The sequence below is a fragment of the Lissotriton helveticus genome, chromosome 2_1 (genome assembly GCF_964261635.1).
Source record: "Lissotriton helveticus chromosome 2_1, aLisHel1.1, whole genome shotgun sequence".
Lineage (NCBI taxonomy): Eukaryota > Metazoa > Chordata > Amphibia > Caudata > Salamandridae > Lissotriton > Lissotriton helveticus.
In genome coordinates, this window is record NC_136059.1 from 121,327,516 (window position 1) to 121,399,604 (window position 72,089).

Here is a 72,089-nt window from a genome sequence, read left to right on the forward strand (position 1 = left end):
GTTTATGCACGCTGATGTGCTTTGAACGCTGCCCCCCCCTTTTCTTTTACGAGAATTCCCTCTTTGCAGATAGTTAAGGGTAGGTAACGCAGGCCTTTGCCCCCGTTGTAATCTGTCGTGCCTGTTTCCCTCTCAATTAGATTGATTGTTATCCAAGCATTTACTGTTTTGGAATTGGTTCTCTTTGGTTCATTCTCTATTTACAAACAAGCACAGAGTCGCAATACTCTGTTTAGTCTTTGCAGATAGTGAAAAATCGTTAGAAAAAACAAAAGGAATCAAGCAAAATCAGTAGGCCACTAATGGGATCTCTTTTTGACCTCGCTAAAATAGAAACATTAGGAACAACCCCTCATGAGAAATATGAAACTAGTGAGAGGAACCGAGCTCGACGCCATGATGGCTGCAAGACAACTCGGCTCCGCCGCCCACCCCGCCCAAAATAACGACAAACCCTATGCAAATATTATAAATATATACAACACACCAGCAAAGTAACAGGGTAAAACGTTTTATTAAATAACTATTTACATGGCAGCCTGCTGCAGCATCGATCCAAATGCATGCCGCCGTTCCCGGGATTTCTCCCTGACTACTCTGCGGCCTACGAGATGGAGAGGCCGGGGCGTTGACTAGGCGGGGCCTCCGGCCGCAACCACAGCGCCAACGATCGCTGCTGATGGAGGGGAGCCTTGCCGGTGAGACCACTGATCTGAAGAACCGCTGCCTGCGGTGCCTCCCTGAGCCGCTTGACGGAGGCCCCCGAGGGGCGGTGTGGTGGCGCGGACTCGGAGGGGGCGATTGGCTCCTGCCCCCTCCCCAAGTCTTGTTGCCCTGGTGTGGCCTGAGATCGCCCCCGACATAGGCGGCCGGCTCCCGGGGTCCGGCGGAACTTTTAGCCTTTTGGTGACTCTTCCATTCTGGACCTTGTCCCACAATCCGTTTGACCTGAAGACACGTCCTGCAGTGCCCTGGTCCGACCATCACATATACCTGCGCCAGGAGATGGCGTGGGGTGCACTGGAAGGGAGAGGCAGCACGAACGAGCCTCCCCCACCTCCCCAGGTGGAGGTTTCTCAGCTGCACCCCAGCGCTTCACTCGACATAGGCGGCCGGCTCCCGGGGTCCGGCGGAACTTTTAGCCTTTTGGTGACTCTTCCATTCTGGACCTTGTCCCACAATCCTTTTGACCTGAAGACACGTCCTGCGGTGCCCTGGTCCGACCATCACATATACCTGCGCCAGGAGACGGCGTGGGGTGCACTGGAAGGGAGAGGCGGCGCGAACAAGCCTCCCCCACCTCCCCAGGTGGAGGTTTCTCAGCTGCACCCCAGCGTTTCACTCGGCCAGCTGAATTGCACCCGCTCTTGCGGCACAGTGCCTCGCTCGGCCAGCTGAGTTGCGCCTGCTCTTGCTATTACATCGTCTCACCCGCCATCTGGCTGAATTGCACCCACTCTTGCGGTACAGCGACAGGCGGCTGCCACGGAGCTCACGAAATGGCGGTCGGCTCCACAGACTTGGGCCTGGCCTGCAAGGATGGCTCTGGGCAACCCTGGAACTCGGACGCTTGACTGCTAGGGCATGGGCCCCATTCCCAAAAGCGTCCCCTCAGCCTTGAAGATTCTACAAGAGTCACCGGGGCCCCCGACTCCCGCAGACTTCCGGTGGGGAGCGACTGCCATGATTACTCACGTAATGGCCACGACGTAGCCACGGGGTGCTCTCATGCTGACGCCAGCTTCAGTCTGAAACATCCAGAAACACTGTAGTATCGCGTTGTCGCGTAATGCGTCATATGACGCGCCGCGTTAGCGCACCCGGTGCGCGAGGCGCGAAGCGCAGCTTCCCGGAAGCGATCCGGGGCGCGGCGCGAAACGCGTAACGTAAGCATAACAGGTCATGTGACTTGTTAATAAAACTTTTCATTGGTTCATTTCACTTTTGGTTTCCTAATGATGTAAGGATAGGTCATGTGACCTAAAAATAACACTTTTCATTGGTTTAGAACTATTTTTTGTCCCAAATGATGAAAACCCCTCCTTGTTTCCTCACTCAGACGTTCATATTTGTGAGAGGAAGACCTTTTTTCATCACTTAGCAATGGCAAGTGTTGTAGCTTCAGCTGGTGCATCCCCACCACCACCACCACCTCCTAGGAAGAGAGTACCACCTCCTCAGGTGGTGGTTGAGCAAGAGGTGCCCCCGCACCTTCATGTTGCCTGATTCGGCCAGCTCAATCGATCGAGCATGAGACTCTGTTGTGATCTGAAGAACCACTGCCTGCGGTGCCTCACAGAACCGTTTGACGGAGGCCCCCGAGGGGCGGTGTGATGGCGCGGACTGGGAGGGGGCGCTTGGCTCCTGCCCCCTCCCCAAGGCTCGCTCGGCCAGCTGAGTTGCGCCCACTCTTGCGGCATACGACTTAGAGAGGCCGGGGCGTTGACTAGGCGGGGCCTCCGGCCGCAACCACAGCGCCAACGATTGCTGCTGACGGAGGGGAGCCTTGCCGGTGAGAGCCACTGATCTGAAGAACCGCTGCCTGCGGTGCCTCCCTGAGCCGCTAGACGGAGGCCCCCGAGGGGCGGTGTGGTGGCGCGGACTGGGAGGGGTTGCTTGGCTCCTGCCCCCTCCCCAAGTCTTGTTGCCCTGGTGTGGCCTGAGATCGCCCCCGACATAGGCGGCCGGCTCCCGGGGTACGGCGGGACTTTTAGCCTTTTGGTGACTCTTGTCTTCTGGACCTTGTCCCACAATCCGTTTGACCTAAAGACACGTCCTGCGGTGCCCTCGCAATGCGGCCTGGTCCCTGAATGTGTGCAGGGGGACGGTATTGATTGGATCAAGATGGCGGCTTCACACAAAGCTGACTCAAGTGTTGCTGCTGATGCTATGCAGACAAAAACTGGTTTTCAGATTGTACATTCTTCAGGATTTTTCTTCATAAATGTAACAATGTGAGACTCACTAGGAGAACGGCCGTTTATCCTTCCTTTCAAAATGCTGCCAACAATATTTTCTGAATGGAAGACACCATCTGAGATCGCCCCCGACATAGGCGGCCGGCTCCCGGGGTCCGGCGGGACTTTTAGCCTTTTGGTGACTCTTGTCTTCTGGACCTTGTCCCACAATCCGTTTGACCTGAAAACACGTCCTGCGGTGCCCTCGCAATGCGGCCTGGTCCCTGAATGTGTGCAGGGGGACGGTATTGATTGGATCAAGATGGCGGCTTCACACAAAGCTGACTCAAGTGTTGTTGCTGATGCTATGCAGACAAAAACTGGTTTTCAGTTTGTACATTCTTCAGGATTTTTCTTCATAAATGTAACAATGTGAGACTCACTAGGAGAACGGCCGTTTATCTTTCCTTTCAAAATGCTGCCAACAATATTTTCTGAATGGAAGACACCATCTTGTAGCATAAAGGGCTGCATCAAGGGTGGTATTGCCCAGAATGTCTTGTTTTCTAGTGCTCGTAATGACGAAGCCAGAACTGCAAAAGGGATTCTGGTCCTGCCGCTACTTATTGGACACATTGAACTATACTCTGGACCTGCCTGACCTCGACCAAAATGGCGCCAGTATGGGAGCGAATTGCAACTCCTTATGACGTTCTAGTTACTTAGCCTTGACGTTATGGGGGATGTATGCGGTCTTTATGGACATTGCGGGCGGGGAAGGGTACTGACTGGGAATACGGACAACCCTATTGATGTCGATTTTTCATTATTGATTATTGTATTAATAAAGCTTCGAAGTAATGTTACCCATGATACTCACCCATGGTATGCGTATTGATGATTTTATTGTAACTGATCCTGTTATACTTTCAATTAAAAAATCAACCTTCACTGATCCTGCAACCGTTTGTCACGTTTATTTTTTTCAATTAAATGGCTTGCTTGTTACATACTCCTATACCCCTGGCTTTTGAAAGACACCATCTTGTAGAATAAAGGGCTGCGTCAAGGATGGTATTGCCCAGAATGTCTTGTTTTCTAGTGCTCGTAATGACGAAGCCAGAACTGCCGAAAGGGATTCTGGTCCTGCCGCTACTTATTGAAAACATTGAACTATACTCTGGACCTGCCTGGCCTAGACCAAAATGGCGCCAGTATGGGAGCGACTTGCAACTCCTTATGACGTTCTAGTTACTTAGCCTTGACGTTATGGGGGATGTATGCGGTCTTTGTGCACATGGCGGGCGGGGAAGGGTACTGACTAGGAATACGGACAACCATATATACTTTCAATTATAAAATAAACCTTCACTGATCCTGCAACCGTTTGTCACGTTTACTTTTTTCAATTAAATGGCTCGCTTGTTACATACTCCTATACCCCTGGCTTTTGACCCTTTCCTACGCGCGGTCTGTACTACCGCCCACGGGCGATCTATGTAATGAACAGACTACCATTGCCGAAACACAAGGGACTGCATCTCAGAGAGATAAGTCAAGTACGTGGTAGATAAAAACATTTTCGTGTTTATGCACGCTGATGTGCTTTGAACGCTGTCCCCCCCCCTCATCATTTAGATTACCACCGCCCATTGCACAAAAGCGTACCGGGCGCTCCCCACGCAAAAAAAATGATATATTTTTTTTTTTTGCCCCGTGGGGCCCTTTTAAAGCCTCCACATCAAACCTAGGGGGTCAGGGAGGATCTACTATGCCCCCTTATGGTCATTTCCCCCTTTGTTTTGGCCTCCTCTTGTCTCTCGATCCTACCGAGAGACAAGATGGCGGCCGCTCCGGACTGTTTAGAATGTTGACAGACACCGGAGAGCCAATCAGCTTCGCTTCGCGAAGTTCCGTTACGCGTCAAGTACGCGAACCGGAGCGCTACCCGGAGCGCTGTTACAGATATATATTTTTTTTCGAACGTTAATTTATCAAAATCCACTGTAGCACATATATTGAGACCTAGCAAAGGCACATCGGGCTACCAGTCCCTACAATTTTGCCAAGTTTCGTGCAAATCCATTCAGCCGTTCGGGCTAAAAGTGAGGCCAACCGCCCTATGGAAAAATGCATGGGAAAAACGCGTTTTGGGACCCCCCTTTTTTCTCGGCCCCCCCTTGACAAAACCCCCCCAAATTTTCATGGGCTGCTCAGAAACAAACTGTTCCATTTTCCTGAAAATTTCAGCCAATTCCGTCCACAAACGCCAAAGTTATTAGACATAGAATTTTAAAAAATCCCATAGAGAAAAAATCCTAACTATATATACCTACTGGCGACCGCCAGTAGGTAATATATATATATATATATATATATACATATATATATATATATATATATTCACTGAAAAAACCATAGGTTATAGACCATATATAGTTAGGAATTAGCATTTACAAAACCTTGAAAATTCACTGAAAAAACCATAGGTTAGAGACCATATATAGTTAGCTGGACATTTTATTGACATAAAACCAATGAAATTCCATATATAGTTAGTTGCACTAACTATATATCGCGCACCCGCAATCCACTGCTGATGATGTCACATATTACATCATTCATGACATGGTCAGTGACATCACTTATGACATCACTGATGACATCTCAAATGACATCACTGATGACATTGAATTTCAATGGTTTTTTAATAGCAAATATCAAAACCTTTAAAATGTATTCTTCTTTAAATCGAAAAATATATTTTATATGTTTTTAATACATTTTTTAATGTATTTTTTTTTATTATTTTTTTTGTTTCGCTCCCGGTACGCGAAACGGTGAGCTTCCCAATAGCTCAATTTGGTGCCGCGACTCGGTCCGCGAACCGGTAAACATTCCGTTTGCGCAACTACCGCGTTAGAAAACAACATTGTGACGCGTCGCGTAAACGCGACGTATCGCGTTGTCGTGTAATGCGTCATATGACGCGCCGCGTTAGCGCACCCGGAAGCGATCCGGGGCGCGGCGCGGAGCACGTAACGTAAGCATAACAGGTCATGTGACTTGTTAATAACACTTTTCATTGGTTTATTTCACTTTTGGTTTCCGAATGATGTAAGACTAGGCCATGTGACCTAAAAATAACACTTTTCATTGGTTTAGAACTATTTTTTGTCCCAAATGATGAAAACCCCTCCTTGTTTCCTCACTCTGACTTTCAACCTTGTGAGAGGAAGACCTTTTATCTTTACTTAGCAATGGCAAGTCTTGTAGCTGCAGCTGGTGCACCCCCACCACCACCACCACCTCCTAGGAAGAGAGGACCACCTCCTCAGGTTATCGTTCAGCAAGAGGAGGAAGAAGAGGAAGAAGAGGAAGAGGAGGAAGAGAGGCAGTTTTTGGCTGAGGGGCCTAGAAGGTCCTGTGTCAAAGAAAATTTCATTTGGCGATTTTTCAAATATCCCCGGGGCCCAAAAAAAGTGAATGCCCGGTATGTAACTTGCCTTATTTGCAAAAAAGATCTGTCCAGAGGGACAGATAAAAAATATAGTTATGGCAATTATACCATGCATCGCCATATGGACAGGTGGCACCCTATCAACTATAGTGCTGCGCAGGTACGTGACCTGCAGGATAACCCCCGTCCTGTGGCCAGTACATCACATCAAGAGGCACTGACGGGACCAGAGGCGAGGGAGACGGTCCCAAATATTCAGCTGAAGTTTGGGGAAGTGAAACATGCATGCATTTATTGCGGACAATTGATTTGCTACAGGGAGAGTGGCATAAATTTAATCAATGCTGCAATTGACAATCACAAATGTCCAAATCGCCCCAGAAAATAAATGATCTTTTTTTTTTTTTGCTCCTGTTGAGCCCTTTATAATGAATCATTTTTGTTTCCCCCCCCCAAAAAAACCCAAAAAAATATAAAACCGTTCAAAAAATACAAAAAAAGGAAAAAAATGTTCAGAAAAAAAATAAAAAAAATATAAAACAACAAAAACAATAAAAAAAAGTTCTTATCAGAACTACCTCCCCTTTATAAAAAAAAATGCTAGAATGTTTAGCACTCTGGCAACCTCTATTTCTTTTGGTTCGCTTCCCGGTTCGCGCGCCGGTACGCGAACCGGAAGCAAACCAGACATTTTTTTTTTTTTTTTTTAAAGAAAAGAAAGTATAAGAGAAGGAAACAGAGAGTAATGTTAAAAGAAAGACAGCTAGAGGGAGTAACACACAGATACTGTTTAATAGATCTATTTACCGAAGAAAAGATGTAAGTGGGTATAATTGTGAAAAACTAAATAGATAAGGAAGTGAAAGAAAAAAAGGAGAGTAGAAGAATAATAAACAAGAGTTTATTGTGAGTGAATGTTCAAATTAAGAAGAAAAACAGTAAAGGATGTGGAATGAGTGGTAGGGGTAGAACCGGACTAAAAGAACAATCCTGAGGGAAAGTGTTAAGAAAAAAGTGAGCAAAAGTAAATAGGAATAAAACAAGATGCATGATAGTGACTAAGGTTAAAACATGTGGAATACAGAGAGAAAAAACAGAAAGCAGAAAAGAAGAAGTGACAGAAAAGGAATGATTGAAACAGCAAAGAAATGTAAATAACATAGGGGCATATTATCAACACAGGCGATAAAATTATCACTGCTTTTATCGGCAGAAAACTACCGCTAAAGCCGCTTTTGCGGCAGAAAACTGCCGCTAAAGCCACTTTTGCAGCAGTTTTCTGCCGATAAAAGCAGCGATAATTTTATCGCCAGTGTTGATAATATGCCCCTTAGTGTGTTTGAACTACAGGGAGAAAGCAAAATGAACAAGTAGTGAAAGAGTGATGAGTCAGAGATAGTGAGAGTAATAGAGACGGAGTGAGTGAACAGGAGTGAGGAACTATGAGAACAGAGGGACTGAGAAAAGGAGTGGAAGGAGTAGAGTAAGTAAGTAGTAGAAAAAGGAATGAGGGAATTAGCAAAGGCAGGAAAATGACGGTTAAAGAAATGAAGCAGTGGAAGTAATAGAAGTTAAATGTGATAGAAATGTAACGAAAAGAGTACAAAACACTTACCTTATAATTGTCGTTAACTTAGTCACTTGTTATTTTTATACTTTCAATCTGTGAAAGAAACAACAAAAATTTGAAAAATAATAAAACATGTATTTAAAAATTAGAAAAGACAAGGGAAAAGATTGACAATCATCCAATTTTACAAAGAAATAAAGTTAGAGATAAACATGCAGAAAAAAAGAGAAAGAAACGGTGATAGACAGTCAGAGACAAAAAGAAATTTAAATAGAGTAAATTACTAAGAGAAAAAAAAAGAAGATACTTTCAGTGACAGAAAAGAAGGATAGAAGAGTAAACTAAATTGAAGTTGTGTAAGCTACTAAAAGAAAGTGAGTAAGGTAAACTATATAAGGAAAGGGTGAATAAGGAAAAGAGAGTGAGAGAGAGAAGAGACAGAGGAAGTGAAGGAAAGAGTGTCAGATACAGACTGAGTGAGGCATCTACACAATGTGATTCACAATGTTAGGAAACACAGGTAATATAATTGAAAAATTTTCAATTTTTTTTGCTCATTCCACAATCACATCACTTGTGTTTCCTTTGCTTAGGTATCTCATTGTGCAGATGTAGTCTAGCATATGAAAGACTATGCAGAAGGTGAGCACTGTATGCAACAACTTTGACACTTACAGAAGCCTCAGCTTCTCCATGCCCCCTACACAGTCTTAAATATATACACTTTAAACTGACGGTATCTTGTTGCAGATGAAGTGAGGCCTATCTTGCAACATGGTGCATCTTTTGCATTGCTGCTGCGTCACAAAAGTGACGCAACGGCGGCGAAAAAGAGGCGCACGGCCATCATAAATCTGCCCCTAACATTTTAAATGATTGTTTCTAGATGCCGATAAGGTGTGGCCTATCCAGAGATTTGTTTGAGGTGAGGCCTACTCAGAGTTACAGATTAAATTTAGGCTTGTTGAAGAGTACAGAGGAGATAATACATGTGCAGGCCTACCAATAAAGTGAGTCATGTCCACTGCACTCTTGAACAAACGTCAGACCTCCTCTGTCTCCCTGAACAAGCCCAAACCTCATCGCCCAAGACTCGTAATGTTAGGAAACACAGGTGATATAATTGAAAAACGTGCAAATATTTTTGCTCATTTAACAATCACATCACCAGTATTTCCTCAGCTTAGGTATCTCATTGTGTAGATGTAGTCTAGCATATCCAAGAGTACGGAGAAGGTGAGGACTGTATGCAACAGAGCAATGTACATTACTCACCTCCCTTGACACTTACAGAAGCCTCAGTTTCTCCATGCCTCCTACACAGTTCTCAATGTATATCATAAATACAAAAAGTACAGAATTAATTATACATGTTAAATGGTTTATTTTTGCTGTTCTCGGAATGTATCAAATTTCACTAAAAACAGTGAGTTGAAGGTATTCATCATATAACAGCGGGGAAAAAAAAACACAATCAAAATGATTGTGTTTAAAAAACCCATATAACATAACCAATCAGAAATCAGAACTCCTTAAAAGTAACTTACTTTTCATGACGTCAAAGGATGTCCTATGAACAGCTTATACTCTGTTGTGCTGCTATTATTTTCAGCCCGCCACTTTCTGAAAGAAAAGCTCCATCTTTTTGACAAATATGTTACATACAATAAATGACTTCTCGCTCTCTACCGCACATTTCCTCAAGGCCAAATCGTGTAAGAGCCATTTATAACTCTTGGAATTCTTCTAAGCAAATCCCGTCATTTTCTTTTTCCGCAACTTTCAGAAAGAAAACGTTCAAGATCACTTTCACAATCCTGTACTAGTAATATCTCACCCTTCTTGCTCACTCATGTTCCACATTTCCTATGACACAGATACTGTTTACTATGAGGCACACTTACACTATCTCTATGATTACTACAATTATTTAATTCTCTACATCACTTTTAATCACAAAGCAATTTAAAACAGTACATAAAATTATATCAACTCCTAGAATCATTATAGGCCAGTTACCTACCCAAAATTCTCTCTTCTGAAAACAGAAAGTAAGAATATTTTTAAGTCAAAAGGCAACATTGTTTCATAGTCAAATGTGAATCATTTCCGAAACATCAGCTTTTTTTTAATTTTAAATAAGCTGTGTAATAAGTGGATGTTGTCAAAGGACCATCATGTCATATAATGGCTGCAGTTACAAATGTTCTTCCTAAAATCAACAACTGTGTAGCCACAACATTTGTAATTAAAGTTGAAGACTTACTTTCATCAGGTTTATATAGTTGGAATTTTAAAATGAAATTATAACCAAAAGTTTGGACAAATAATGTGCACAGCATTGCAGACTTACATTACCTCTACTCTATGTTTTGATTGGCTGCTTGAATTAGCTTATTAAAAGAAACAGTTTTTCTGAACTCATTCAAAGTGCAGTTATTTTTCCATGACGTCAAGTGTTATGGTAAGAACACCGTTTGCATTGGGAAATACTCTGTCTGTGCCCACCACTTTCTGTAAGAAAACCTTCTTTTTTTCCAGGAACTACTTAAAACTCAAAAATAACTTTTGACTCTGTACTACACTTATCCTCAAGGCCAAATAGTGTAGGAGCCATTATAACCTCTTGAAATTCCTCAGAGCAAATCCCGAGATTCCTTCCCTAAAATTTGGGTTGTAAAAACACCAGGTAAGAATTTTTAAGGTCAAAAGGCAATCTTTTTTTGAAAGTTAAAACAGAATCATTGCAGAATGACCAGCCGTTTCCAGACTTCAAATACGCTGTGTAATGTCCTGATGTTGTTGAAGGACCATCATGATATATAATTGCTGCAGTTACAAAAGTCCTTCCTGATATTGACAACTGCGAAGCCACAACATTTTTAATTAAAGTTGTCAATTTTGTTCCATCAGGCCTACATCATTGGAACATTAAAATGACATACTGGCCATATGTTCGTATAAATAATGTTGACAGCATTGCAGACTTACATTGGCTACACTCTATGTTGTGATCAGCTGCTTTTACTAGTTTATTAAAAGACACTGATTTACTCTCTGGCAAAGTTAAATTTATAAATCTTTCTGAGTCTACACTAGTAGTACTTGATACCCTACAGTTCTCGCAGTCATGCTGCCATTGATAAGAAAGGCCAAACAGATGATCTACATCTACACCTTCATCTTGCAATATATCAAGCATATACATTAAAAACTCCTGACAATCTTGCTGAATATTTTGAGAGAATTGCGTTTGACCTGAACACTTGTCTAACAGATTTCGAATTTCAGACACACTTTCTATTTTTGTTCTATCAGTGCTACATTTCTCTAACACAGAAGTCAACAAGCAGCAAAAACTTTGATCCGAATTGATCACAATCTGTTCTTTTAAAGTTTCTAGAGAAAAGACAACATTAACCATTACATTAGCATAGCAGTTGACACCAGAACTATTTTCAAATTGAAAACCAACAACATCTTCAACAGAATCCTTTTTCTTTCTGCTTATAATTTCAGGTTCATCGACTTTTCGTCTTTTTGCTACAACCTCTCTACTATTGGTCACATTTCTTCGTTTCCGACCTACCACACGTTTCTCAAACAAAGGATATTGAGGCAAATGTGGCGCATACTCTCTTCTTAACCTATTGTATTCCTTAACACAATCTAGATCCGCACAAATGTTAGTGACATCACACTCAATCAAGTACAATCCTGATAAAGTTCTGACTCGTGACAATGCCACATATGCCATACCCTCCTTGAACACAGAACTGCCAATATTCACCAATGCACTCTCTACACTTAAACCTTGCGATTTATGGATTGTCACCGCATATGCCAAGCAAACAGGAAACTGCTTACGGCGAACATATAAGTCTTTTACAAGCAAAAACGTAGCAGAGCAACGACCAATTAGCTGTACTTCCTCAATGCCATCAAATTTAATTTTTAAAAATTCAATTCCATCTCTATTTCTGTATTTCTCAAAATCAGCAACATTACACATTGATCCATTTACCAGACCTCTTTCAACATGTAAATTCCTTCTCAAAATGATACGGGAATTTAAGCACACATTCAGAGTCTTTTCAAAACCAGCAGTTTTAGATATAGTCTTCTCTAATGAATCCAATTTAGGTTTCAAATTCTCAGACAAAATAATTGTTGCTCCCATATGCTCTATTTTGTCAATAGCTTCCAGTTTCACAATCTCTTGGTTTTCTAAATTCAACATTTTATTGTTGAAAATAGCACATTCTGCAAGAGTTGGCATCAAACATATTCCAGATTGCTTCTCAGTAATTTTCCGAAAAATATTCTCTGGCACAACGTCTTCTTCTGGATACAAATTTGACAGTAATCGTGCATGTAAAGCTTCTTTCCCATGCTCGGTCACTTTTCCGATTCTAACATCTTGTAGAATATTCTTATAATCTTCATCCTTCGCTTGAAGCATATTTTCACAAAGTTCAGCATAATTGAAGTTTAACCATATATTGACGTTGCCAATGCTCCCTAGGCACTTCCTGGTATCTTCATTGGTAAGTAGTTTAAAAACTGGTTGTCCTTTCAATGGTGTCAGTTGCAGAAGATCACCAAAAACCATGATGTGTTTGCCACCAAATAACACATCATACTCTGTTTTGAGAACTTCTTGCATTCTCAAATGCACAAAGGCAAGCATGACATTGGAAACCATGCTTACTTCGGCTCTTTCCACTTCAATCATGGCAGTGGCAGCTTCATTTTCGATAACTGGTCCTCCTAGTGGATCCTGACTCAATGAAACAGAACTCTGACTGTCCTGAGAACTGTCTCTAGCAATCTCGGCTGCAATCGTTGCTTCCTGCTCGATTTCCGCATTCAACATTTCTAGATATTTGGGAAAAACAGGACATTCTATGGTCTCCTTGGCGGCATTGAAAGAGTCTTCATAACAGAGGAAATCTCCAAGCAGTTCCTCTTCTGCACGCCAAGGCTTGAAAAGTTGCAAAAGAGCTAAATAGAAAAACTCTTTTCTTTCAGGAGATTCGCTACTCAATTTTCGATGGTTTACCAATTGGCATTTTCTTTGCTTGACTAGACATCCCTCACTTCCAATTACAGCATACACTCCTTTATCAATATCTTCTTTGATGTTCCTCTTGAATATGTAATTTTGTAGAACCTCATACAGACAAACATTCTCGAGGTGACTGCTTCTATTTGGATAATATGTATCCAACATGCTGGTCTTCAAAATATCGGTACTGTTTGGCTCCTTTTCCGCCAAAATACTCAATTTCCCGCACAGGTTTCAGAACTCGATTACGCGTTGCAGCAAGACCAAGACTCGCCCAAATGATACTCCTAGATTTGGCATAGAGACTTGCTGAAGATAACCGGTCAGAACATTCATAAGCTCCGATTTCTCGATGCGACAACATCTTCAGACTGAAACTGTACAACTTCTTACTGAGGCTCTTTTCATGGGAAATGTCCTACCACATACCCTCAATTCTGTCTTTTCTTTTTTGGTGATGTAAGATGTCACACACCGAGCCACAGCCATACAGTTATCAGCCACAAACTGTATATCCATGTTAGCATTCCACATGGAGAAAATCACTGGGTTATAGTCGTTGATGTACTTGGACTCTTCGTTCCTTTTCAAATTGTATGTATTTTTGGGTGATTTCTTCATCACATTATGTCGCAGCGAAGACATCAAACTGTTCACTCTTCCTTTAGAAATCACCGGTCGTGGAAAGCCGAAACGACATTTTGTGTAGAACTTGTCCTTGTTTCTGAATTTACGACAACAGTACTTTCCGCAACGATGGCTTTGGAAGCGTAAAACTTGTTCTCTTAGGCTTTTGTCTTCCTTTGTCTTTGGAACAGCACATGTAGAATACTGTTCTATGAAACTCATCACTAAGTCATCCGGATCTGTTCCAAATTTGGGTGCATCTTTGATCCATAGCAGCATATGTATATGAGGAGCACCTCTTGCTTTGTACTCCTTTCTCCAGAAGAAATCCAACACCTCTCCAAGAGGTGGATTTTTCTTGTTCATGATGAAAGCCATCATAGCTTCAAATCTATGATTGAAGTACCTGCATACATTCACTGGATCCAAAGAGCACAGTTCTCCGGGTGTCTTGAATTCGATATTTTCAATGTTTCCATTTGCCTCTCGTAGAAATTCAAGTAAGTCTTCCCAGCCATACTCGGCACAGCTGAGAGTGAGGAACCATGTGGGAGTTCCTAAGTTCCTCAGCATATATTTTAAATCACCATGACGACGGTACCAGTACTCATTAGTACCACGCTGACACGCCATGAGATTAATCAGGTGTGAATCCAAAATACTGTCTTGCACATTGACTTTATCCATAAAGTCCCTTGCCGAGATATTTTGCATCTGTACACCACTTTTCAAAATGTGGTTCACTGCATATGACAGTCCAGACAGATCACTTTCAAACAGTAGATGAAACAAATAGGGAATGCATTGACGAAACCTAGGATCTTCTGCATACAATCGTAAAGTCCGGTATTCAGAAGCAGGAATTTGATGAGGTCGCTCATCATATCTTCCTTCTTGACCTGTTGGAAATAGCTGTGGAAAAAACACCGAGCTTCCAAACTTTCCTCCCAAACACTAATGGGACTCCCTTTGGCTTGTTTCATTTGAAACAACTCAATAGCATTCCCCATGACTTCCTTGGAATGCAAAGGATGAACACTATAATGTTTATATATTTCCTCATTTTTAGAGGCTTCTACTTTCTCAATTTGTCCAGCACACAAAACGCTGTCCTCTTCTTCACTTACTTCCTCTTCTGCAACACATACATTCTTGTAGTGCTGATTGTTTTTCCTCAAATACAATGTTGCCTTTTTGACTTTCCTAACATCCACTAAATCTTGCCAGATTTTTTTACTCTTTGTCGGAACCCCGTTCACTAAGGTAACCAGAGGTTCCTCTTCCACTTTCTCTACTCCAATTGTATTAATGTTTTTCTTCAAATCTAGAGGCAAATAAACAACTCTTCCCTTTAATCCTCTCTGTAAATCTGATGGAGGCAATTTCCCAGTCTTTGGCTCCATTCGTACAATAGCTTGAAAGGGATGGACACTTTGAATCAAAATTGATTCATAAGTATTTAAATCCTTCAATTCAGAAGGAATGTCAACCAATTCCAGATTATTATGAACAGCTCTAGCAGGCATCCGGTTTTGATTTAATTTGCTACAACAATAAGTACACACACGTAGATCTGATCCCAAATCAAAACAACTTTCTACCATCAAGTATGTTGCGAAATCCTTCCATTCACTATTATTCTCCCTTTCACTTTTTGCATATAAATCCACTAACTTAGTCTGATTCTTATAATAAGTGCGTCGACAACACACACAAGTGAAATTAGGCCTCTCACTTGATTTCACCTGAAACGTGGCAATTTCCTTCTGATAATTATCTGTACTGGAAATCTGCACACTCTCTTCCACATTACCTTCTTCTTCTGGGTCAATTTCAACATTCTTCTCTTCACTTGCAAAGTAAAAAAACTCAATTTCTGCACAAATATTCTTCACATCTACTTCTGAACCATGCAAAAGAGCAGTGCATAATTGTGTAAGCATAATTGCTGGACTCTTCGCATAATTCTAACTAATTTCCTCACTTTATTATGATGCACTGCTAGCATCCTGAAATGATGAAAAACACTCTGGCATACTCTCCTGGACAGACAAGCCAATGAATGACCATGCAAACCTGTCACTTCTCTCACTCTGCAAGGATCTAATTCCTGCAACAACTTCATTTTCTGTTTTAAACTTTTCTTATTAAATGTCCGTACAAAATCACAAAGCAAATTGATGGAATCCTGTCGCACACTGCAAATACTACTACTCTTCCAGGTGTACACTGGTCCCTTAGGACGTTTTCCTAAAACCTCATTACCTAACACCTCTTCTGCCTCTGTTGTCACAAGTTTTTCTTTTTCAACCACACAACCATCTTTCACCTCATATGCTCGACCACTGGTGTCAACTGCATGCACCAAATCATTATCCTGGAAATAACTCTCCTCATTACAAAATGCCTCAGAGCTTGAACTATGCATCCATTCTCCAGAAAAAACTTCACAAAAATTACTACGATTAACTATTCTCTACTATTTCTTTTGAAATCATAAATTACCTTGTTTAGCTTCCTAATTCTATTGATTGTCAAAATAAATAACTTACGTTTAATTTCAAATGCCTGATCAATAACTTTCTCAACTATTTTTTTTCTCTTTTAAAAAACCACTTTCTGCTGACCTTTCTTAATATTTTTTAACAAATTCCCAATTATCCTGTTGCGGAACATTCGTTTACGAATATCCCTAAACTGTTGTTTCCTTCTACTTTCATGCTTAGAGTTATCTCTTACTCTAGCAGTAACATTTCTCATTGGCCTTTCCTTACCATTTGACCACTGGTGTCAACTGCATGCACCAAATCATTATCCTGGAAATAACTCTCCTCATTAAAAAATGCCTCACAACTTGAACTATGCATCCATTCTCCTGAAAAAACTTCACAAAAATTACTACGATTAACTGTTCTCTTCCATCTACTATTTGATTTGAAATCATAAATTGCCTTGTTTAGTTTCCTAATTCTATTTATTATCAAAATAAATAATGTTCGCTTAATTTCGAATGCCTGATCAATAATTTTCTCAATATTTTTTTTTCTTTTATAAAAAACCACTTTCTGTTGACCTTTCTTAATATTTTTTAACAAATTGCCAATTATCCTGTTGCGGAACATTCGTCTACGAATGTCCCTAAACTGATTTTTCCTTCTACTACCATGCAAAGAGTTATCTCCTGCTCTAGCAGTAACATTTTTGATTGGCCTTTCTTTTCCGTTTAAATTGGCTCTCTTTTTCTGGACTAAAACATGTTCTGTAGTGATACTTTTTTTGCTGTAAATGTTTCTTAAGAATAATTTTGTTGTCTTACCCGGAGCTTTCTTGGTGACTTGACGAGTTTTTATTGTAGAGGACTGCTGCAAGCATTTAGTAATCTGCTGTCTTTGACGTTTTGTAGCCTTTCGGCTTCTTTCCTTAGACGGCATTGTCTAATTTTGAAATGATCTGCAGTTGAATCTGTGGTAAAATATAATTAAAAATGTTATTAACCACTGTTTCCAAACAGTAAATGAATAACAGTCATCAAAAAATTAACATACTAGTTGTCAATTCTACATACAATAATTTTTAGTGCATTTGCAAATTTAAAAGTCACAAATAGTAGCAAAGAAATGGAATGCTTCTACATTTGACCTGTGCTCTTTTATATGTGAATCTGAACTAATTTTATTAGCATATTTCACTATTTTATTAAAGACACTTCACACAAGCTGTTTTTGAAGTTGTATTTAATTTTAAATGAAACGGTTTTCAAGGTTACTTTTCATTTCGAGTAACTTATATTTATTTTTAAAAGTCATTATAGGTTAATAGGCTCGAGCAGGTCAGCTGCCCACCCTATGTCATACAATTCTGACAAATCAGCATCCTCATCATATTCTTCATCATCCACAGGATATAAATCATCCAAGGGATCTACTTCCACTGACGTTTCAATAACAAGTTCAATGATAAGATCGAGATCAACAGATTGCTCAATATCACTCATGCTTGATGTTGTTGTTATCTTTAAAGAAAGAGAACAACAATGAGATGTTGCAGAGTAAGAGACAAATCTCAGAGACTATAATAGTAAAATTGTTTAACAAGAGTAACATTTTGCAGATATTATTTGACCATGTCCACCAATGCTGAGGAGGTGAGGCCTATGTCCAAGTTTTCAGTAAACAGGACTCATCTCTTCTTAACCTTGGATAAGCCTCACCAACTCTGTGTCCCCTGTTCATACTTAAATGTAAAGGAGCAGATTTATGTTAACTGGCGCATCCCCAGAGATGCACCAGTTAATGTGCGCCACTGCTCTGCCACCCATGATGTGCCGCATTTACAATGCGGAACACCATTGAGCAAAAACAGCACAGATGCATCACGCATCTGTTCCACAAAAGCGGCGCATTGCAGGAATCACGTCGTAAGCGCGACATATCTACTGCAATGCACAGGGGCAAGCCACACATTGCATGGTGCATCACTCCTTATGCCTGTTTCAAACAGGCGTAAGGATTTGATTCAGCAATGCCATAAAGCTGACTCAGTGAAATCTTCTTAATTTTACTGTGTTCGTTTTACAGGGCTTTCATGCAAATGACTGCCCACCCTGCAACAAAACGCAGGTTACATGTGGCACAGGACTTTACAGCATGACACATCTACCTAGATGCATCAAGTTTCTCCATGCCTCCTACACAGTTCTAAATGTATATTTCCTATGTACAAGCACACCCTGTCAATACTTAAATTTGCCAAGCACACATGGGGGCGTATTTACAAGGACCTTGCACCACGGGGAAATGTCTTAAATTAAAATGGGAAAAATAACATCAAAGTGACTCAAAGTCCTTCTAAATATGCCCCAAGCAGCCTATGAAACTCTAGCAGTACATATCAAGAAACCTAATTGACTTCAAAAAACGTTTTTAAACACATCAACTAAAGCAATTATTCAACCACATTCATGAGGAAGTGACTTAAAATGCCCTAACACACATGAAAGCATATTTTTAAGGCCCTTGCACCATTTTTGCGTCACTTTTAACACAAAAGCGTATTTTTAAGGCCCTTGCACCATTTTTGCGTCATTTTTAACATGGCTATGTAACTCAAAGAAACAAAATCTAAATTTACCAAGCACACATGGGGGCGTATTCACAAGGACCTTGCACCACGGGGAAATGACCTAAATTAAAATGGGGAAAATAACATCAAAGTGACTCAAAGGCCTTGTAAATATGCCCCAAGCAACCTATGAAAGTCTAGCAGTACATATCAAGAAACCTAATTGATTTCAAAAAACGTTTTTAAATATATCAAGTAAAGCAATTATTTACCCACATCCATGGGGAAGTGACTTAAAATGCCCTAACACACATGAAAGCATATTTTAAGGCCCTTGCACCATTTTTGCGTCACTTTTAACATGACTAGGTAACTCAAAGAAACAAAATCTAAATTTGCCAAGCATACATGGGTGCGTATTTACAAGGACCTTGGACCACGGGGAAATGACCTAAATTAAAATGGGGAAAATAACATCAAAGTGACTCAAAGGCCTTGTAAATATGCCTCAAGCAACCTATGAAAGTCTAGCAGTACATATCAAGAAACCTAATTGATTTCAAAAAACGTTTTTAAATATATCAAGTAAAGCAATTATTTACCCACATTCATGGGGAAGTGACTTAAAATGCCCTAACACACATGAAAGCATATTTTTAAGGCCCATGCACCATTTTTGCGTCACTTTTAACATGGCTAGGTAACTCAAAGAAACAAAATCTAAATTTGCCAAGCATACATGGGTGCGTATTTACAAGGACCTTGCACCACGGGGAAATGACCTAAATTAAAATGGGGAAAATAACATCAAAGTGACTCAAAGGCCTTGTAAATATGCCCCAAGCAACCTATGAAAGTCTAGCAGTACATATCAAGAAACCTAATTGATTTCAAAAAACTTTTTAAATATATCAAGTAAAGCAATTATTTACCCACATTCATGGGGAAGTGACTTAAAATGCCCTAACACACATGAAAGCATATTTTTAAGGCCCTTGCACCATTTTTGCGTCACTTTTAACATGGCTAGGTAACTCAAAGAAACAAAATCTAAATTTGCCAAGCATACATGGGTGCGTATTTACAAGGACCTTGCACCACGGGGAAATGACCTAAATTAAAATGGGGAAAATAACATCAAAGTGACTCAAAGGCCTTGTAAATATGCCCCAAGCAACCTATGAAAGTCTAGCAGTACATATCAAGAAACCTAATTGATTTCAAAAAACGTTTTTAAATATATCAAGTAAAGCAATTATTTACCCACATTCATGGGGAAGTGACTTAAAATGCCCTAACACACATGAAAGCATATTTTTAAGGCCCTTGCACCATTTTTGCGTCACTTTTAACATGGCTAGGTAACTCAAAGAAACAAAATCTAAATTTGCCAAGCATACATGGGTGCGTATTCACAAGGACCTTGCACCACGGGGAAATGACCTAAATTAAAATGGGGAAAATAACATCAAAGTGACTCAAAGGCCTTGTAAATATGCCCCAAGCAACCTATGAAAGTCTAGCAGTACATATCAAGAAACCTAATTGATTTCAAAAAACGTTTTTAAATATATCAAGTAAAGCAATTACTTACCCACATTCATGGGGAAGTGACTTAAAATGCCCTAACACACATGAAAGCATATTTTTAAGGCCCTTGCACCATTTTTGCGTCACTTTTAACATGGCTATGTAACTCAAAGAAACAAAATCTATTTGTAAAACACTTGACACAAAGCAACATTTTAAATACACAACTTTCTTCATAATTTTCTCCCTAAAGCGTACTATTCTCTATTTAAATTAAATGAATCTTTTCTCACCTTAGCAAATACTTTTTGAGTTTCAAAACAGTCTCAGACACACACCAATTTGTCTTCAGCAGAGCAAAGGGTATGCACTCCAGAGGCTGCAAACCAACAATGGCACAGAAATGCTGTAATTCATCACACATATCTCTCATGTCACCCAATCAAAACTCTTACCTCACTTTTTTCAAATCAACACCCTTCCCCCCTCTGCCCTTTCTGCCTTTTTTCCATAGCAACCACCTCCTGAAAGACCTCTAAAGTTCACACAACAATGTTTCAATTGAACTCTGAACTCTCAGTACTCCTGCGTATCCAGTGCAATCTTTCATAAAATTATTTTTTCTTGACCATTCAAATTACATCTTTCAAAGAACTCATCCATGCACCCTAACTTTCTGTTTTCAGCAATCAAAAATCCACCAATCACTGCTACTGATTCATTAGCACAGAAACTCCACAGTTTTTTTCATAACATACCCCTACTGTTTCAACTGCCATTTCATTACCACACTTCATCTGACTGCAGCTGAACCTTCTCTCACCATGTTTTCTGTCTGGATTGTTGGACATAGTTACATCTACTGGGCTCAAAGGTTTGCTGATAACAGAAATTTACACAACCTCAATTTTCAAAATGTGGAAATCAACTGGATTGGCCACAGAGGGTTAAGATGTCACCAATTGATACCATTGGTGAAAACCTTTTTACATTTGCCAAAACCTGACCTGTTAATTGTGCACTGTGGAGGAAATGACTTGGGCACTTTGACTGGGGTAGGTCTGGAAATGCTTTTAAAGGACACCTTTGAGCAATTGATGGCACTTTTTCCTCAAACTGCCTTGGTGTATTCAAATATATGCCAAAGACAGAAATGGAGGTGGTCAAACGAATTTTGTTCACAAATTGAGAAATCGAGGAAGCATGTAAATAAGTCTGTTTCAGCTTATATGAGAGACCATGGAATGGGCTCCATCTATAACAATAACTTGCGTTACTACATGCAAGATATCTACAGAGAAGATGGAGTTCACTTCTCAGATGAGGGGAACAGAGTTTTCATCCTGAATTTAAGACTATGTATTGGTACCTACTTATAAGTACCTAAATCTACCACAGACCCAAAAGCTCTTCTCAGAGCTGTCCTAACTATGATCACTATAAACAAATTTTAAATGTAACTTTTTTTTTACTAATTTTCACGATTTACGCTCTCCGGAGCGCTACCCGGTACGTGCACCCGACGCTAACTGCGCGAAAATTTGAAAAAAATGTGGTTTTTTCTCGCACATATGGGCCTCCTCAGCCACCCTCAGAAAACCTAGGGGGTCAGGATACATCTACCGTGCACCCTTCTACCCATTCTGAACATTATTTGCCCTCCATCTTGTATCTCAGTTCTACCGAAAGACAAAATGGAGGACTCCCGTAACGCTGCCGGTTCGCGTACCGGGGAGCGCACCGGGAAGCGCTCGCTTAAAAAAGGTGGGAAAGTAATTTACAGCCATTTAGCCTGTAGATCTCTCTAAATACCCTGAGGTAAATTACTTCACAAAACACATCTGAAGTGTTGGAATTGACAACCAATGAAAATGTTACTTTCATTTTCTATTTTTTTTACCTGACATTTGATTGGTTATGTACCTGAATATATATAAAGAAAGAGAGACAAGCACAGCCATTTTGACTACTACTTCCTGAAGTACATTGCAAGAGCATTTTCACTGACAACTTCAACTTGTTTTTAAAAGGTAAGATGTTATTTTGAAAACTGAAGTATATTGTGCACTTCAAGTTAATAAGGAAAACTTTTTCTGATAGTTATATACTATCCCTCTGTAATAGTTATAGATTAAGAAAGACTTCTCTGTTATAGTTATGGATGGATTTAGGCTTGTCTTGTATAATTATGAATTTACTTAGGTTTCATCACATACACTTTTTTATATTTCTACTTCCAGTCTGATACCATACACTGCCCAAAGATAAATTCACTGTTAAAAACATCCTATCTAAAATTAATCCCAACAGTGCCCTATCTTTACTGATATATATATTTTTTTATACAAATTTCAGGCAAAATGGAAGGAGAACAGAAAGTGTCATTTGAAATTGTCCTTGCAGAGACCAATCAAGAAAACATTGAACCAAATGACATTGAATTCATGGATGAATCACGGGACCATGAAATACTACAATGTGTACAATCTGTAGATTTCCTCCTTCAAAATGAGGACATTTCAGACACTCAAATGTTGCAAGTTAAGTTCACTGAAAATGCCGACATTTCGGACAGTGAAATGTTAGACGTTCTATTAAATTTTGAAAAACAATCACAAAAATAAAAAATTGCTAAAAAAATAAATACATAAAAAAAACAAAAAAAAACAACAAAACGAACAATCAATAAACATACAATATTGGAAAAGTCTATCATTCTTTTTTCCTTATAGTACGCTCCCCAGACCGCTTCCCGGTGCGCGTACCGGGCGCTCCCCACGCAAAAAAAACAATTTTCTTTTTTTTTTTTTCCCGCGGGGACCTTTTAAAACCTCCACATCAAACCTAGGAGGTCAGGGAGGATCTGCTACGCCCCCTTATGGTCATTTCCCCCTTTGTTTTGGCCTCCTCTTGTCTCTCGATCCTACCGAGAGACAAGATGGCGGCCGCTCCGGACTGTTTAGAATGTTGAGATACACCGGAGAGCCAATCAGCTTCGCTTCGCGAAGTTCCGTTACGCGTCAGGTACGCGAACCGGGGCGCTACCCGAAGCGCTGTTACAGATATATATATTTTTTTTAACCTTAATTTCTCAAAATCCACTGGACCGCATATATTGAGACCTAGCAAAGGCACATCGGGCTACCAGTCCCTACAATTTTGCCAAGTTTCGTGGAAATCCATTCAGCCGTTCGAGCTAAAAGTGAGTCCAACCGCCCTATGGAAAATTGCATGGGAAAAACGCAATTTGGGACCCCCCTTTTTTCTTGGCCCCCCCTTGACGAAACCCCCCCAAATTTTCAGGGGCTGCTCAGAAATAACATGGTCCATTTTCCTGAAAATTTCAGCCAATTCCGTCCTCAAACCCCAAAGTTATTTGACATACAATTTTCAAAAATCCCATAGGAAAAAAATCCTAACTATTTTCTTAGATGTAGAAAAGGCCTTCGACAGGGTCTCCTGGGGGTATCTATGGAAGGTCTTGGATTTGTTTGGTATAGGGGTAGGTTTTATTAAGGCCATACAGGCTCTCTATGTGGAACCTAAGGCAAAAGTGAGGATAAACAGAGGGTATACTGCCGAAATACGAATAAGGCGCGGCACTCGGCAGGGCTGTCCGGCCTCGCCACTTCTCTTTGCCCTATATCTGGATCCCCTTCTGCGTAAGCTGGTAGGGAATACCAATATCTGTCCGGTAAAGTTACATAGCCATGAGTATAAAATACTCGCCTACGCAGACGACCTGGCGGTGGTCACGCCAGATCCGGAATCGGCAATTACAGAAATAGAGCAGGAGGCCGCAGCCTTTGGTGGAGTGTCGGGCTATTCCCTAAACAAAGAAAAGACACAGATTGTACAGAATAATTTGGTCAATTATCAGGATATTAGAGTGGTTCCAGAAGCTACGTACTTAGGAGTAAAAACCACAACTGACCTAGATAGGCTAGTGGAGATAAACATAGGCCCCTTGCTGGAAAAGGTAAAAGAGAATACTGAAAGGATTAACAATCTGCATCTGACTCTGATGGGTCGTATTAACGTAATAAAGATGGTAACATTCCCGAAGTTCCTCTATCTGTTTAGAGCCATCCCGTTACTCTTTGACAACATATGGTTTAATAAACTGGAAGCAATTTTGAATAAGTTTATATGGGCCCAGGGGAAGACAAGGAGAGCCTATCGACACATAACGGTATCCAGAGAAAGGGGTGGCTGGGGGGCACCAGACTTTAGGCTTTATTACTGGGCTGCTGCCCTGCAGTACTGTCAGAGGTTGATAGGAGGGGGGGGCTCAGGACATACAGTGGAGGGCGGCTCGGGATTCACCAATGTTTACACTACACTTTTGGGTGAGGGGGCAGAGAATGGGCTTTTAAATACAATTGACTTTAGCTACTTTAAGCACACACGATTCAAGACATTAACAGCGGCCTATAGGGTTTGGAAAGGGGTTACAAAGAAAATTGGCCTAGGAAGGTATAATAATTATACACGAATGTATACGAACTGTTCACTACCAAGGGACATTTTTAGGGATACTACAATGAAGGACTGGAATAGCAAGGGGATTGTGAAAGTGGGCAATTTATTGGATAGCCAGGGGAGTATATTACAGTTTGGGGAGCTGCAAGCAAAGTTCGGGCTAGAACCTCGCAGTTTCTACAAGGACTTGCAAATCAGAAGCTTCCTTTTGCAAAAACAGGGTGGGCCTGTAGGGCTGGGTCAATGTAAAATCATGGAGTATATAGAAGGCTCTAACATGTGCACCATTAGGCAGTTGTATGCGGAGCTGAAAGCAAGTAAAATTGATGACAGGGGGAAATATGCTCTAAAATGGATAGAAAAACTGGGGGCAGATTCAGAAAGCTTTCAGATATCTCTGGATCTGGGAAGAACGGTGCTATGTTCAGCTACCTTACAATCCCAACATTTTAAGACTGTATACTCACTGTACCACACTCCGGCTAGAATTGCCCAATGGGGCGGTACGACTGGAATAACGTGCCCCCGCTGCAACTCAACTGATGCAGACATCGTACATATGTTTGCACGATGTCCTCAATTGTACACCCTAAAAAACGCTATTGAGGAGTTTATGGACACTACGCTAAAGATTAAGATAAAGCTTACAGATGAACTAATTATTTTTGGGGTGGGGGATATGGCAGATGGATTGCCAGTAGAATTTATGTTTGTCTCCCTTGCGGTATTCCGAATATGCATAGCAAGGACTTGGCTGGACAAGGCTCCCCCCCCCCGTTTCAAGTATGGATTGCAAGCCTACTTGCTATGTATAATCTAGAAAAGGCGATTTATGATAGGAAAGGTAGGAAAGCTAAGCTATTAGGTCAAAGGATATGGCAGCCTATCACAAACTGGAAAAGCCACAGGTTGGGGATGGGACATGCGGGGGAAGTGTTGATACCTGTTATATAAGGTCTGGCATATAAGGAGGGTTAGCTCAATACGCAAGTTTCGTATCTTTCCTTTTCCTGTATGGTTGTGTGTTTATTTTTTATTGTATGGAGATATATTGTATGTTTATTTGGGGGTCCTCTTATGAGGTTATGTACTAGAAGCATGCTGTAGTTTGGTTATGTTATATAATAACCTGATGTATGTTTGTACTGTGCTGTAGCATATACAGGAATTTTGAAAAAAGAAAAAAAAAAAAAAAGGAAACAAATCCTAACTATATATACCTACTGGCGACCGCCAGTAGGTAATATATCCATTTATCCATTTATTTATTTTTGTAGGTCAAGGGCAACAATTTTTCATGTGTATTTTGTCCTTGAGACACGTAGGCCCAAGCTCCTACAATACAAAACCTTTGGCTGCTACTTTACAGTACCACATTACCACATTATGTATCAGGGAAAGGCATTGTCTGCAATAACGGTAATATTTGTGTCCATGTGTTAATGCTTTTCAAACTTGTATTTTTTAATTTTTTTTTGTTCATTAATGCAAAGGCTTTATTATTAGGGTGAGCGCTCGAAGTAAATCTTTTAAGCCCAGACTGCACTTCTGATAGTTGTTAGAGTATAAAAATGTTACACTTATTTTCAATATTTAGCAATGTGACGCTATGCATATTGCTTACAGGATGTTCTCCAATTAGATGCACATATTTGTAGAAGCTACAAAGCAAGACTGATAATTCTTTGCTTTCAAAATAAAATTTTCACAAAACAAAATACTAAAAACATTTCACTAAACTACTGGAATAAGGTAGGTACCATTCTTTGCAACATAAAAATAAACAAGCCTTGCCAAATCCAGTAGGCCTCACATATTTTGTTAACCTTTTGGCTTTGTCAATCCACATACAGTATTGCAGTCCCTGGCTTATGTACTGCTTAATAAAGCATTTTAGCACAGTCGCCTTACAGTATTTTCTGCAATTTTGAAGAACCCATAAATAACAATTATCAATATGCCCACATATTACCTCTGTTATGCACATATATATATATACTTCTATATATACATATGTGTATTTCTCATTCTGTTCTATCTTGCGATCGGTGTTCCAACTGCCTAAAAACTCTCGTTACAAACCACAGGAAATGTATTTCCTGCTTGGCTCGATGCCCAGAATCTGTGGTGGGCTACTTCCTAATGGCAGCCTGAGAGACAAACTGTTAACTCTTCTGTTACCTTGTAACCTCTAAGAACATGTGCAGTTTAGTTATATGCTATGCTGACCAGAATATTTAATATCACATCAAACACATCCTAATCCTGTGCACCAAAGGGCACATACATGCTAGCGTATTCCATTCCACTATTTTATCCCCTATTCTCATTGTGGGCCATAGAACATTATTTTGTAAATATCTATTTCCAATAGGGAAGAAGATATTTTGTTTTTTACCAGCAAGGCACTTTACTCATTTTTACAATCTTTGTTTATTGCTCTCTTGTTGTCAATCTAGATAATGGGCCAAGTCCAGGGGGTAGTAGCAACCAGAAAACGTAAAAAATGTTGCTGTGTGATGTGATCAAGTAATGCCTTCAAAATACTTCCTCCCCCTCTTCCTACCAATTTGACTTAATATTCAATTGGGAGGATCCTTTAACAAGTGGTCAAGCACGCCAGAAATATTTGCGTGAGAAGTCAAGGAACAGAATGAACTTCAATCAGGGTGTAATTTGTCAAAACAGGGGAGCCTATTTAAAACCATGCTCAAAAAGACGTAATTAAAAGCCTTGAAGGCAGCTACTTTGTAGCCAGACACAGTATATACTCAGTTACAGGGGGTGGGCTTGGCACGTACCCAGATGTTCCTGCTGATCACTTCTCACTGCAGTGCATAAGAGAGAGATGCAAACCCATATATAACATCTCGCAACACAGGAGTGAAAGCCTTTGTTGTCACTGTGAGCGAGAGAGCCAAGAAGGGCCCATAAACCAAGGACTTTCGTTATCCGACTGACAGGTGCTGCTAACATGGCAACTTATTATTTTAGAATAACTATTTAAAAGTACAATAGAAATCGGTCAGAAATTCCCAAATGCGGAAATTTTAACCATGCACGAATTTACAATCTCAAAGTATATTTAGATGCCCAGAAAGGGTGATATTTCACGGTCCTGGGAAACTGAATCAAGGCATTCTAATTGGAGGGGGTGCCTTCGCAAATCCATGACCAAATAGATGTACAAATGATAGAGAAACATACCTCTCTCATTTATATGGTAGAAGAACTCTTTTCAACATTAAATAAGTTGCATTGGCACAGTTTTGGCATTTAAATGCTCATTTCTGGAGTGCAAATCAAACTCATTCAAATGCAAAGAATAATATTTTAAATCAATGGAAATACTTAAAAAATGTAACCTATAATGACAAACACACTACATGCTCATGTCAACCACCACTGCTTCGTAATTGCAGCAAGCTTCTCCAACCAGTAGCTCTTGAGCCACTGGTAGTTCTCCAGTATGCAGCTCATTTTATGAAATTGTAACCTGTTTTGCGCTTAATTGAATTAATGTATGTATATCAAAATTGAAAAGCATGTATTTTATATAAAAATATGGGTATCTTTTAAGATGTGTATGGTGATGTTCGAAGAAAGTTGTTTGCCAATATACCCAAAGCTTAACTTTGAGTTAATAAATCATGCAGCATTGGGAGTCTTATTCCTCACATTATTTCCTTGGTGCTAGAGTCATTGAAGCTTCAGCTGCTATTCATTGCCCACCTAGAAGCATTCCATGTTAAACCCCTCCAGTTAAATGTACAAATGCAAGATAATCTTTTAATGGGCTGTTTCTGGTGTGAACCACACTCTGCCTGTGCTCTTCTTTCTTAGTGGCTGTAATTGCGTCTGGTATAGGTCCCTCTCCTATACCCTTAATGACACAGGGGTATACACTGTCTTGTATTTCTTGATCCTGTGCGGGGGAATACTTGAATACCCGTCCCCCCTTTTGGCTATCAGTTGCTAGGCTAATGATAGACAAATAACACTTGTTATATCAGAGGCAAGGAGAAGCAACGTCAGTGCCTTTCTCCAGACGGCTAGCCACCTACCTAGCAGGGCTGCAATAAGGAAAGGTAAATACAACCCAGACAGCAATGGGAAAGGGAAGGCCGCGTAGGGCACCTGGCGGCTGTGGGAGATGGTGCAACTAGGACTGAGGCGCTATGTCACTGGACGCACAGAGAAGCAACTTCAAAGCACATCTACTTACACAGAGCAAGGCAATGGACAGATGACATGGAACTAAAACAAATATCAACCATTACAATACTTTCAAAGACAAATCAAAAACACATGAAAAGATGCATCACAAAAACTGAAAGTACAGTAAAAAGGACCTAGATATTAAATCTCACCAAACACGGTGGAGCACTATGCCGCGCAACAATGGGCGCGAAAGGAGGGGGGAATCCGAAAATACCACAAGTCACTTCCTGTTTCTGTGCGCGCAGAGAGCCAGCCGTCAAACCCTTCACCGTCAAGCCAACTCAGAAGTGGCAGCCCAAGGAACACAATAACACCTACTGTTTGCTGAAATATATCATGAAGACGAGCAAGGAAAAGAGTGAAGGGCAGAAGGGCAGTGCTCACCAGTGAAGTCGCAGGGGCTAGAGGCACAGAGGAGCAAAATGCAGAGCACAAAGACCACGAAATGTAATTTCAACGCACAATTCAAATCACGATGAAAACAATAAATGACATGAATGGTCAATCCGAAACCATTATATAAGGCACATTGTTAGCAAACTCAACCAAGAAGGATGTAAAACCTATATTCTGTCAAGGAATACAAACTTGACCCCACGCAAACTCTGAAGTACTGAGCGAGTATGAATCTAGAATCAGTCGGAAATCAAAACCTCGATCTCACGCATGCTGAGAGACCCAGACCCTAGACTTTGTCGGAAAGTGAAACGCTGACCCCATATACTTATCACGAATGCTTGAGGGAGCGGAAACCAAGTGTGAACCATCCCTTCCGTCTTTACAAACGGCAAGGGCAAATCAGAAATGGCACCAAAATCACTACACGTGAAACCACAAGAAGCACAAGTCAAAAATCAAGAGGCGAAGGCTCGTTGTATGAAAGAAGGACGAGCAAAATCGTGACCACAAAAAGGAGAGACTTTGGGTTCAAATCATGACCAGAGATAGTGCCGCAGTGACAGGCGACAGCCAGAGACAGTCCACAAAAGAGTCAGTCGCACCCCCAGGCAGCAGAGAACAGCTGGGATTATGAAGCATACAAGAGAGAAAGAGACAAGCATCAGAATAAGTGTAAGAATAAAGTGAGCAGATATTCAGAAGCAAAGTGGTATGCTCGCAAGAAGATGTTAGGAAGAAGTACTGTTAAAGAAACAAATGGATTATTTCCTGTTAGAGAGGCTGATGAGACTGAAAGGGGAAGAGCAAAAAGAATAATACTGACACACAAGATAAGAATGTCAATGTCAATCTAATGGATTCCGATGACATTGATGAAGATTTTCTAAATGAGTTGCTAATGAACCGATTACCACCCCCATATCAAGAGGAACAGATTAGTTTAAGTACAGATGATTCACATACTTCAAATATTATACCTAGTGCTCCTTTGATTCAAATTTAAGAACAACTTCAGAATAGAGAGACACATGGAGTGAGACCAGTTCAGATTGAAAGGATGATTGTTAGGATGGAAGTAGTAAGAAACCCAGAAATATTGTCAGTGCCCGTGACGATTGGTTTAGTAGCTCCATTATATAGTGATGGTCAGAGTGTTACAGGAGTACTTGCTTTGGCAGTCCCAGCAGTTACTAGGACTAATGAAAGAAGTAGTGGAAATAGCAGGACAAAAGTGAGTATAGTTTCGAGACATGAAGAACAATTGATTGATGTTTCAAAGAGAAATGAGACACCAAAAAGGATAGTGTATCAAGAACCTAGGAGATTAATAGATACTGAAGAGAGATTAAATACACAAGCACCTGCTAAACCTAGAAGTGGAGTCGGGTGGAGATGTATGAAGATCAATGGGTCCATCGCCAGAACAATTAGATCAGTGTATTCGAGATATAGCTCCTGGTTGTAGTAGTCAGAGTAAAGATGATTGTGTTGATGTGACTAAATTAAAGGGAGTACTAAAAGAAATAATTATAGGTACAATTAGTCCAGAGAGATTCAGTGAATTTCAGGATGATGAATTGTTGTGTCTATGTAAGACTATTACTCGAAGATTACAATAGACTTAGATTAGATTTTACGGACAGAGATTTGGAAAACTTGAATGTTTCAGGGAAATGGTTGTAAATCAAAGAATTGATTACCACATTGAAGCTTTGGAGTGAATTGGACAAGTGGAAAGGAAGGTGGGCTAAAAAGAAAAAAGATGAAAATAACAAACTAAATGTAGCTTTTCCATCGTACTCTTTGAGAGAACAAGATAAACAGACAGAATTGGATGATGCTGTTGAGGCTTATCCAATGAGAGAAGTACTTGGAGGTGGTTATGTCCACGTTCCATGGTCCAGACAGGATATTTTGTCGTTTACAAATGATTTTCCGAGATGGAGGGAAAAACCTGTTGACTTTGAGAAAGAATTTGCATTGTTTTGCAATGAGGTTAAAAGATTTGTGAACGTATCGAAAGTTTTGTGGGTTGATTTAGAGGGTCTTTTTGAAATAGTGATTTCAGCTGAATTGTAGATTGAGTGTAAAATTGCTGTAAATTGTCCGAGTAAAGATTATTAGAGAGATCCCAAAACTAGAGCACCTTCTGGTGAGGTTATGAAAAAATACAGTAAGGTTATTACGTCCTTAAATTAAATATTTCTCCAAAAGAAACAGATTGGGTGAAGAGTGATAGAACAATTCAATAACTGAAAGGATCAGTGAATGCATATTATGAAAGGCTTCTTCAGGTGTTCAAACAGTTTAGTGGTGTAGAAAAAATCAATGAAAAGGATATGGGACACTTTATATATCGTTTTGTCTATGGGTGAAGACCAGAAATAAGTGTTATGATTTAGCATTTAATATGTTGGCAGAGTAAATCAGTTGATTGGATTCTTCAAAATGCAAAATATTGTGGAGATGAAATAGAGATGAGACATAGGAAACTAAAGGAGAAATTGATGCTAGTACAATTGAGAGCAGCCAATAAAGGTGGATACAGCTGATGATTGTTAGAATACAACTGGTATAAAAGGTTTAGTTTTAAATGACAATACAGTGACACAAATGGTTCTGATGTGTCAAGGAAGAGGTAGAGGTAATGTTGCAGACATAGAAGACTTAGACATACAAGACTTAAAACAAAAACATCATTGTTTTAATTGTGGTAAATTTGGATATTGGGGTAGCGAGTGTAAGATGGTATGGAATAATAATGGGAATTCAGGTTCATTTGATCAGGGACAAGAGCAGATGCAGAGTCAAAATCAGAATTATCAAGTCAGGGGCGTAGCTAGAGCTTCTGGAGCCCGGGGCTATCCCTCAGATTGCCGCCCATGGCCGATAGCGGGAGGCAGAGGTGGGGGGGCTGCGGAAAAAAGGACGTATTTGCTCCGGAGCCCCAAATGAAGACAACCGTGTAGCTTGGCTCTTTCGCGCCAAAAACCTCCAGCTTGTTATTGATTATAGAAGTTCATTTCACACAAGGCCTAGTGACTCAGAGAAATCGCACACTGCTTTTGTGTTTTGACATGCACGTCATAATGTTAGACATACTCCATTATTTCATCCCGTTACCATGTATTTTTAACCTTATTCCTCATCACCACATTCAGTACCTTCCAGCCTGGGTTGTGACCCTATGTGTGTGCACATCCATTTCTGGTGCTTTCCAGCAGTTTTAAGATCTTCTTATTGTTTCATGTTTCTTAAATGGGTGTAATTTATAATATTTATATGTTTTCCTCATCTTCATTGCTTAATTTTGCTCGCGCTCACTCATAGTTGTTGAAATATCACTCATAATTACACTGAAATTTCTAAAAATTTCACACATAGCAATCTGAAACCTTGCTATGCATTATGATGCTATTTATTTCAAAAAGTCATAGTGAGCAGTTTAATAAAAATCACTTTGTAGATTACAGCATTGCGCGCATCGTCACCCGAAATTATTAACCTGAGGTTGAAAGTAAGTTGCATGGCTAGTCTAAGTAATTACATTACAATACAATGAGGCATGATCGGGGGAAAGCCTCAGGAGAAGAGGCTGACTGAGGTACACATAGCCTAAATATCTATGCTGTATTATTTCAAAAAGACACTTCGGGACACTGAGCAGTAATAATCCTAAAACTAAACGTAGGATCCATCCCCAGCCAGGCTCCTCTTTGTATCTGGCTGTATCCCTAGCTGGGAATAACCCCCACAATCATGCTCTACGCTGCCTCCAGCTCCTGACTGTTCACCAATTAATGCAGCCGGTACCTGTGCAGGGGAGCCCGACCACTACTGTCCTCAATGTTCGGCCTCATGGGAGCCCTAATGAATGCACTGCTTGCTGCAGCAGTACTAGAATAGAAACTTAATAGGAGTTTACTGCAAAAGAAAGCAGAATGGTAAACTGCAGAGCACTTAGTGGTTCTGGTGTGGCACCGCAAAATTTGTATTGCCTTAAGCAGCCGCCTAGAATAGCATACAACATAGACCACCCCAAACCCAGATTTAAGGATATGAAACAAATTGTAGTATTTGAACATCTGTATGACGATTCTCGGTCTGATATTGAGTAGAAAAGGGATATTGGCAATTACCCTAGGCATTAGAGGTGTCAATAATTATATTCTCTGAGCAAAGGCATGTTTGTTGCCTGCTTAAGTACCCTAGAGCAGAAGAATTCTAAAAAAGGTGAAGTGATTATTCCAGTGAGCAGTTGCAGATTAACGGGGGCACATTGAGTGAATTTCGTTGGACAAAGGTTACTAGATGAGCCACATACACCTAACTTATGGTTGGTCACAGCCAAAAGGCTCACTGTATAGAGAAAATGCTTGAAATTAACCAAACAAAGATCAAGTGGGCAGTCCTGGCAGTAGCAGTAAAATCTGGTAATGGGGAGAGATTTCTCAGGATTCACAACAATTTGAGGTTGAGAAGCGCCGTCATATTTGCTGGTTCTGACGGGACGATTACTGCTGTCTGACTGATACCATCTGCAGGAGACTGACACGCAACTCCAGGGTCACCACTAATACAAGGGAGAAGCCCACGCTGACACACCCACTGGGAACCACAAGTCCCACAATCCCCACTGCCTTCGCACCTGTGCTCGACCTCACTGGGAATATAGGCGTGTTGCCTGCCATATTTGCTTATTCTGCGGGTGCAAGTACTGATGTCTGGTTGATACCGTCTGGAGGAGCCTGGCACACATCCCCAGGGTCACCACCAATACACGGAGAAACCTGGGGAAAGCCTTCCAGACAAGACCCACTATCCCCTCTACTTGTGCTCGACCACACTGTGGATATCAAGAGCGTTGAATTCCCACAGTGCAGGACGCGCCACAGCCAAGAGTGGGCCCGTCCTGCGCACGTCAGGATGAAGCGGGGTGGGGTCACCCCTCTTGACTTCTCTCCTCTGCATTCCTGGCAAGGGTAGCAGGACGTGGCACACTGGGAACGGCAGACCATTGGCTTGGAGGTGCTAAGTCACAGACTAGTGGCGCCTTGGACAAGTACCCTCACGGAAGAGGGATGCCCCCTATGGTGCACTCAGTGGGACCGGAGTAGGACTTGAGGGCGAGAGGTAGCATTTAGTTAAGTTGCGACTAGTCCCTGTAGCTTTGAAGTGGGTAGGTAGTATTCAATCTGATTAGGCTCGGGATGCAGATGAGGATGGCTTGTATCATTGCAGGCTTGTTTCGCTCCCTGGTTGTTATCTGGTTTGAGTAGGTGTCATATGAGTGCTAACTATGAGTACAAGGAAAACTGCTGCTGTTAAAGTATCTACGCCACCAAATATTCCCGCAAGTTGCCACTATCTTGGAATTTTTGACCAGGGCTGTCTCGGTTGTTGGAATGAAGGTTTTCGCTAACTAACGCCATCAAGAAAACATGCAGCCCATGGGGTTCCCGCTATTTCCGGATGAACTAAACGCTTACAAACAGGTGCACTGCCAAGGCCCCGGTCACAGTGCAAGTTCAGCCAGAGAGCAAAACAAACTATTCTTTCCGGCTCAATGGTGAATGAGTGGACTCTAGATGTTTTTTATTAAAAAGCATATTCGAGTTTTGTATGAGGATAGCTGTGTGAAAAGCGAATTGCTCGACTCAGCTGAGCAAGCTGGGCGGACGGCTGGGCGGACGGCAGGGCGGACTGAGGATTGCGGGCTGCAGTTGCGACCTTCGGGTTTGCAGCGCACGGAGAGCGCGGAGAGCGGAGTTGAGAAGCTAAGGCACAGAAGATTGCCGAAAACTGCCGAAAATTGAGGCACGGAGACGGAGACTAAACTGAGCGAGACAAACTGCAAGTTGAAAAGAGGCGAGGTGCAGAGAAGAAGGTGAGAAGCAGAGAAGCAGCGCTGTTGCTGGGGGGTGCTCTGAACAGTTTCTATTGAGTTTTACCACACGACTACTGTAAACAGCTCCAAAGCCTCAAATCAGTGCTTTTTAAAAGCACCACTTCCCCTGAAAAGCCTCTGAAAAAATTCCTGAAAAGATAGCTACCTCTGTTGTACCCGTACCTGTTAATGTACTATCCGGGAGGGTACTTGTTACTGGCTACTGACTATTGATTACTGGATCAGAGACCCACGATTCAAACGATTCAAGGAGTGCTGTTCCTTCTAGCTTCACTCAGCCCCACCCAGCACCCAGCACCCAGCATCGGCACCGGCTCCAACAACAGCATCTGCACCCGCAAAAGACTGCCGGCGAGGCTTGGTCTTGGTTGAATGCCAAAGTGATTGCTAAGGTGATTCTGCCTACACAACTAGGACTAGGACTAGGCTAGATAAGACGAGCGAGCGCAAAGGCATATCCTTATGGCTCCAAAAAATACAAGACAGAATAAAGCCCTGCTGAAAGGTACTCCCCTGAAGGAGGGATCAGAAGATTCGAGGAGAGGAACAGATGAAGGGAGAGCACAGCCGCTCAGACCCATTTCACCTGCAGTGGTGGCACGTATATCTTCCCTTAGTCAACAGGAACTCCAAGCTGTTAAACCACTGCCTAACCTCCCCCCTACTACTTTGAATGTAAAGGAGAAAACAACCTTGTCCAAATTAAAAACAAAAACAAAAATAAAAGAGGACGATATTTCTGTAGACAAGGATAATGATAAGACCAAAAACACTGGTAACATTAGTAGCAAGGTTACTCTACAAGGACTAAATAATGATGTACCGTCAGGGGGAGAATCAGATTGTAACTTACCAGTGGAGAGCAATTCAAACAAGGTAACATCTGCACAATCCACGCAATCTACGCAATCTATGCCGAGTACTACAACTAAAACTACCACCGGACCTCTTGGGGCCTCTGAGGCTTCCAACGAGGGAGCTGAAATAGAGCTGAATACTGATACTGACGCTGACGTACCCGGTACCAACGCACCTTTACAAACCGATACGTCTCCCATAGCTACCCTGCTAAGTCCTAAACCTACATATGTGCATCTACAAGCACAGACATTGATGCCACCTCCAAATACAACTATAGAAGTGAAAAGTTCCATTACCCATAACGACATGGGGATACTGAGGCTAACTCAATACAGGAACTTAATTCTAACGACGATGAGTATGAGGAGCTCGTCGAAGGAAAGGATGGAATGGAGGAAGGAGTGGAGGTAGGGACAGGCAGACGAATCGAGAATGTCCGAGCCCAAACAAGAAAAGAGAAATCTGCTGTCACTAAAAGAAAGGGGAAAGGAAAAGGAAGATTTAAGAAAGGGAACACTAAAGAAACAGCTACATTGCTTACAACTTTACTCTCAACTGCTACAGGATCTACAGGAGGGAATATAATCAAAGACCAAAGCCCCTTACTTAAGTGGATGCAGGTTAAAGGGGGCTCTCAAAAGTTGTCTATAGTACTACCAGGAAACCACCCCATAGAAGCTGACAATTTACAAGACTATACTTTTCAGACCCCTCCTCGCAAAAGGGACTTACCAAGTTCAGAATCAGCTCCAAATTCAATATCCAATTTGGCCCCTATCACTAGGGTCTCTACTGACGTCACACCTGTAGTGTTTATACCTACTACTTTAAGCAATCAGGCAACTGCATTACCGGTCACACCTACTACTATGGCTACACCCATTACACCTCCTGTTACATCTCTCATATTCTCTCCTACACCTTCTCAAACTGAGACTTCTTCTTCATCTCTGGATTTAATTTTAAAAACACTAATGGTCCATCATGGAGAGTCTCAACAACACTTTCGCCAACTAAAGGAGGATAATTGTAAGATACATAACTGTCTACAGGAGATCACTAACAAGCTAAGTGGAGTCACTAAAGATATTGAAGAACTACAGCAGAGAGTAGTTGATGTCGAGGAAACACTGGCCACTACTACTGCCTCTACAGTAGAACACAAGGAAGACATAGAGACCTTGAAGAACAAAGTCGAGGATCTTGAAAACCGACAGAGGCGCCAGAATCTAAGAATTTTTGGAATCCCGGAAGGGACTGAAGGCTCCGACGCTAGGGCTTACCTGATCCGACTTTTTCAAAATGCATTCCCAGACCTGGGTGGCTGGGACAGGGACTGCCAACTCCAACGGGTACATAGAATACTGATTATTTCCAAGAATAAAGAGAGCAAATACCCTCGACCAATTCTAGCTTACTTTGGCAACTACCTGCTAAGACAAGCAATTTCATTGAAAGCTCGTCCGAATACACCGGTGACTTGCGATAATATAACTTTCTTTGCTAAATCAGACCTTAGTAAGGCTACTATGGACAAAAGATGGGGGCTGCGGAAACTGATAGATTCTTTCAAGTCTAGAGGGGCTACAGCATACCTCCAAGAACCTATGCGTCTTAAAGTTACAAATGCAGGGCACACATATATTTTCAACGATGTTAAAGACGCAGAGCAACTTTTGGCAAAAATGGACACTTAAATCTAGGTAGTTAATCTTACAGAAAACTAGTATTTGTAAGCTACGAATAACCACTTAGTTTTTTTTAATTTTTCTGTTGGGTTGGGATGGGCTGGGATCCTGTACACAAGTTTAATACGGAGGGGGAGATTGTGGGGAGACATCTCTGGTCAGCTGCCCATACAACGGCAGCAGAAGATAGAGGGAAGCTTCCGGGTAGGTACTTGGGGTGGGGTCTCTAGAGCAGGGGGAGAAGCTCAAGGGGAGAGGGAAGAGAGGGGAAGGGGAAGGGGCAACAAGGGTGAAAGCAACAGCACAAGCACAAACACATGTACATACTTGAATAATAAATGTAATAGGCACTGCTTACAGAGGCTAAAATTGAATAAATGTATCAAATAAATTGTTTAGCATGGAACATTTCAGGTCTCAACAATAGAATTAAAAGACAGTTGGTCTTCGAAGAATTGAAAATGTATAACCCTCACTTTGCCCTTTTAAACGAGACTCACATCCGATTTCAAGATCGTAAGATGATGGAGCAAGGGGGATATGAATTGATTACTTGTACCTCTTCGAATGTACCAACTAGGGGTGTCGCTATACTTAAGAAGAAAACCTTCAAGATAGAGGTACTTAGAGCTGCTGCAGACAAAGCCGGTAGATGGGCATTAGCACAATTCAATTTAACGAATGCAAAATATGTACTATGTGCCGTTTACGGATCAAACATTGATGATGCAGGGGTTTTTGATCATCTTAATATTGAACTTTTGGACTGGGAAGGAGACATAATAATGATGGGAGACTTCAATTGTGTTATGAACTACACAAAGGACACGACCAAGTTGAATCCATCACAGCGTATGCGTAAAACAAGGGCTGCTATTTTAGAGCTATCGCGCATTCATAACTTAAAAGATGCCTGGAGGAATCTATATCTGACACTTGCTGGTTATACATATTACTCTGCCCCCCACCAAATGTGCTCCCGCATAGATATGGCATGGACGACAGATCGGGTTTTAGAGGGCAGTAAAATGGAGATCTGCCCAAAAGTAACTTCGGACCATAATCCCATCATATTACGGTTCAATATACTATCTCCTAAACCGGCTGCCAGGTTATTTTCTTTTCCAAGGTACTTGCTAATAGATACTTTTTTTGTTTCTCAACTGAAGAAACATATTAAAGAATTCTTAGAACTTAATTTAGATTCTACACACCTCATTTATGCATGGGATGCATGAAAAGCGAGCATCAAAGGGTTTGCACAGCAATTTATTACAAGACAAAATAAAGAACGAAAAGATGTGACCTTGGAAATGACCTTTAGAATAAGGGCACTGGAAGAACACCTGGCCGAGGCTATCATACAAGAGAACTTAGGGGGACGAATTTCGAGAAATAAACCTCAACTGGAACTAAAACTGACTACCCTTCGGTCTAAAATTAAAACTTTTTTAAGAGAAAAAGCGATCTTGAAACTACATAAATACAAACAGTCTCAATACGAAAGTGGTGACAGAGTCGGCAAAATTCTTGCGTATAAGGTTGCTGAAGACAGGGCCAATTCTATGATAAAAAACATTATAGGGGCGGATGGGATTAGCTACAATCAACCAGAACAGATACTACAACAGTTCGTAACATATTATAGTAACCTCTACACACCTGAAACTACCCCTACTGAAGAGAACATGCAGAGATACCTAATTAAGAATTGGTCACTAGATAAGGAATCTGACTTAATGGAATCACTTGAAGGACATTTTTCACTATCCGAAATACAAATGGCTATTTCTTCTCTCCCACAGGGGAAATCCGCTGGGGATGATACACTCCCAATGGAAATTTATAAATGCTGTAGCGAGGAACTGCTACCTACACTCTGCTCAGTGATTAATCAAATTGGAAACACAGGCAAAATCCCTAACTCTTGGAAAACTGCCAAAATAATCTTTTTTTTAAAGAAGGATAAATCACCTGCGGAGTGTGGGTCTTATCGGCCCATCTCCTTGATAAATGCTGATGCTAAGGTTTACTCAAAGTTACTAGCCATGAGATTAGCCCCGCTAATGCCTAAATTAGTTAGCCAACATCAGCACGGTTTTGTGATGGGTAGAGACACGACAGCACATGTCAACATGGCTATTACTGCATTTGACGTTGCCAATACTAATTCCTCCCCACTCGGTATGGTATTATTAGATGCAGAAAAAGCCTTTGACCGAGTGGGGTGGGATTATCTTTGGGATTTATTAAGGAGGATGGGCTTTGGGAAACAGTTCTTTACCAGGATTCAAGCCCTGTATGATTCACCCAACACAAAAATAGGTTATGCCAATTTAATTTCTAATAGTTTCCCGGTTTAAAGAGGCACACGTCAAGGGTGCCCCTTATCACCTCTTTTGTTTGCTCTTGCAATGGAGCCTTTTATTAATTCAATACTGACACAAGAATACATTATCCCATTTACGCACGGTAATAACTCCCTCAAAATTACTGCCTACGCAGACGATCTGGCAATCTATACAACCGACGTACCTAAAGCCATAGCAGGGATCATTAAGGAAGCTGACGAATTCGGCTGGGTTTCGGGATACAAACTAAATTTAAATAAAACGCAGATCGTTGTTAACTACAAGCTTTCGGTCCAAGTTTTGGGGTCTGCCACACTGCAAACTACTTGGGTATTAAAATAACATCTAACTTAAAAGAAATTATGGCCCTAAACTACGATACTTTATTGAAGGAGACAACAGGGACCCTTAAAAAATGGCATAAGGTTCCCTTAACTTTAGTAGGACGAATCAACCTTATAAAAATGAACATTTTGCCAAAAATTCTGTATTTGTTTAGGTCCATCCCGCTCTATGTCAACAACTTATTTTTTTTAAAACTGGATGGTATTCTAGGAAGCTACATTTAGGGCTACAAAAAAAATCGCAGAGCTCTGTCTCTTCTCAAACTAACAGCTACTAAGGGTGGCCTCGACTTCCCGGATTTTAAATTTTATTTTTACGCTTCTTTCCTGGGTCGGATACGCAGCATTTCCTCTTCTAACTACCCTTATTTCTATCACTAATTTATGCTAGGAGCACACTCTGTACAATTTTTAGCCAGAAGCAATGATCCAAACTACTTTAAACGAGTGAAGTTGAAGACAGCTAAAGATGTAGTCCATATATGGTATACCATTATGGCTATTAATAAAACTACGTTCTTTCACCCAAAGCTAAGCATGTGGTATAATCCGGGCTTACCTGAGATTTTTTGTGACCCAATAGTTAGAACATGGGCTAACCTCGGCATAAACCACCTTTCTGACTTATACGGATCATCAGGTTTTTTAACATTTGATACCTTAAGAACACTTTATAAACTACCTGCAAATGCTCTTTTTAAGTATACACAGATACGTGATTTCTTTATGAATAAAATGAAACTAAGGGAAATCTTAGATTCAGAAATATGGATCTGCATTTACGGAGAAACAAATAGTGATATGATTAGTCTGGGGTACAAATGTCTTTGTCAATCTAAACCTGATGACTGCATCAAAATTGCACAGAAATGGACTACTACCTTAGGAATGCCCATCTCTTGAAACAACATTTCCACTTTTCTTCATAACAGTAACTCTCTAACTAATTCTTCTAGCTTAAAACTTCAATCTTACAAGACTGTATGCCAGCTATACTACACGCCGCTTCACTTCTTTAAGTGGTCAGGGAATAATGCATATCCGAACGTATAAAATGCCCAAAATGCGACCTACTAGCAGCAGATATAGTACATATAATTTTTTCATGCCCGGCTCTCCAAACATTCTGTGACGAAATAGAAAAAGTGCTGAAACTGAATAAAATGCTCTTTGGTAAATTCTCTGCTGAGATGATACTTTTGGGAATGCAACCAAATAGTGCCACTTATAAGGACCTAATGTTTATTCTAATTTCTTGTGCAAGACTGATAATTGCTAGGGCTTGGTTCTCAGATAAACCACCATTGGTAACCGAATGGTGGCTTCTGGTAAACGAGATTTACAATATGGAATTTTCAACTGCCAAAATCCGAGGGATTGGTTCTTTGAAGAAAGTTGATAAAATTTGGGGTAATTTGCTCCCTATTCAGGAATGAATTACTTCATTTTTGCAGTATGAGATTGATTAATAGTTCCTATTTCTTTCATGGTCAGTGCCTATTCAATACTGAAGAAACTGATGTATTTTTTCTTTAATATACTGTAAATCTATTTGCCTATTTTCTATATTGATTATACTTTTAATGTACTATAATTTTCTTTTGAAATGTACGTCTGCTTGTGCTGTCAATAAAAAAGTTTTTAAAAAAATAAAAGCGAATTGGAACACATTTTATACTACAAAGAACTGGAGAACGACCACACAGAACTTTGAAGGGTATTTTACCAATCTGATGCCCCCAGACTTGTTGCCCTAACATCCAGGTCTGAACCTGGAGTTATTGTTGTCCTAACTAAAATATACCCAGTTATGTCTTGTCACACTTCCCTCTTTCCTAAACCCACCCACACCTAGCCATAAGCAAGTGAGCGTTATATTACGCACCATATATATTGCGCCTTTAACTAGATTCATGTGCAACAATGCATTTTGCAAAGTACATGCAGACTTCATAGCTCTTACTGGTAAAATATCTCTGCTGCCCGGATAGCAAGCAGCTTTCCCATGCCTCTGGGAATTTGTTACACATAATGACTAATCACAAATTGAGAAATGAAGAAATAGCTTTAAGAAGTTTCACACGCTTATATTGTTGTTATCATTTACATTTAAAGCAGCAGTTAAACCCTGGTACACATTAAAAAACACATATGACCTGTTCAATGAGGCAGCAAATAAAAACCTCTCACCACTGTCTCTTGAGTGCATGACGCAGCACTCTCCTTCCTTCACCCAGTGGCATTGTGTCCGCCTGTCCGACCCAGGCTCTCTGGATGTTCTGGATAATTCAAAGGCCTGGCGGCATCTCCCTGCACTCTCCAGACTCAAGAGCGCGTGGTGGTGGAGTACGTCACTGCTGGGGGCTCGACAAAAATGATTCCCAGAGCCATCATTGGTAGCACTTTTGCACGCTACCAATGAAGGCTCTGTGCCCCACATACGAGGCGGCCGTGCAGCACTGATGGCCCATGATGGCGGCTTCGCCAGTGTATCAAGTGCAGATGAATCAGGCACAGAAACAGAAACACCAAGTGCAGGTAACAAACAGGGGACAGAATTTGCAAAGTCCACAAGCTCCAATGCCTAATGATAGAGTGAATGGTCAAATGCAAAGACAAAATGCAACTACTGGTTTGCGTACAAATGCTCAAACAAATTCTAATGTACAGGTTGTTTCACATTATATTTTACAAACACATGGGAGTGATTCAAATTCATCACAATGACAGTACTTGAGGGAGGGAGGAAGAGTGCGTTCTTGCACTAGTGATAGATCAGTCGGGCCATATGTGGATGGTGAGGTTGATGGCAGTGCAATTACTTTCCTTGTAAATACTGGTGCTACCCGTTCAACTGTGAGAACTGAGGAAATATCAAACCTATCACTCTCTGGAAAAATATCCAAGTTGTCGGAGTATCAAAGAAACTCATTAGAACACCAATAACTAAGACAATGAAAAGTTAAATTGGAAATTTTAAAGAATTACACAAATTGTTTTGGTATGAATCTAGTCCTGTTAATTTGCTAGGTAGGGAATTGTGTGTAAAATGAATTGTTCCATTTACTGTACCCCAGATAGAATAGCATTTCACGCAAAAGATGAAGATGTAGCCTTCAAAATGCTGAATCAACGGACAGAAGTGAATTTGTTGTACCCATTGCCCACAGAGAATGATTAGACCGTTGACTTGAGAAAAAAACAGTAATGTCTGATGTGTGGGATTATTCTGGGAAAGATAATGGTCTGATGAAACGGGTTGCTCCAATTCAGATTACAGTCAAACCTAATACAGAGTTTCTGAGAACACCAAAATACAAAATGAGTTCTAATATTATTGTAGGAGTGACACCTTTCCTAGATATGCTAATTGAACATGGAATTTTGGGAGAGATACTAGGAAGCCCATGCAATTTGCCTATAATTGGAATTCGCAAGCCTAATGGAAAATACAGATTTTTACAGGACCTGAGAATCGTTTACCAAATTGTTGACCTATAGTACCGAATCCAGCAGTGATTTTGTATCAAACTCCATGTGATGCAGAAAGGTTCACAGTGATCGATAGGTGTCAAGGATTTTTCTCGATACCTTTGCATCCGGATAGCCAATATTTGTGTGCATTCTGGTTTGGAAACCGTGTCTTGGCATGGTACCGAGTTCCTCAAGGGTTTACAGAGAGCCCCTTGAATTTTCAATCAATCAATCAATCAATCATAGGCATTTATACCACGCACCACTCACCCGGAGGGTCTCAAGGCGCTTTGGGGGGGGGGTCCGCTACTGCTCGAACAGCCAGGTCTTGAGCTTCTTCCTGAAGGAGAGGTGGTCTTGGGTCAGGCGTAGGTCGGGAGGGAGGGAGTTCCAAGTCTTGGCGGCCAGGTGGGAGAAGGACCTTCCTCCTGTTGTCGCTCTGCGGATGCGGGGGACGGCTGCGAGGGCATGATTGGTCGAGCGGAGATGGCGTTTGGGAGCGTAGAAGTTGAGGCGGCTGTTGAGGTAGGTCGGGCCTTGGTTGTGTAGGGCTTCGTGTGCGTGGGTGAGGAGCCGGAAGGTGATTCTTTTTTTGATCGGGAGCCAGTGCAGGTCTCTCAGGTGTCTGGAGATGTGGCTTCGTCTGGGGACGTCGAGGATGAGTCTCGCCGAGGCGTTCTGGATCCGCTGGAGTCTCTTCTGGAGCTTGGCAGTGGTTCCGGCGTAGAGGGCGTTGCCGTAGTCCAGTCGGCTGGTGACGAGGGCCTGGGTGACCGTCTTCCTGGTCTCGGTGGGGATCCACCGGAAGATCTTGCGTAGCATGCGTAGGATGTTGAAGCACGACGAGGAGACGGCGTTGACTTGTCTGGTCATGGAGAGGGAGGAGTCCAGGATGAAGCCCAGGTTGCGTGCGTGTTGAAAAAGTGTTTGGAGTCATTGGTCATGCCCAAAAATTCAGTCCTAGTCCAGTATATTGATGAGTTACTAGTATCATCAAGGACTAGAGAACATTGTGTGACAAATACAATTGTCTTACTGAATTATTTGGCAGTAGGTTGTCATAAAGTGTCACCGACAAAATTACAATTTTGTAAGACTTAAGTGCTTTATCTTGGACACATCCTTGAAAAGGGGATTCGTAATGTTTCTCAGGATGGAATAAATGCTATCAAGCGAATAAATGCACCAAAAACACAGAAAGAGGTTCAAATGTTTTTGGGAATTGTTTGTTACTTCAGATGGTGAATTATGAATTTTTTACTTATAGCAAAACAACTTCACAGACCGACGCCTAAAGATGTGAGAGAACCAATACATCTTGATGAGGAATGCTTGAAGACGTTCCTAGAGTTGCGAGACAGTTTATGTCGAGAATCAGCATTAGGGATGCCAGACTTTGAGAAAGAATTTGCTTTGTTTTGCAATGAGCGTGAGGGTTCTGCACTCTCAGACCCTGTGTACTCCATAAGGTAATCCTGATTGTAGGTTAACCCCATCCTGGCGAGGTACACCCGGGACACACCACACCCAGTGCAACAGGGGAACACAAATCAAAAATGACACTTTTTGGAGGAAATACAATCAGGAAAAACAATAATCCCCAAAAACCTGTGATTACTCTAAATGCTCAGTTTGCAGTGCAACCCGTTGTCGCTGTAGTACTGCGCAAACACAAGTCCTATCCCACCGCTACCACATTTCCCTTCTCCAATTAAAACATGGTGATATGGCGCCAGGCAGGGGAAACCCTGCTTAACATCACTGGTGCCCCCGACATGTCCTCTGGAGCTACCTTGCTGGGGTATGCCACCCCACTCTAAACTGGAATGAGACATTAGACTCCTGGAAACCATCAGTAGCATACTGGGGCCAGTGGGCCTTGTGGCAGACTGTGGGATGCATCATTGGCACAATAATACACAATAGTACTGAGAATCGCTCTGCCTGATCATCAGCCAGTGTTTGTGTGAGTGTGCATGTATGATGCATTTGTGATCACGGGCCTGAAGGGGTGTCGATTGTGGCAAGTATATCCTCAAGGGGCCATTCATAATCAGAATAAAGCAGTTTAGGAAATCTTTGGTTATAAAACACAATCACAGACAAATTATATGAGAAGGAATAGGATAAGGGAAAATGGAAGTAGACCTCTACTGTAGATGCTGGCAGATATGAGCAGGTAAAACAATCACTGACCAATCACTGACAATAATGAGTTTTGTATATTCAGACAGCATTTGATAGTACACATTATAACTGAAAATACTCTGGAAGTGAGCAACATGAGAGAAACTGTTCTCATGAAAAAAACAGATATAGAAACTACCAATATTGTTATGGCAATTTTGCAGGGATACTGCACCATTTTCATTTGTAGCAGATCAGGCAAGATCTAGTGTTGCTGTTATGCTTAGTTTCCCTATGCTATAATCTCTACCCTACCTCCAACAGCTAGAAGGAGATTTCTACATCAGCTGGATTGAAGTGACTTCCCTGATCTTTTTCAAGGTGAACTGATATGCCAAACCTGGGAATCAAATTCCTGCAAAAATAGCTTGGCAACTGTCACGCTTCCACCCAGCGAGAGAACAAGCACACAATCTGAGGATGTACCTCAGCTGATTATGTCAAGGCATTTCGACAAACTCAATCTGAAGCCTGTTGAATCATTGATCTGCTTTCCCGATGTGATTCGTGGTCATTGCAACTTTCTTGCCAACATTTTCTCGTTGTCATCGCACAATACTGACACAAACTGTCCAACATGCATTGTACACCGGTTCCGGGGTCCGTCGCGGTGTACAATGATGACCATCAATGAGCAGTAGCCTGCACCACGACAGAAGGGACACCGTGACCTGCAACGCTTTCTTTTTGTACACCGCAACGGACTCCAGAACCGGCTTGGACCTCCGTGCCAGCCGCATCAAAGAAAAGGTACTGTGGTTGAGTCTGTCGACATTTGAGTGAGCCCGGATCGCCGAGGTCCGCTGTATTTGTTAGACTCAGTGTTCTCTTCAGCACCACTGTAGCCGGGCGAGGCTACCGACTCGCACAGAACTGAGAACTAATCTTTTAAAACCTGAATTTGGATAGTACTGTGGATTCCTTGTTGTCATTATTGGTCTTGTGACCTATATAAAATATAAATATTTTTCTAAATATAAAATTTGTGTGGTGTCCATTTGTAGTGTTGTCACTGGGTTACTGTATGTGGTCACAACTGCTAAACTGACATCGCCTCTGAAATAAGCCCTGACTGCTCCCGCCACACAGCCAAGAGGGTGAGCAGGGGTTATTTTGGGAGAGTAATTCCCTTGCCCTGACTAGAGGAGAGGGTCCTTGCTTGTCACAAGTACCTACCTGTGCCAACCAGAGACCCCCAATTCTAACGGGATCACAGCAGGGTTTGGTAGCACAGGATAGCACTGAATGACAATTCGGTTTATCTTTTAAAGATCCTGCACTGCCCTCCATGTTGTATTTGATTTTTGCAATGCTTTAATCAAAGAGTTAGGTTGACTCCCGATAACGTCCTCCAAAATTCTCTGCTCTATCACATTCTCGATGAAGGGTATTATTCTTGCAATTGGTTTAGCGGACAATTTCTAAGGACGCATCTGAAGGGAAACTGCATCAGATCTTTGCTTAATTTCAATCCTCTTTCTTTCCCTGTAAAGTCTCAGACCTCTTCCCTCAGTTTCCCTACTTGTTTATTCGAGAAGTTTGTAGTGACCTCTGAGTTAGCTGGCACACAAAGTAATTAAGCTTAATGTAAGCGATAGAGGCATACTGACCTCAGTCCTATGCCAAAAACTATAGTGTATATTATTCCAAAATGCAGACCCTTTAAGGGAAATAGGAACTACACTACGCCACTATAATTTCAGGATGCAACCCATACACATAGGTCACTGTAAATCCTCCCAGGGTATCCCTGACCAGATCATTCATAGCACTATGCTCTTTGTAGGCCTGCATCAGATGATCAAAGAAGGCTTTGCACTTATTCCTTGACTTTCATTTTTGTTCGGTAATCTTGGGCCATTCACACTCTCTCTGGCTGACCTTGGTTTTTAGGTGTTCAATGAATGCCTCATATTTACTCTTAGGAATCAAAGTGTTGTAATTATGACGGCGATTGAGTTGAGCGTTAGCAAAAGACATCTGAGTTTTAGCCATTATCTTGACGTTTAGCGGCATCCATTTTGAATTCACGGCAGCCATTTTGTCTTCCACACGCTGCCTCGTGTCGACCATGTGTGTTGTCCTATCTTTCTGCTCATGGCCTTTTGAATCTGCCCAGCAACAGGCTAATAATAGTATCTCTGTGTTTTGCCGCTGACCGTTAGGGTCCGCATCTGCTAATGGTTAGCCCAAGAGTGGAATGTGTTAGCCGAGACCCCACGACTGTTAGCTCCTCCCACTGATCAATTGTGCTTCTGGATATTACCTTGTATGGACATAAAATGTGCTCCTATGCTTTGTACCGCCTTCTTTTGAGCCCCTGTGTGGGTATAAATAAACCATGTGTTCAGTAGCCCTTTGTGCTACTTCTCACAGTGCCGAAGGGTACTGTCCCAACTTTAGAAAAAAACTGTATTCAGGCACGGTGTGTTGTACTGCAGATTATTGCGTGATCAAGACACTACGGTGTCGAAACGCATAGCAGTGTTGCGGTAATAAAGAATTTTGGTTAATTTTGACTTGGCCTCCGCGTGTACAATGTTCACGTCTAACTATACAGAAGATAAATATAAATAACATAACTAGTAATACCAATTACAAATTAATTAAAATATTTTCCAATTGTATAAAATATATTAAATAATTATTTATAAATACAAATTATAATTATTTAATTCTAAAAATTACCTACTAATACTAATTAATTACCTATTACCAATAAATTAAATTACAATTTGAAAATTAATCAATTAATTTTAATTACTAATTATATTTTAATTAATTACCTATTAAAAATTAATGAACAATTAATTCTAAATAAATACCAATAAATTAAATGACATATTTAATTAATTATAATTAAATTACTTCCCACCTTAGTCCCCTATAAACCCACAACCCGCTATAGCAAATAAATTAATGAAATTAACATATTTATCAATTAATCAATTAATATTATTTACCAATTATATTTTACTTAATTACCAATTATTATTGAATTAACAATTAATTCAAATTAATTAACAATCAATAAATTAACATCATTAATTAATTATATTTAAATTACTTGCCACCCTATTCCCCTATAACCCCACAACCGGCTACAGAAAATAATTTAATAAAATTAACATATTTATCAATTAATCAATTATTATTATAATGGGACGCTCTAACCCAGTGGCAGTGGGTTCGCGGACGCTGGCTGCGCCTGGGATTGTTTTTCATGATATTTTAAAATCGAACTGGTTTTAACACTAATGTGTGTTTCATTTCCCTTACCTGCCGCCGCTGCCTATTGCCGCCTTCTCGCTCCCCTAGCCCCGGTCCAGCACGGCTGAGTGCCGCTTGTTCCGGAGGGCTGACGGGGTTGCGGGCTCCATCTTTGGTGGGGCAGTGGTGGGACACGGTGAGCGCTCTAGTCATCGCGCTCTCATTGGAATAAAAGGGACGCCCCATGCGCACGCGCAGCGGACGCTCTAACCCAGTGGCAGTGGGTTCGCGGACGCTGGCTGCGCCTGGGATTGTTTTTCATGATATTTTAAAATCGAACTGCTTTTAACACTACTGTGTGTTTCTTTTCCCTTACCTGCCGCCGCTGCCTGTTGCCGCCTTCCTGCTCCCCTAGCCCCGGTCCGGCACGGCTGAGTGCCGCTTGTTCCGGAGGGCTGACGGGGTTGCGGGCTCCATCTTTGGTGGGGCAGTGGTGGGACACGGTGAGCGCTCTAGTCATCGCGCTCCCATTGGAATAAAAGGGACGCCCCATGCGCACGCGCAGCGGACGCGCGCAGCGGGCGCGCCGGCGGCGCGCCGAAGGCAAGCCTGACTGCGCCCGTCCACGGCCGGCCGGGGCTAGGGGCACTCCACTCTGCCCAATTTTTAACTTTCTCATCCGCCCAGCTGCGAACTATGCAAGGTCCGTGGGTTTTGGCCGATTCTACTATCTCTAAAATTTCTAAACTGGGCCTTACACCTACTTCTCCTATCCCTTTCATTTCGGTCCCGACCTCTGGTCCCCCAGTGTCGCCCGCTCCTATCCCTGCGACTCCGGCAACCTCGGTTCTCCTTCTGAACACTAGATCAGCGGTCAGGCATTTTCATTAACTTTTTGTTCTGCTAGACACACACCAACCTGATCTTCTGTTCCTTACGTAGACCTGGTTCTGCCCGGACTCCCTTCCAGTTCTCCTGGCCACCCTCCCCCCCTCCTATTACGCCATCCGTGCCAACCGTCCGGCTGGTAAGGCGGGCGGGGGAGTGGCCCTCATCGCTCGTACAGACCTTCATTTTCAGGTACTACCAGCTCCCCCCATTGCAATGATTGATTACTTAGTTGTTCGTTCTGCTTCCTTTTCCCCACCTCTCACTTGTCTGCTTGTGTATCGTCCCCCTCAGACTACAGCGCACTTCCTCCACGCTTTCCAGGATCTGCTGGCTACTCTAGCAGTTAACAACTCTTCTATCCTGGTGCTTGGTGATTTTAATTACTGGCCCACTGATCCAGCTGGAGATCTGCCGTCCAAACAATTTTCTGATTCCCTCTCTTCTTTTAATTTGGTGTCTTACGTTCACAGTCCCACTCATAACCATGACCATATCCTGGACCAGGTCTGGTCTCTCAACTGCCCAGTTTCCTCCCTGGTGGTCTCCCCTTGCACCTGGTCTGATAATTTCTTAGTTTCCTTTTCTCTACACCCTAGCCTTGATAGGAAACCTCCCCTTCCTAAAAACACATGAGCCCGGAACTGGACTCATGTGGACGTTCCTTCCCTCTGTTCTTCCCTCTCTGCCTCCTGCCCCAATCTTCAAGACCTCCCAATCCATTGTCAAATGGAATCCTTAAACAACTGGCTCAGTAGAGGTTGTGATCAGGTTGCCCCTCTCAGACGAGTCTCCGCCAGGCGCAATTATGACGCCAATAGGTGGTTCAATACCGCACTAAAAGAGGAGAAACTGTCTCTAAGGCAAGCGGAGAACGCCTGGCGACGTACTTATTGTTCCACTTTAAAAAATCAGTCAAGACGGACAAGACGGAAGTCCTCATCCTGGGATCCTCACCCTCCGCCTGGGACGACTCCTGGTGGCCCCCCGCCCTGGGCAGCGCACCCAAACCAACAGACCACGCACGCAACCTGGGCTTCATCCTGGACTCCTCCCTCTCCATGACCAGACAAGTCAACGCCGTCTCCTCGTCGTGCTTCAACATCCTGCGCATGCTACGTAAGATCTTCCGATGGATCCCCACCGAGACCAGGAAGACGGTCACCCAGGCCCTCGTCACCAGCCGTCTGGACTACGGCAACTCCCTCTACGCCGGAACCACCGCCAAACTCCAGAAGAGACTCCAGCGGATCCAGAACACCTCAGCACGACTCATCCTGGACATCCCCCGCCGTAGCCACATCTCCGGACACCTGAGAGACCTGCAATGGCTCCCGGTCAACAAGAGAATCACCTTCCGGCTCCTCACCCACGCACACAAAGCCCTACACAACCAAGGCCCAGGATACCTCAACAGCTGCCTCAACTTCTACGCTCCCAAACACCAGCTTCGATCGACCAGCCACGCCCTCGCCGCCGTCCCCCGCATCCGAAGAGCCACCACAGGAGGAAGGTCCTTCTCCTACCTGGCCGCCAAGACTTGGAACTCCCTTCCGACCCACCTCCGCCTGACCCAAGACCACCTCGCCTTCAGGAAGCAGCTCAAGACCTGGCTGTTCGAGCAGTAGCGGACCCCCTCCCCCCAGCCCCTTGAGACCCTCGGGGTGAGTAGTGCGCTATATAAATGCTCTGATTGATTGATTGACTGATTGATACATAACTCTTCTGAACCAATACAAGAAATCCATCCTTCTTGCCAAGACCGAGTATTTCTCTTCGAAAATTATACTCGCTGAAAACCAGCCTAGAGAAATTTTCTCTATTGTGCAAGATCTGGCATTCACTGATAGAGTAACTCTCAAACCCTCCCCCTCCCAGACCCTCTGTGATTCACTTAATGGCTACTTCTCTGACAAAATCTTAACCATTAAGTCTAATGTTGTTCCTCCTTCCCCCTCATACTCGGATCCACAGCCCTTCTCTTCTCAGATGTACCTTGAATATTTCCCCCCCCTGACTACGGAAGCTTTCCTGTCTCTTGTCTCTAAGGTTAAGTCTGGCTCTCCTTCTGACACTTGTCCCGCACACATTCTAAAACAAATCTATTCTGCCTGCCCTTCCCCTCCGCTCACTTTTCTTAATAATTCTCTGCTTCATGGTACTGTTCCCCAGTCTCCCAAATCGGCAATTATCATCCCTATTTTAAAAAAACCCGGTTCCGAGCCATCTTCACTTGTTAATTATCGCCCTATTTCCCTCCTTCCCTTCTTGGCCAAAATTCTGGAGCGTCACATCACTAGAACGCTCAGTACTTTTGTGGAGGACAACGGCTGCCTAGCCTCTTGTCAGGTTGGGTTTCGTCCGGCGCACTCCACAGAGTCTGTTGTTCTCTCTGTGATGGACGATCTCAGGGGCGGCATGGATGCTGGCCGGCCCCAGGCTTTGGTCCTCCTTGATTTATCCGCCGCTTTCGACACGGGGGATTATTCCATTCTTCTTTCCCGTGTCGAGGCGGCTGGCATCAGGGGGTCCGCCCTAGCCTGACCAGCATCCTTTTTAAAGGACCGCACCCAAGCCGTCCGTTTGGCCGGTTTCTCTGCTTCCCCTCAGATGGTCCACTGCGGAGTGCCACAAAGCTCTTCTCTGTCTCCCCTGTTGTTTATTTTGTATATTTCCCATCTTATTTTTGCACTTCAGCAGATGGACGTCACTATCTATAATTATGCTGATGATCTCCAACTGGTTTTTAATTTATCTTCTTCCCCAGATTCCATTCACAACGTTCACACTATTATGTTGTTTATCAGGGACTGGATGAGCTTCAACCATCTGAAGCTTAACCCCGACAAAACCGAGTTGGTGCTGACGGGAGGCTCCTCCAGTCCCTGGTCCCCTCTTTTTTGGCCTCCTCTCCTGGGTCCCCCCCTATCCCTTCTTTCTCGGTTAAAACTTTAGGGATTAAACTCAATGCGCACCTCAAACTGCACTCCCAGATTAGTTCTGTTGTTTCCTCCTGTTTTCTCACTCTTCGCACTATTCGTAAGGTGTCCCGTTTCTTTTCCTTTTGTGCCCTCAAACTCATTCTGTCTGCGATGGTGATCTCCCGCTTGGATTATGGCAACGCCTTGTATAACGGTCTCCCTGCTTACCATCTTCGGAGACTCCAACTGGTGCAGAATCAGGCGGCTCGACTTGTCTACAATCTGTCCAAGTCCCACCATGTTACGCCGCTGCTTAAAGCCCTGCACTGGTTGCCTGTCCGGGAGCGTGCCTTGTTCAAAATGGGTTGTATCACCTTCCAGGCTAGGGCAGGGACAGCCCCTAACTTTATCTCCTCTGAGATCAAGGCATATTGTCCTAGCAGAGAACTGCGATCCTCCTCACAATCCCTTTTGGTTGTCCCTCGTTTTAAGAAAAAGAGGTTAGGTGGCAAAAAATTCTTTACGCTGGCCCCTACCTTTTGGAATACCCTTCCCCCCTCCCTCAGATTCTCCACCCATTACTTAGAATTTCGTAAATCCTTAAAAACTTTTTTGTTTACACAATCTTTCCAATGCTAGCCGTCTGGTTCCTCACCCCCCTTGGTCTGGTGTCCTAGCGCCAAGAAACCACGTGGTGTATGTGCGCTTTATAAATATTTTAATTTTAATTTCAATTTCAATTAACAATTATATTTTAATGAATTACCAATTAATAATTAATTAACAAGTAATTCTAAATAAATATCAATAAATGAATTAACACATTTAATTAATTATAATTAAATTACTTCCCACCCTATTCCCCTATAAACCCACAACCCGCTACAGAAAATAAATTACTAAAATTGAAATATTTATCAATTAATCAATTAAAATTATTTACCAATTATATTTTAATTAATTATCAATTTTTATTTAATTAACAATTAATTCACATTAATTAACCATTAATAAATTAACATAATTAATCAATTATAAATAAATTATTTCCCACCCTATTCCCCTATAAACCCACAACCCGCTACAGAAAATAATTTAATAAAATTAACATATTTATCAATCAATCAATTATAATTAATTAACAATTATATTTTAATGAATTACCAATTAATAATTAAATAACAATTCATTCTAAATATATATCAATAAATAAATTAACATATTTAATTATTTATAATTAAATTACTTCCCACCCTATTCCCCTATAAACCCACAACCCGCTACCGAATTATATTACACAAAAAATAAAAAATAATATTAACTTACCTTAAATTCGATATTTTTGTTGTCTATATTATGTCTAGTCGATATTATGTCCATTCTATATTTTTGATTCGATATTATGTCCATTCTATTCGATATTATTTTTTCTAGTCGATATTTTTGTTGTCTATATTATGTCCATTCTATTCGATATTATTTTTTCTACTCGATATTTTTGTTGTCTATATTATGTCTAGTCGATATTATGTCCATTCTATATTTTTTACTCGATATTCTGTCCAGTCGAAATAAAAAACTCAATATTATGACTGCACATCATGGAGTCTGAACTGCAATCCATATGGTAGAAGGAGTCTGCAAGCTCCCTACTTCTGCATAACATAGGGCGCCCTTGTTGCTGCAGGACCTGAGTGATTAGCGCCGCTCTCTGAGGGAGCCTTGAGAACTGCCTTCGGTGGTGCGCCCTGCATTATAGGGAGGTGGTCTGGACTTCAAGTGTCTATGAATGCATCCTCTTCCTGATCACTGACTGAATCTGACTGTTCATTGGGTTCTTTCTTTGAGCCCATCTTCTTGTAAATCACAGTTTTGTAGTCTATCGCTAGGTAAGTGCCTGCGGTATTAACCTGGATTTCTCTCCATCTCTTTAGGTTGCCATCATCCTCCTAAATGTTCAACCATCAACAGAGCTTCCTGTGCATTCTAAACGCATAACTACACTCATGCATTTCTCTCGCTACCTAATCCTACTGATAAAAACCTTCAAATTGCGCTGGCCCAGGAGGAAGATTAAGCCTGCTGAATCTCAACCTCAGATTCTCAAGCTTGTGTCTGAAGAGTAGATTCCCATCCTATTTGGTAAATTTACACCATTGTTTCAACCAAATACAGCTGTGTAAACTTTCCTTGACTGCCAATTCTCTAGCTAGTGTTCCTGCGGGTGGAGGTTTATTTTCCTTTTCTATCTATTCTTGTGTTTTCCTTGGAAGAATTTCAATTTTTCCTAACTCTGTTTTCGTTTCCTCTTCAAACTCTCTCTTTGTTCACACAGCTCAAGGCCAATCCTCCATTGACAGTGGAACGTTTGCCAGCCTATCATTGAGCAGCAAACTTTAACATCACTGCCTTTGCATGGTCAGACTTCCCTGTACTCTGCCCTTCTTTTTCTCATTCCCCTATCCAATTCAATATTTTTATCTGCAGTTCTAAAGAAAGTAAGTTTGTTAGCTTTGAAGGTAACATTCACAAAACAGCAGACCCTCGACCTGCATTAGCTTGCCTTGACCAATGCCTTCTTTCCCATGCAGTCAAGAACAGGCCACTAGCCTTCGATTAATACATCCATGCAATAGAAAGTTGCATCCCTATCTTGGTGCTAGTGCTTCACAGTACATGCACCTTGACAGACAAGACATCAGTTTCTAGCCTCCACAGTTCAACATTACTTATATGATCTCAACAGAACTTGACAGATCTAGTCGGAACCATGAACTCTGCTACCAGATCTTTCAGAGCGCAAACCAATGTCTTGGCCCACTACTTACAGTGTGCACTAACAATGGACTTGGAGCGGTGTAGTCCACTCCAAACTTTGGGCCTCATGCTGGACCCATCTCTCCAATAAGGTGACAAATGAAGGCACATGAAATTAATTAAGTACCCCAGACTAGAATGACAGACAAGAAACTTAGTTTAAAGCTTTACTCAAAGTAAAACTGCAAATACAAAATGTAGTCCTAAACAGATTAGCAAGTAAAAGCAGGTACAGCAAAACACCGTAGACAGTTCTGAGTATAATCCAGCATTGATTCGCCTTCATAGAATGGTTAAAGGGTTGATACAGTGGGTCACCAGCAACAGTTAATCTAAAACCATATACTCACATGGGCCCATAAATTAATTCAACAACAACTGGCAATAACCGCTAGAGTCATGCTTATGTAATATATCCAGATTAGTTATTGCTTGTCCCTAACTAACCTTTCACTGATAAAAAAAGTTCTTTCCTCTGGTCAATGGACCATTAGTTGAAACTAGTAGATGGTGAAATGACATAAAAAATGTTTTACTTACTTATACCATGGAAATGATCACAGAGTTAGGATGTCTTTTAAAGTTGTATCTTACATTAAATTCATGTGAACCACTTACACATTACAGAACAGACTCCGTCTGTCACAGGAAGGACGATTCAAACAATCAATCAACCAATCAATCAAATGCATTCATGTATATTTGCAATGATTCAGTGTGAAAGGAGCAGATAGAGAGAACAGCACATAAGTGCACCCACAGAACATTTATAATTACCAAGTATGGTGTGAAAACCAACTCCCAGGTGTAGGAATTGGAAGGGTCCCCCAGGAAAGATGCAATGTAATTGTCACCTTTTGTTTGACTGGTAACCTTGTTTACTTCATCTGGGTCTTCATTTACGGTTTTGAAATGATATTTCAACCTTTTGACCCTGCCTGGCCAATTATCACCTTTTCTGTCCCTTTTGGCTTGCACTGCACTTTCACTTTCTGGGTCTCTTTCCAGAGCCCTTTTATTATTGTTACGTTGTGGCACAACTTGATTTTTCTTGTTTTCTGAATTCCTTTTTTACCTATCCATGTTCAGGACTTGTTTGTGTGGCTTTTTCTAGCTGATCTCGTTCTTCTGTATCTACCGGTCCTTGTTCGGGTAAGTTTTCAGATAGTTCTTTTACTTCTTCTTCCCGAACTTGTGCTTCTTCTCCTATCTGGTCCTGCTCAGGTATTATTGCAATTTGAGCCTCTGCAGCCTGAAAGTGTTCTTCTATACCTATCTGTCCCTGCTCTGGTCTTGCAAGTTCTTGGTTTGCGTGAGTTTGTTCTTCTATCCTTACCTGGTCCTGCTCAAAATTTTAATTTTCTGTGTCAAATTCTTCTTGAGCATGTTCTTCTATACCTGTCTGGTCCGCACTATTCTCCGGTTCTTCTAATTTTACTCTACTTCAGGTTTTGATAAACCCTTCAGGTATGTCAACTGTTGGTATCCAGACCTCCTGACTTGTGCCCATTTGTTCATCGTCAAAATTTCCAGAGTCTCTTGCTCTAGATTATTCAACTGTACAACATTTAGCAACCTCAATAGATTGGGTCAGCTGTTATTCCTCAATAGGGTCTGGCACCCTTTTTGTATGACTGGCATGTACCCAGTTTGGCAATCCTGCACACTTCACTGCTGTGTTAGTGACCAATATGACTTGTCGTGGCTCATGCCACCTCAGTGCTAGGCACATCTCTCTGGTATGATTCTTTATCACCACCCATTCTCCACGATTCAAATCATGTGCTATTTGTTGTCCTCATTAGCCTAGGTAAGCACGAAGGCATAGATAATAGTCTTTCGGTTGCTTGACCCAAGTTGGATCTCTCTATCCCTTGCTTCTTCATACTCCGATCATAGGTAGCCTTGTCCAACGACCAGACCCTCTCATCTGTCACCACTGGAATAGCTAAGCAATGATTAGTATAGAGGCCTAATCATCGGACAGTTATTAAGACTTTTCAATACCATTTATCCAGTTTTGGAAGGGAGCCCAGAACTCATTTCGCCTGGTCATCAGCAATCTATCCAATGCAAGTATATATTTAATTGAGGATAACCACTCGGTTGTAATAGGGGGTATAGGATGAATCAATGTTTTACAAATTTCCCTGCGAGCCAACAGTATTAAGTAGAAAATTTGTTTTTTTAACATTTAAAGTAAGAGAGTCATAATTCTCTGGTAACCCAAAAAGTATAAGAGAGTTGCTTACCTGGAGCTGTACTCCAATTATTGTACACAGTGTATTACTTACATCACTCCAAAAAGTTTGCAAAGCCGGGCATTTCAAAAACATGTGCACATCATTACTTCTTACTTCCCCACATTTGGGGCATTTCAGGGTAGCACCTTTTGTGAATTTTGCTAACTTGTGGGGTGTCCAGTAAACTCTGAAATCATGTGCTTGATCCGATGTATGACACTGTGTCTTCTCCAATCTGTTGAGAGATAGAACGCACTAGGCCAGCCAATCCTTTGCAATAATTTAAAAAAAAAATTATATAGTGCGCAGTTACCCTTGGGCATAATCCATAGAATATCCAATATCAGATCATCAGTTATGTTCAGCAATCTATGTCCTGGTATAAATACCTGTCTTATTGCTCTTCCCATGATGATTTAATGGGCACTTAATCCTGTGTTCCTGTCAGGAATATTTCTGAGCCCGATCAGAACAAGAGGCAATACATCTGGCCAAACCATTGAAGTGGATGCACACACCTTTGCCAATCTTGATTTTATTGTGCCATTTAAAAGTTTTACCACTCCAGAAGCCTATAGGTGGTATGCACAATGGAGATTCTGTTAAATTTTTAATGCTTCTCTGATTATTCAAATTATTTCATTGTTAAAGTGAGTTGCTCTATCTGATTCCAAAGTTACAGGAAAACCAAAAAGAGGTATGAGTTCCCTCAACAATAATCTAGCAACTGTTATGCTGTCATTTCTTCTTGTAGGGTATGCCTCCACCCACTGTCAAAACAAACAAACAATCACAAGGACATGCCTCTACCCCCTGCATGGCGGTAATGCTTTGAAATCCAGTTGTAACGTCACAAATAGTCCTCCTGCTTTTCCAATCTTTCCCAAACTGACCACTGTCTTCTCGTTGGGTTCATTTGCTGACAAGTTAAACATCTCTGGCAAAGGCTCTCTGTAACGGTCCTGAACTTTGGATTATACCAATTCTGTCTGAATTGTCATACCATGGCATCCCTGTGTGTCTCCATGATACATTCTTGCAATCTCTGAGAGTAACCAATCTGGCATAGTTGGTCCACCATCATGGTACACCCACACACCATCTGTTTCCCTGCATGTGCAACCCTGCTTTATACACTTTGCATTTTCATCTTCGTCCACCTCCTCCTGCAAGTATCTCACCTCTTCTCATGGTAAGAAAACTGAAAATGACATAAGTTGGCAGCTGACTCTATTTGTTTCCATTTTCTTGTTTATTGACATTCTGTTTTTAGTACAGTACTGAGCAATCTGGTCAGCGTATAGGTTACCAGCTGTCACTTTGTCATTTCCTGACTGGTGAGCAGCACACTTGACCACTGCTAGTTCTTTTTGTAGTTGTATTGCTTCCAAACATTCCTTCACAAATTTTCCATTACTAATAGAGGATCCTGAAGAAGTCATTTATCCCCTTTGCGACCACAATTGGCAGAAATCTTGCACAATCCCTTAACCATAGTGACTATCATTTAATCAGAGCTATTAATTCGGCTACTTGTGCAGATTTTACTCCAGGTAAATAGAAAGCTTCAACAACCCCATCAATTTGCAAACAGAATAGGCATCACTTAGTCCACCTTCCTCAAGTCTAAGACAAGAACTGTCAACTAATAATACGTGTTCTGGTTCCGTCAGTGGTTCTTGTATGTCAAGACGGGGTTTAGTACACGTCAGTAACATCTAGGCAGTAATGTTCTACCTCATATTTTTATTCCTCACACTTGGGATCAGGCAACAGGGTAGCTGGGTTCATCATTGTACATCTGATCACTGTCACATGTATATTTGCAATGGCTTAGCGTGAAAGCAGAGGATAGAGAAAACAGCACATAGGCGCATACACAGAACATTTATAATTACCAAGTATAGTGTGAAACCCAACTCCCAGGCCCAGAAATTGTTGAAGGGTCCCCCAGGAAAGATCTGGTGAACAAAGACTTCAGGACAGGAATCAGGACAGGACAGGCAGCCTCTATCACTGAAGTTTGCGCAGCACCCCTCTCTGACACTCTCTTCCTCCTCGAGATTCATCCGCGATGCTCTTCTAAAATAATTTGTTTAAGATAATTGGTTCAGCTTTATGATTCTTCGTCAGCTTCATGCCTTTTGGTGGTAATCCATTTTCGATTGAGAAGGGGTCCCAAGGGACCCTTTCCCCTTTGTGAATGTTTGTAAAAAAAAAAGAAATTTTAAGAGTAGGCACTGATCCCATTGACCACTGCCTACTCTAAAAAAAAGAAAAAGAAAACATTTTCATTTTGGTTTTTGAAACACAATCTTTTTTTTCTTTTAAGGAAAATGGGCTGCCTTAGAAAAAAAAAGAATTGTATGCTCTATTGAAAAGCAATAACAGCCAAGGTTGTCTGCTGATACCACCAAACCACCATCCCTGTGATTTTAGTGATTCTCAGTGGGTCATAAACCAAAACCTTCCTCATTAATATTCATTAGGTAGGTCTAATTGCGAACTACTGGCATTCACAAATGAAACTCTAAAGAGATTCATATGTATAGTGATTTCCCAATTGTGATTCACCAGAAATCGCAAATAGAAATTCGATATTTCAAACTTTCATACATGTAGCCCCTAATTTTCCCCGCATCTGTTGGAAAATCAATGGATACTGTTCAATGTTACTTAAATGGCAAAAAAAAAATTCTAGACCTCTGAGGCATTATGGGAAGCGTGTAGTGTTTCAGGACATCTGAAGGATTTTGGGGGCCCTGGCCAAATATATTTTAGGGGGGACTCTGTTAAGAACAGCTTTGAATTATGGCCTTATTGGCCAGGTGGCTGACAGTTCACAGGCACACTCCTCCAATTTTCTACATGTTTTCTTACAGCTAATATTCAGGGATAGTGAGGTGTGTTTTCGGGGCCGTGGCTTGGATGGCAATGAAGAGATTTGCCTAAGTCCAGAGCTCCGATACACCCAGGACAAACTAATCCTATGCGCAATTTTAATCAGCCAAGCCGAAGTACAAGCAAAGCAAAAGATATCGGATTCCCTGTAGAACAGCAAGCTAGCATCCGGGCAGTCCTACAACTACGAGACAGCGAGCATTTTGGACAGCAAAAAGACACGCCCGACACAGGAACAAACTAAGATGGCGGCGGCTGAGTAGAGCAAAGGAATAAAGAAATAGCAGCGACAAGACGGGAACAAAGGGTTCCTCTGAGAATCCCACACCAAGATGTCAGTCACCGCTCACCCCCACCCGCAGCGACGCTAATCCCGCTCCTCCTGGTGACCCCCACGACAAAGACCAAGCTGAAACCACCCCCCTTCCAGGCACACACAAAAGCGAAACCAAACAGACCTACAGGGCGCGACCATCTTGGGAAGGTCGGGGGCCAGGCAGCCGAGGCACAACAGAGGGGCAAAGAACGGAGCTTCACTCTAAAATGTGTGGGCAATCTATTCAAGCCGCGCATCATCCACCACCCGGCCGGCACACAGCGCAACGAACATACCAGATCTGGCCACTTTAACAGTGCCAAAGCCAGACCCAATCCAACATGGGTGAAAACAAAAGGGATTAAGGGCTCCACCATCTTGTATCGCCTCAAGACGCAGAAGGCGAAAACGTACTAATACACACCCAGGAGAACAACAAGGCCGGGGGTCCAGGCACAACAGAGGGTCAAAGAACGGTGCTTCAAGCCCAAAGGGGAGGGCAATCTATTAAAGCCAAAGCCGGACCCAATCCAATGAGGGTGACAACGAAAGGGATTAAGGGCACCGCCATCTTGTATCGCTGGACAACGCAGAAGGCGAAAACGTACTGACATGCCCGTGACAACAACAAGGCCGGGTGGCCAGGCGGCCGAGGCACAACAGAGGGGCAAAGAACGGAGCTTCACTCTAAAAGGCGGGGGCAGTCCAATTAAACCGCACATCCCCCACCATCCGGCCGGCACACTGCCGAGAAAACAACAACAATATCAAAATCAGAAACGAAGATCAAACGAATAAGCCACCACCCTAAGTGAAGCAACACGCCAAAATTCAAGGCCGACAAATATCTGAGGAGCAAGCCGAAATAACAAGAAAGAGCACAACTCCGCAGCGCTCAAGAGGAAGGTGAAACCGAAAGCAACCAAGGGCGCCACCATTTTGAGTGTTCGGCTCGGATAGGAGCACCAAAGTGAATGCACCCAACCTCCATGTAAACACTGAAAGACAAGAAAAAAACAAAAACTGACAGAAAGGGAACAGCGAATACACCGCTGGGAAAAGGGAACAGGAAGCCTGACAGACAAACCGGCCCTACCTCGAATGAAGAGGGCGCAATAACAAAGGCCAAGGAGGGCTATGATGAGCAAAAACAATGCGACAAATTCAATAGAGTGAACAAGATAAACATCAGCAAGGCCATCACACACAACAAAGCGAATAAAGTGATCACACGCGATTTAGATTGTAGAATAAGTCTGGCAAAAATTGATACGTTACAACACAACGGCGCTGCTACGCTACACCAAATACGCCCAACAGGACCAAAGGGCGGGAAAATCAGAGACTGAACAAAGAAAGGTAAAAGTGCTAAGACATAAGTGCAACCACAAGAGCAAGCAAAGCTCAGCACAGCATCAGCCCATTAGGAAAATATAGCCCTCAACTCCAACTACAAAGGGGAAAGAAACTCGTCAGTCTTCCCGCGACAGAGGCACAGACAAAATGGTTGGTAACATGGAAAAACAACTACCGAAGAAGACTAAACCAGAGGGGATCACTGACTAACCAATAAAGCAGAGGGCGGACATAAGTAACACTCTAGACAGTATTCTCAAAAAACTTCCAGAAGTCCACGACCAAGCAAAGACTACAAAAAAAACCACTGATGCAATCCAGCTCGAATTTGCAGCAGTAAGAGCAGACATTCACCCTGGAACAGTAGGCTCTCCGAATTAGAACAGAGAGTCAGTGATATGGAGGACAGCGAAAGCTACCACGGACCTCCGTAAACAAGCAGCAGAGTTCAAGGACAAAAGCAGAAAAGGCAATATAAGAATTCTGGGTGTGCCAGAGGGGGAAGAAGACAAAGCGTGCTCATGCGTCTCACTCCCACAGAACCTCATACCCAAGCTGACCAGCCTCAAGTTCGAGAATCCGTTTGAACTGGACAAGGCATACAGGGTCCCGGCCATGAGACAATCAAACAGATTTGGACCGAGACCGATAATATGTAAGCCACTACGCTCACACCAAACATAAGCTATTTTCGGAGTAGCGAGAAAGAATCACAACCTGATATGGAACGGCAACAAAATAATCCTCACACAGGATTACTCAAAATCCACTGTTGACATCAGAAAGGGCTTCTTAGCCCAAAGAGAGAAGCTAAGGAAAGAAAATATCACCTTTACATTTGCCGGACAGACGAGGTTCAAAATAACAGACAAAGGAGTATCAATAACCTTCGAAGAACCTAGGGAGCTAGCCCGCTACCTAGTGAGGTACTGTGATTTCTGACTTCGTCCCGTATCTAGCCGCCATTTTGTGTCCGTCACCATTTTGTGTTGCCCTCACTCAGGCAGCACGGCGAACGGTGTGTTTTTGCCTTCCCAGCTGCTACGTGTCCTTTTAGTTGAAAAGTAACTCCATTGCTCTTGTTTAAGAAACCCGATGTCAGGGTCTGGCTAAATCCGTTAATCCATGTATGGCTCAATTGATCCCTGTCTCGACTGACTATTTGCCTTCTCCGATTCTTTCCTTACATTATCTTATCCGACTGGCCTTCGCTATTCTCTCCTTGTATTCTCTTGTTACACAACTGTCCTTTGAGGTATACAAGCATGTCCTGCAACCTGCAAGAACGGGATTGTATACACCATCACTGATAAATTTGCTGGGAGGGGTAGCACACAGGGTCTGAGGAAGGGGCGTATTTGAGATACCTGATAGCTTGTTTTTCAACTTTTCTCATTGGTCCGTTCTATATGCGATAGAAGTGAATGATTGTAAACATGTTACAATAAGAGACTGTGCGCCACGGATTGAAGTGGCAGTCTCCTTAGAACCCACCCTTGTGTGTAACTTCTAGGATAACTGGGCTAGCCCCTGGACTAGACGGGTACACCGCACCCTTTTACAAAACCTTCCAAGAACATCTGGTACAGGTATTAGGGAAAGTATTAAACTACTGCGGAAGAGAGGGGGCAGAGACAGAATCCATGGCACAGGCAAATATAATTGTTATACCCAAAGAAGGTAAAGACCCTAGATGGCCCAAAAACTACTGCCCGATCTCACTCATAAACTTAGACTGCAAGTTTTATACTAAAATCCTGGCAGCAAGACTTAACAAAGTGCTTCCACAGCTAATCGGGAACCCACAGGTAGGCTACCTTAAAACCTGCATGTTCGAAGATAATACGAGACTTCTCTGCCAGGCCATAGAACACTCCTCTAAAACACTCAACCCCACTGTTGCCATCACGTTAGATGCAGAGAAGGCCCTTAACAGAGTGTCCTGGCACTTCTTAAAGAAAAGTATGCAAGCGCACTGCCTAGGTGAGCGCTTCATACAAAAAGTCATGGCACTGTACAAATCCCCCATAGCGATAAACGGTGCGGTTTTAGCCCCTTTCCATCTTGAAAGGGGGACAAGACAAGGCTGCCCGCTATTTCCTCTTCTGTTCCTCCTTGCCCTGGAACCCCTGATCCGTAGCATCATAGACAATCGAGGTATAGCGGGAATAAACATTAATGACACCACGGCCAAACTGGCAGCATATGCAGACGACCTACTCATAATAACGGAGGAGCTGCTCACTCCATACCAGCACTCATGGACACCATCAAACTATATGCCAAATACTCAGGATACAAACTTAACGGAGACAAATCAGAATGCTTACCCCTCAACATACACACAACTAGAGAAGTTACGGGCTCCTCCGGGTTGGCCTGGCAACCTAAATCCGTCAAAAACCTAGGCATCCTTTTTGGTGGAACCCTACAATCGACGCTGGAACAGAATGAAAAACACACTTTAGAAAAGATAAAAAGGATTGCTAGATACCTGGTCACCTAAGTTCATCACGTGTGAGGAAGAATAGACACGGTCAAGATGATGGTCACCGCCATTGTTAACTACCTAGCTGGAATGCTCCCCCTAGCCCTCACAGACGATTTCCACAAAAAGATCGACCGAATGCTAAACAAATTTCTTTGGCGAGTCCAAAAACCCAGAATCAGCCTCCAGAAACTCAGACTATCTAAGAAACTAGGGGGTCTAAATGTGGCGGACCTGTAAACCTTCCAGACAGCCTTCATAGCCAGACAAGGTATACACTGGGTGCTGCCCAAACAACGGTACACACCAACATGGCTCTCTATTGAGAAAGCCGTTCTGAACAATGCTGACCCCTTAACTCTCCTCACAGCCAACAACCAAACACACAAGAACAACCGCATCTTCAAGATCACCAGAGAGGCGCTGCTCAAAGTAGATCAGAGCCTCGAGCTCAGCATCAAGAACTCGCTCTGGGAATCAATTAAGAGTTCTAAGTCTGGAAAAGCGCAAATTCAGATTTTAAAACATAACAGCATTGTTAGGGGCTCTCTCCAATAAGAATTGATTTCTACCCAAATGAACCCTTTTTGCAAGATTAGGATAATGAAAGATTGGGCAAAAAAAACATATAGCTGTAATATATAACTTGCAGTTTGCATGCAGGTCTTTGATGACACTCAGACTAGTTAATAGCTTGCTGTTCTATGATAGGATTTTAACTTACAAACTGCAAGTAACAAAAGAATCTCTCTGATAGAAGCAGTAACACTCTGACCTACTTTACATTTATATGCACTTTTTGATCTGCATGGTAAACGTTAAAAGCAGCAGGTATATTAACCATTTGTACGACCTTACAAGCAGCCACAACTTCCCCCAAACAAAACTCCTCTCTCTCTCTCTAGGAAGATGATTAATCACCAGAGTTATTTTGACATTTTAATTTATGCCTGAATATTACTGAGACCCAGGAAGGAACTCGGCAGAACTGCAGCGGGTGCTTTTAAGACAAGAATATGCTGGCAAACTGACGCCCCGACAGTGTTACACAAAAGAATGAAACATAGCTGAGTTACAATGTCCATGCACGCAGTATAATGATGACTGGACCCTGCAGTGCTCAGCCTGCTGACACCGTCCTTTGCACTTCACTGTCCCCTCAGTCTGTGTGTCAGCCATGGAAGGAAGGGTCAAACTTAAAGCCCCCTCTTCCTTATAAAAACAGCAAACAGAGTTTCAAACCTGTCCTCCCTCCCAGGCAAGGCTAAATGACTTGAAAGGGCCGAACACATGAGCCCCGCCATGTCCTTTGAACTGCGAGGCCGCCGCATACCTGCAATGTTGACCCCAGGGCTACGGCACACACACTGACTCACACACACACTGCACAATAGTTATTGCTGTGAACAAATCGTGATGTGCAGAGCTATATATGGTGAACAGGTGAAGGATGGTTAAATGACACTGAGCATATGCTGATGTGATGACGTAAGTGTAGCTGACAGTAACAGAGAGTGTGTGCCGGCCTCTCAGACCTCCACTGCCATTTGGGCTGGTCATTTTATCTCTTGGCCTGACTGAGGCGCTTTCTTCACACTTGAGGATAGAGTGAAATGCCGCCCTGTGCATTTCCGTAGGGGGTGGGGGGGATATGCTCCGTGTACTATGTACTCTAGAGTGAGAGTCTGAATCTGAGGTGTTCAGCGGCGCCTCTGTAGTATTAGCCCGGTGGGGCGGGCTGAATGAGCACGAGGACTATCCTCACTTCCATGCCAGGATGAAGGCGCACAGGGGCTGTCGGTATGCTAATGCACAAAGGGTACTCCCTCTGCCAGGCTTCAGAGATTCCAGACAAAAGCGGGTGGCAGTGCCTTCATCCTACAGTGGGTTATTCAAACGCCAATATGCAAACCACAGGCAGACGTCTGTGTCAGAACGAAAAGGTTATTTGTATAGCGTGTAGAGGCCACTGTAGCCTCCTCGAAGCGCTCGCTTCGAGCCTTTCGAGGCATGCAGGTGAATGCCAGTGTGGATGGGACGACAAGGAGCAATGCCTATTCTAGGAATGAACTGCTACTGTAAATACCCCTATGTGGGACTGGAGATAGTACTGGTGGGAAGGCGGCCCTGTCAGGATAGGCCATTAGTGTGCATGGAGTGATGGAGGTAATGCTCAGGGATATTTTTCTTATTATCAAGGGAATCCGTGTAGCTGAGGGCTGTCGCAGGAGGTCGCATTCTACAGTCCCCTGTTGCTTGCCCCCATAGATGCAGGTAGCGTGCAGTGCTCCGCCTGGGTGGGCAGTTGTACTTATGTACTGTAACTGTAGTGTTTACTTACTACTCCTCCTCTACGCGGCTAACCCACTATCGTCATGATCGCGCTGCCTGCCTCTCTCGTTCAGGGACTTTGAAAAGCGGTGGCCGTGATCCACTCCAGATCCACGATGATAAGTGAGGTGAGGTGCGGCCGGGTATGCTGGCGCGTGGCAAAAAGCAGCGAATGCGCAGCTATTGCAATGATTTTTTTTTTTCAAAAGGTTTATTGGCATTAAAAAGGCATATGAAGAAATAAGTATAATGACAAATGATACAAGGGATGGAATCAAGAAAAATGCAATAAAGCAACACATCAAATGACAAGTAGTCCATTAAAAACATGGTGGAAATGAAAAATAGTATAATGGATCTGGAGGAAGGTAGAACAAAATAAAACAGGAGCACGAGCCATCCAGAGTATCATTGGAATAGAAAATGCAAAAATGAAAGAAAAAGAAAGGAAAGAAAAAGATAGAGAGAGTAAAAGAGGAGAGATAAAAGAAGAATAAAGAAAAGAAAAAGAAAAAGGTAGGGAAGGGAAGGAGAAAGGGAAGAAGAAAGAGAGAAAGGATCCACTGTAGTGCTACATGAAAAGAAAGAAAATCACATCAGACAGACTCCACGAAGTGATATTGATCTACCAATCCGTTTTTAGCAAGCTCCATATATGTGTCCAATGCTCCCCAAACTCCACTAGAAATAGCTGGGGAGAGATGAGCCCATGCCCACCAAGTGTGATAGGAGATAGAGGAGAAGGATTTCCATTCCATTAGGATTACTGTAACCGCTACAGTCAGTAGAAGATCTAGTAATTGCAAATCTAAAGACTTTAAATGCATCGGGTCACGGGAGGCCAAAGGACCCAACAGAATCATGGGAAAGGAGAGTTGGAACTTAGTGTTAAAAATCAGCATAAGATGGTTATGTATTAAATCCCAATAATTTTGTAAGAGGGAGCATTCAAAAAACATATGAATAAAATCTCCAGGAGACAGCCCACAGCTCCAACAAAGATTGTCCTCCTTCAAGTGTAGAGCGTGCAGGCGGACTGGAGTCCAATGGAGAAGATTAATGGAGAAGAGTTTAGATTGGATTAAGGAAGGGGCAATTTTGTTACGTAAGGAGAGCTTGCCAATCAATTGCCAAGTGTCAGGAGAGATGTGAGCAATGAGATCCTGATTGAAGTGACGCGACCACTTCTGCTGCGTGACAGTGCATGGGATAGATGGAGTTGAAGATAAAAATGTATGGATGTTAGAAGCTACATGGCCAGATTTAGGCCATACATGAAATAACTTAGTAGTAGGAGAGTTTGGGACCAGGCGTAGTTTAGAGATAGCCACCTTAAGTTTTAAAAAAGTATAGAAATCCAGGTTAGAAAGAGAAAAGTGTTGGGCCAAAGACGAAAAGGGCAAAGGATCATTATTGGAATGATAGAGTTTTTTGACTAAGGTAATCCCCTTAGATGCCCAATAAGTCATGGAAGGGGCATCAATAAGAATATTGATGCGAGGGTTACGCCATAAAGAAGACCACCATGATTTATGGATGGGAGTAGCAACTTTCCTATCAATGGAGCGGACTGCCGCAATGGTATTGAGGATGATAGTACAAGAGAAAGGAATAAATAAAGTGGAAGAAGTTAGAAAGGACGAAGGTGGTAAGGGAGAGGAAAGACTTTGCTCGATCAACATCCAGGAGGGCGTATGATCAAGGTTAGAGGAGAACCAGAGAGCCCCTTGCGAGGCTAAAAAGGCAATTTGATATTTCTCCCAATCAGGAAAATTACACCCACCTTCATCATACGGTTTGCGCATATACTTATATGCAAGTCTAGATCTTTTATCGTTCCATAGGAACTTAGAAGAGAGGGAGTCAATGTCATGAAAAAAGGAAGGAGAGAGGACCTATTGCAATGATAATCTGCGCAAGCTCACGCTGCTTGCTGCCGCGCACAGCCCCCGCCCCTGCAGAAGACCAAAGCCCTGCCCAGGCCCCAGTTACTAGGCCACTTACTCAGTGTGTGCAACTCCCGCCCAGACCAGAACTAACTTGAACGTATGACTCGTGACTCTGACTGGTAAGAAAAGTAAACAGAATCGGAGTCGGAAAGAAAAACACAGTAAGGTATTTTACATTAATTTCTTCAACATCACTCAGTCATCAATAACACACTGCATACTGGAAGCAACCAGTACGTAACACTCATAACTAAACAGCAGCACTTACGGAACAGCAGCACTCACTCTGTGCCACCAATTACTATTAAATAAATTACATGCACTAAATGCGTGTAGACCCGGCCCTGATAATTAAGTGTCAGTGCTAAGCACTGGCAAGCACTGGCACAAATTAAGCACTGGTACTGCAGAATGCAATAAGGAATCGCAAAATGGATGCTTGATGCATCTGGGGGTTAATCTCCTGATGCCTGAAAAAAAATGAACGCGACCTTGTGTAATGTAACTGGTGCTCATGTAAAGGTCACCCAATACCTTCGGGTTGAATTTGCTCTATATAAACAGCAAACATCGGAATGGCAGCCCCATGCAGCCACTACAGTGTTACGGTTGGGTAGGAATTTTCTCCACATTTTATGTAACAACTGACTTTCCTTTTACTTCTCCGATGGCGCTGTTGTCAGAGGGGGTGGTGTCTGGAATTTTTCAACGTTAATCTTTAAAGACTATCACTTTAATAATTAGGTCTCTTTAAATAAATCGCTCACAATGTTATGGTATATTCTGATGTACTGAGGTGAACATTTACACGTGATGAATGCAGCACCTTCCGCAGCCCTGGAGCATGCCGATGAATTACGCCACATGGGGGCTGTGGTCGAAAATTACTTTATTCTTCAGCATACACTCAATCACCCCACATTGCATCAGACTACCCCATAACCACAACCTAACAGCTCCCTGTATATTACGTATTTCCTCTTCAGAGTCCGCCCAGAACCACAAGGGTCCTAGTTCACATAACATCAATATGCTAGAATGAACACAGTTTTTGTTTGATATGGAAGAGACTTTATCATACATTTGCTTTTTCACTGTTCTTCGAGCCGGTCTTGACCCTTGCCTCAATTATTGGTCCACCAAGCTCTATTGTGATACACATCAACAGCCTGTCCATCAGACTAAGAGCACACAGTGAGCATGATGCTCTGCTAGGGATTTATCTTTTCATTCTGGGATTTTCAGTCCTGTTTATTGCATTATGAAATCAAGATTACAGGTGCAGCGAGGGACCCGGATAAGCTACTCAGGCAGCAGGAAATCCCCGTCCATTGTATAACCGCTGAGACATCCAAGTCAAACATACGACCCACTGAGACATCCAAGTCAAACATATGACCCGCTGAGACATTTTAGACAAACATATGACCCGCTGAGACATCCAAGTCAAACATATGACCCTCTGAGACATCCTAGTCAAACATATGACCCGCTGAGAAATCCCAGTCAAGCATATGACCCGCTGAGACATCCCCATCAAACATATGACCCACTGAGACATCCCCGTCCACAGGATGTTGTATTCTCAAGTATAGGATGTGATTGGTGGCGGATGTCATTCAAGCTCGGTGGAAGGTGCATATTGCTGGCATATGGGATTCTAGCTCTGTGGAAGGTGCATAGGGCTGGAAGACGGGATTAAAGCCCTATCAAAAGGCTTATACAGCTGGAATATCCGATTCAAGGGTGCACAGTCAAAATATCGATTCCAAATTATCGACCAACATCAATATCGAGTTAAAAATATCGAAGGTGAAGAATATCGAGGTCAAGAATATCGTTGGACAAAATATCGACCCTAAGGTAAGTAATATCGATTTTTTTTATATCGATGTAAGTAATATCGAAGTCAGGGATATCGATATCAATTATATCGATGTTACTAATTTCGATGTTACTAATATCGATATTTGTTTGTAGTTATGTATTTTATTATGTATATTATAGGTATGTGTTATATGTTTTTTGTTAAGTTTTTTATTTGTTTTAAATTATATGTGTACTATTTTTTATATATTAAAAATGTTATATTTCATTTAATTTTATGTTTTAGTACTGGAGCGGGTTGTGGGTTTATAGGAGAATAGGGTGGGAAGTAATTTAATTATAGTAAATTAATTATACATTTTTAGACCCTTTGTGCCCTTTGGAGACGCTGTGGGTAACTGCTTGTTGCTTGCCCCCCCCTTCCGACCTTTACTGCTCGCCGCTCCCGCTCCACGGGAGCCGCTTCGTGGGAGGACCCACCGACGCGTTCTGCTGCCTGGCTGCCGAGCTACCTGTTTTCTTCATCTGTGGGGCTGAGATAGGCTGCAGGGGAGTAGCGCGGCAGGGACTCACTATCCCAGGAGTCCCTGCTTGACCACGCCACATCCGGTCAGCGCCCCCCTGCGTGCCCCGCCCCCAACAGCAAAGCAGCCAAAAGGGGAGTTGGAGCGCGAACTGGTGTGACCCTTTGTGCCCTTTGGAGACGCTGTGGGT